The 51,913-nt window shown below is 35.7% G+C and overlaps 2 protein-coding genes across 4 annotated transcripts; both read left to right on the top strand.

The window, feature by feature from the left end:
- The first annotated feature begins 14,698 nt into the window (after nucleotides 1-14,698).
- LOC128233495 (uncharacterized) lies at nucleotides 14,699-31,863 on the top strand. The gene is made up of 9 exons (XM_052947189.1): nucleotides 14,699-14,879; nucleotides 15,047-15,191; nucleotides 19,486-19,649; nucleotides 22,341-22,487; nucleotides 24,699-24,805; nucleotides 26,825-27,017; nucleotides 28,069-28,110; nucleotides 28,828-28,954; nucleotides 30,000-31,863. The coding sequence occupies exons 1-9, from the start codon at nucleotides 14,801-14,803 to the stop codon at nucleotides 30,625-30,627; spliced, it is 1,632 nt and encodes a 543-aa protein (XP_052803149.1). The 5' UTR covers nucleotides 14,699-14,800; the 3' UTR covers nucleotides 30,628-31,863.
- Nucleotides 31,864-38,847: 6,984 nt separating this feature from the next.
- LOC128233497 (uncharacterized) lies at nucleotides 38,848-50,620 on the top strand. Of its 3 annotated transcripts, none has more exons than XM_052947197.1 (9): nucleotides 38,848-39,087; nucleotides 39,370-39,514; nucleotides 42,367-42,524; nucleotides 42,936-43,076; nucleotides 45,478-45,584; nucleotides 46,151-46,358; nucleotides 47,139-47,180; nucleotides 47,601-47,733; nucleotides 48,857-50,620. In XM_052947197.1, the coding sequence occupies exons 1-9, from the start codon at nucleotides 39,024-39,026 to the stop codon at nucleotides 49,137-49,139; spliced, it is 1,281 nt and encodes a 426-aa protein (XP_052803157.1). In that variant the 5' UTR covers nucleotides 38,848-39,023; the 3' UTR covers nucleotides 49,140-50,620. The 3 variants fall into 3 exon arrangements, with proteins under 3 accessions (XP_052803157.1, XP_052803156.1, XP_052803158.1); XM_052947196.1 differs by having other exon boundaries at nucleotides 39,367-39,514; XM_052947198.1 differs by lacking the exon at nucleotides 39,370-39,514.
- Nucleotides 50,621-51,913: the final 1,293 nt, after the last annotated feature.

Genomic DNA, 51,913 nt, shown 5'->3' with positions numbered 1-51,913 from the left:
ATATCATTCCAGGCATTCCGACGGCTGCTTCTTGAAGGGCAGGGAGAGCCTTAAATTTTAAGACCTTAGCGGACCTCATACCATTTTTGGTTACGGAGATAACTTCGAGATTAGCTCAACCTTACAGCCTATCTGGGAGCGCGCTAAAAGTACGAACAGTCGCGAAAATTGGCATACTTTGACGCGTTTGTTCCCGGTGACCAAATATCATCCCAGGCACCCCCAGGGATGCTTCTTGTAGGGTTTAGAGTCCCCAAAATGGCAAAATTGGTCCGAGCCTCATCACTAGCAGGGATGCTGAGATATCTTCGATCATGCATACCCCTGTTTTGGGGGCATTTTTCGCTGCATATTACAGTATAGAATAACTTTATAGGTAAACGGATCCGGTGATCGAATATCATTCCAGGCACCACGACGGCTGCTTCTTGTAGGGCATTGAGAGCCCTAAATTTTAAGACCTTAGCGGACCTCATACCATTTATGGTTACGGAGATATCTTCGAGATTAGCTCCCCCTTACAGGCTATATGGGAGCGCGCTAAAAGTGCGAACAGTCGCGAAAATTGGCATACTTTGACGCGTTAGTTCCCGGTGACCAAATATCATCCCAGGCGCCCCCCAGGAGTGTTTCTTGTAGGGTTTAGAGTCCCCTAAATGGCAAAATTGGTCACAGCCTCATCACGTGCAGGGATGCTGAGATATCTTCGATCATGCATACCCTTGTTTTGGGCATTTTTCGCTGCATATTACAGTATAGAATAACCTTATAGGCAAACGGATCCGGTGATCGAATATCATTCCAGGCACCCCGACGGGTGCTTCTTGTATTGAATCGAGAGCCCTAAATTTTAAGACCTTAGCGGACCTCATACCAATTTTGGATACGGAGATATCTTTGAGATTAGCTTCCCCTTACAGGTTATATGGGAGCACGCTAAAAGTACGAACAATCGCGAAAATTGGCATAATTTGACGCGTTATTTCCCGGTGACCAAATATCATCCCAGGCTTCCCCAGGGGTGCATCTTGTAGGGCTTAGTGACCCCTAAATGGCAATATTGGTCCAAGACTCATCACGAGCAGGGATGCTGAGATATCTTCGATCATGCATACCCCTGTTTTGGGCATTTTTCGCTGCATATTACAGTATAGAATAACATTATAGGCAAAGAGAGCCGGTGATCGAATATCATTCCAGGCACACCGACGGATGCTTCTTGTAGGGCATTGAGAGCCCTAAATTTTAAGACCTTAGCGGACCTCATACCATTTTTGGTTACGGAGATATCTTCGAGATTATCTCCCACTTACAGGCTATATGGGGGAGCGCTAAAAGAACGAACAGTCGCGAAAATTGGCATACTTTGACGCGTTAGTTCCCGGTGACCAAATATCATCCTAGGCACCCCCAAGGGTGCTTCTTGTAGGGATTCAAGTTCCCTAAATGGCAAAATTGGTCCCAGGCTCATCACGTGCAGGGATACTTAGATATTTTTGATCATGCATACCCCTGTTTTGGGCATTTTTCGCTTCATATTACAGTATAGAATAACTTTATAGGCAAACGGAGCCGGTGATCGAATATCATTCCAGGCACCCCGACGGGTGCTTCTTGTAGGGCATCGAGAGCCCTAAATTTTAAGACCTTAGCGGACCTCATACCATTTTTGGTTACGGAGATATATTCGAGATTAGCTCCCCCTTACAGGCTATATTGGAGCGCGCTAAAGTACGAACAGTCGCGAAAATTGGCATATTATGACGCGTTAGTTCCCTGTGATCAAATATCATCCCAGGCACCCCCAGGGGTGCTTCTTGTAGGGTTTAGAGTCCCCTAAATAGCAAAATTGGTCCAAGCTTCATCACGTGCAGGGATGTTGAGATATCTTCGATCATGCATACCCCTGCTTTTGGGCATTTTTCGCTGCAAATTACAGTATAGAATAACATTTTAGGCACACGGAGCCGGTGATCGAATATCATTCCAGGCACCCCGACGGCTGCTTCTTGTAGGGCATCGAGAGCCCTAAATTTTAAGACCTTAGCGGACCTCATACCATTTTTGGTTACGGAGATATCTGCGAGATTAGCTCCCCCTTAGAGGCTATATGGGAGCGCGCTAAAAGTACGAACAGTCGCGAAAATTGGCATAATTTGACGCGTTAGTTCCCGGTGACCAAATATCATCCCAGGCACCCCCAGGGGTGCTTCTTGTAGGGTTTAGAGTCCCCTAAATGGCAAAATTGGTCACAGCCTCATCACGTGCAGGGATGCTGAGATATCTTCGATCATGCATACCCCTGTTTTGGCCATTTTTCGCTGCATATTACAGTATAGAATAACTTTATAGGCAAACGGAGCCGGTGATCGAATATCATTCCAGGCACCCCGACGGGTGCTTCTTAAAGGGCATCGAGAGCCTTAAATCTATATGTTTTTGATTTTTCTCGCACACATTATCGTTAAATTGTATTACTTTCTGATTATCACTATCCATCTCTGTAACACGAATCATTAAGTTGCTTGATGTGTCTTATATTTCTTCTGATGATGTTCATTTTTCTTCTACAATCTTACCCATTTCATCAATTGTTAAAACATTAGTAGTCTATTAGTCTGTATCACCCGCGCAATACAGCACAATAACAAGTCAATCGGTGATTTGGAAAAGTTTTGCGGCCAACATGGACGCCATCTTGAATATGTCGATTCCCCCAACGGTGGCATGATGGCCGGCAAACGGATTCTATAACTAGGGGTTCTAAACTTTTCAGATAGCTAAATGCATTTTTTATAAACTCCGATGCAATGTTGCGCCAAAATAACACACTTGGCTGCCTGATTATGATTAATTCACCCGGTTAAGTTCCCGACCGGTATTGTTTCTTTTTCTTTTCTTGTCTCTGATTGGATCGATAGCTGACTTCTGTTTTTGTCCAGAAGCGCAGTGGTAATTTCACACGCTTCGAGCCTAGGTGACCCGGGTTTGATTCCAAGCCCGGACACATTTCCAAGTCGGTCAATTTGGTTTTCTGACGGTTGTCCGGTATCCCCACACCACAACCCCACACTCTCGTGTCAACGAGAGCGATTCCGTTAATGTTTTAATAATTTAATATGCAATCGTTGTAAAACAAATATGTTTAAAACTAGACGTTCGTTTTGGGTTCTTCTTGCGTTGCCTTTGGTTAATTGCATGCTCCCTAAAATAATTAAGGAAACACATTCATGTATATTTGAAGTTTTAAAAATGTAAAAAATAAATCACTTATTTGACATAATAGTAAAATCAATCGGGCAAAAACAGATAACCTTGCGTTGATGTTGTTTGCATAACTCACAATTAACTTAAAACTGGAAATGTCGTGGAGTTTATAATCTGCACGATTATACATTTATTTCGGGTTTGTGAAAGATATATGACGAACAGATTCTGGAGGTGAATTGAAGAAAATGCGACAACAGGTTCATTTTCATTCCTGGTCTGAAAGTATAATCTATCGGAATATCGGAATGTGACATTTAAGATGCTATCGCCTTTCAAATTCGAAAAATCAAAGAAATAAACCGTGACACTTAACGTTTTTCTTAAATTTTGTATACGGTGACATCACATACCATTGTGTTTCTCACCTAAACATGGCATTTAAGTAATGGTATGTACAAACACTAACGGGCACCTATGATTTCGTTTTTAACACAAAAATGCTACTTATGCAGATTTTGTTTTGAAAAGTAATCTTTTTATGTTTCCATGTTTGGTTTCTGCCATGGTTGAATGAAACCACTGATATAATTTATGAATCAAATATATTCATAAAATTAAATGTTCGTGTCACAATTACGATGTTTTTTCACCATTACGATGTAGTCAATATTTGTTCTTTGTTGTGGATTAGCTAATATTTGAGACACGCTTCCTCGACACAAACTCGTCATTTAACATGTTCATGCGTTACAGAATTGGAAAGCCAATAGTTTGAAATGTTTGTAAAGATCGATCACTGTTGTAAAATGATCTTGAACTGATTTGAAAAATGTGATTTTTTAGGAAACGGCTGGAGTTAAAGCCTGAATACAACTGTCAGAGTCAGACTATCGTGCTGCATTTTTGTTATAGGTATTTTATTAAAAAAAAAATCGTTTTCTTGGTAAAATTTACAAAAGTACAGAAAGTTTGAATTAGGGTTTAATAAGAAGTTTGATATTTAATATGGAGTTAAACGTTTGGTTTAGATTGACAATCCTATTTGTTTTTGCGTCTTATTAAAAGATATATCAGTCGCAGAAACGATTATATGGTGGCTTCCAAACAGCTTATCTCATGGTAATTTCAGATCCGTTGACATGAATAGCAAAACAGAAATCATCGGGACGGATACCCATGTCACCGAAATGAGGCTTCGAGACTGCGTTCCCACCTGGAGTCGACATTGTTTCACGACATTTATCTACTTGGAATACATTGAAACTGCTTGGTTGTAAAGGTGCATTGCCATTTAAGGACTAAATCCGCCACATATTGGATGGTATACTATCTGGCGGTGTCTGACTTGTGTTCTCTCTCGACGTGTGCGCCCTCCTTTATCATTCCCAATGTTGGCGTTAGTGGTATGTTTGTGCCTACGTTGATGTTTTAGTTTCATTACACGATGCTAAACACGTCGAACCTCTCGTCATATGTCCTGATGGCATTTACCGTAAGAATGAGGAAGACACTGTAAAATTCCGACATATTATCATCAAAACAAGCATGCTATTTTTGAAATCCCCTGTGTCTGTGTGTCGCCGCTATTGCATTCACAATGAATGGAAACAATGATGTTTCAAGGATGGTGCTATTACATACCACAAACAAAGCAGCTTCAAATGTACTTTTATAAGATCTTTTCTGTCGTAGCGCATGCATCTAGCGGAATAACATGCGGGAGTAATGCTAAAATAGTTCATTTCCGCAGAACAACGAGGATAATTCGTTCGGGAGAGGTCCCCGCCTTTAACAGAAGTGATATTAGATCATTGCGAATCAGTATAATTATAGGTGTTGTATTGTGTATGTTTGTATGTTCTGCTGTTATCCCATCGATCACTGGTGCCATTCTAATGAGACTGCATCTGAGGAGATCGAATATAACGAATATTCTTGTGTTTCTTTTGACGAGGGATTATTTCATTAACCACTGTGCTAATCCTATGCTATATGCATGTATGTCCTTCACTGTTTGCAGAAAAATATTCCCCGTACTCGCTTAGCAGGAAGTGAACACAATTATAAGGTTAAGGAACGTTACGTCAAAGCCACCGTCTGTCAACGGGCAGTGAAACCGCAGAGGTATTTACATGGAACTATATTACGGATGAGCAAGTAATCACACAATCATACACACATTTTGCCATTAATATATATGTTTTATGATTGTGATAAAAAACAACAATGGGTTCTCCAAGGCGCGGTTTTAAGTCGAAGGACAGACGAAACACACTTGACAGAAAGCGATATGTGTTGTAAGTGTATACATTGAAACTTAAGTCTAACCATTTACCATAATCGAAAATGTTAATCAGGAGAGAAATAAACGTGTCCAAATAGTTAGATACAGGAAAAAACTGAGTCAAGAGATACTCGATTTGCGAGAATAATCAAGGTAATTTATATTGTTATAGTAGTTTTGAGTAGAGACTTTTATATGTCAACCAACCTAGTTGAGCTGTAGCCAACCATTTGATAACGTGGATTCCCCGCCTGCATTAATAGAGTGCACTTGTGTTCCAAAATGCATTACATTCAAGTTTGTTTCTATATTAACCGATCATTTTGTGCCATTATGAGTAATTTGGTCTGATAATGAACCACTACGGAAAAATGGGGGGTCTGTGAAATTTATAGGGGGCGAGGCGTTAGCCGAGTCCCCTTATAAATTTACAGACCCCCATTTTTCCGTAGTGGGTCAGTAACACACCAAATAATTAATTTATTTCATCGACCACCACTCATGAGCAAAAATGTTAAATCTATAATAAAAGAATGGGTGAATGGCGGTCATTTTTGTCAACTATTGACCCACTATAAAACAATAGTGGGTCACCATATGACTTCTCTTATCCAATGAAAAGGCCAGAAACTAGCGGGAGGTGAAATAAAACTAAAAACACACTTTTTTTCGACGTAATCTTTAATATGAACTAAGGCTCTACGGGCTTGAAGTATTATTACCGGATACGTTATAGTTAAAGTTTACTTAATGACTAAGAAAAACATACTAGAGTAAAATGGAAACGTTTTTCATATATGTTTATGCAACTTGGAAGTCTTTCACTTCATTTAAAATAAAAAGCTGTTCTGCTGCTGTTGACAATTTATTAAAGATGTTCACATACATCTGCAATAATATTGTATACATTATTTATAAAACATTAAACTATATATCGAAATTTGAGTTGTACTACTCATTTAAACTTAATTATAGCGACTGCGCATTTGAGATTTAGTGCACAAATGCATTAGAGAAATGTGTTACAAACATAAAATAATAAAAATTATCACATAACAATAATGATTGCCCAGAAGAGTATAACAATCGAAGTAATTGTATTTTTTTATTACAATTAAATGGGCAAAATTCAATTTAAAAGTGATGGGTAATCATGACCAAACATTTACTCAATTACTAATTATAATGAAACAAAAGAATCCTAAAGCCTAAAAATAAAAAAAGTATTGATTGTACATGAACTACTTGTAGCCAAGCATCTCTGATACTACATCTATAAACATCTTAATGAGAATACAGAATATATTCCTTTTTGTTTGTTACAAAATAGCATATCCCCCCAAAAAGTTTTAAAAACTGTCGCAAAATGTTAAATATGAAAAAGTGTTTCTTGGATTTTAAAGGCAAATACAAATACTGCTTTCATTAAGACTAAATCAACAGAATAATCTAAAAACTTTTAAAATATCTTTAAATGAAGTTGACACACATCGTGTTTAACCATTTTTAATTAAAGTTTATACTAAAAGAAATCTGATAAAGACATTGCTTGTACACGTGTACTTTTCACAAATTAAGATCAGTCACATTGACCCCTTCGTCTTGCTTTCCAATAAGAAGTTTATTTATTTACGTATGGCTTGGAAACAAAAATGTATCAATAAGTTTTTGTTAAAATTTCCAGAACTTTTCAAGGCCCAACATGTTTCGTTAAGTAAATTTATCTACGTGTATGTATATCCAAATGACCTCTCTAAACCGTTCTGACATTTTAACCACAATTGTAAAAAACAATGGATTTATCGCAATAACAAAAATGCAACAAAACTGAAAGTAATCTCTGAATTTAGAACGAATAAAGTCAAAACCGAATCACGTGACTGTCTTAACTTATTAAACTTATTAAAGCGTATTTATATACAAATGACTCTCAAAATATTTTAAACCACAGTATGATAAAAGAAATGCATTTATTGACAAAATATGTTAAGTTCAAGCAACAAGAGCATTCTCTCTTTTCATTCATCTTCATTTTACTATTTAATAATGAGCGTTCTCAAAAAGAAGCAGCTGCCGGCCAAAAACGTTGATTCAAAGGGCAATTCAGATAGTTCAAATTTGGAAAAATAAGTAAACTTTAAGTAAAATAAGTAGTAGCTGGGCGATGTTTCTGTTCTGTGATTGTTTGACTTTGTGTTCTATGTCTTTGGCGTTGAGCCTGTGCCATCACACGGGGTTTATGTTAAACTTCCGGCTACTGTGGGTGTTCCTGTGATTTTTCATGTAAATATTGTATCTGTTTTGAGTTTCAAGCAAACAATAATGTATGAATATTTTTGCAAGATTTCATCACATCAAGTCTTCAGCCGTTTTAATACAATTGAGACTTTCAATTGCATTCCTAACTTTCGTTAACAATATTACACAGCTTTCGGGGAATTTACTAATTTTAAAATCTCGATATTTTTAGAATTGATCGCATTCGTGTGTGTTGATGGATTTTCTCGCGTGCCTTCCTATTTTATACAGCAGGAAAAGAACACAAAGAACATAAAACGAATCGGAGATGGATCGATGTCAGTGGCGGGTCTACCGGAGGGTCACAGAGGGCCCGTGCCCCCCAGCTGGCCGGCCAGTAATATTTTTGGGGCACGTCTTTATTGCTTTAACTGAACAAATAAATTGTTTTGTCACAATTTAAAGTTCATATAAATATTTCAGCAAATACACAATTAAACCTAATTCTCGTGTTCCGTTATTTATGGTTTGCCAATTTCAAAGTATAATATAGTATACCACATGAAAAAGTCTCATTAAATTGACATCGGGCCTGAACATTCGATAATGATAAATCGGCGCCCAATTTTACACAGACAACTGATCAAAAGTAAACAAATTTGGCTGCAGTTATACGGGTAAGTTTACTGTTTTCAGAATATATCCTATACCAGAAATATAAGTTGTTTTAAAGTGTTAACATGTGCACATTATATGTTCGTCATTGCTTTAAATAATGTCAGTGTGTGTCAACAAGATATGTGTGTGCATGACGGTGCATTTAACAAGTTTAAATTCAAAACGTTGCCGCCTTGAAACTTTCCAATTCGGCTTTTATTAACGTCGGAATCATGCTAGAGCCTTTGTAAATTAATACAGAATAATTTATTTGAAAATCTTTTTGGAATTTGTTGTCAATTGTTTTAACTACAGTTAACATTAATGACAATGACATCAGAAGTGCAATATCGCTAAGTGCAATCAATATACTTAAGTTATTGTTGGTTAATTTAAGGAATTAATTGCGGGGTTGATGTCATTATCGGGGTATGAACGCAATTGGGCTGGTCAAAGTGTGTGGAGTTCAACCCCGCAATTTATGCCTTATATATACACCAATAGTTCAATATTTCATTCAAGAATTGTTATGAAAATACTTTATTTCATTTAAGAAAACCTTTCACTAATCCTTTCTTACCAATTCCGTAAATAGAACGACCCTACTTTAACCGGAAACATTTTTTTGCAAATGACGTCACAATAATGCGGGAAAAGATCAACCACTTGAAATCACGTTTAAATATAAAAATGAAACACTGGCAACAATTCATTTAAAATATAATAAATAAACACTTTCTAAAACAATCAATAACAAGATCAATATATTTTATGCGATCCGAACATATCCGAAGATGTTGCGTTCATCGATTGATAAATGCAATTGCCGAAAGGCAGTTCATTTAAGGAATGGAAGTTGAGGTGTTAATATACAGTATTTATTCTACGTCATAAATGTGTGTCTCAGGTGACCGAGTGGTAAACGACTTTGCCTTTAAATCCTTCGACCCCGTTTCGATTGCCTAAACCGGCATGATATTTTTGTTGAAAGGTTTATCTTATATCAGTTAATACTTTTAATTTTTTTTAATTCAATTGATCAATGCATTCAAAATAGTTTATATTTTGATAATAAGTTGCCCCCCCCCCATTTAGAAAGTCCTGGACCCGCCACTGGACGTTCTGAAACCAGAATGGATGAAAATGACGAAATATAGCGACATACTGGTGTACGTATTTGGTGGTGTTCATAGCCTCATACCTAGTAAGTGTATATTTAAAAAGCCATCAGTAATAAATACAAATAATGATATTGTTAAGAGTTTGCAAAGGTATTACTATGTAATATTAAGAAGTTAATTTTTGAAAAGAGATGGAAAGGTATTAAACTATTAAACTTGAGTGTCTATTTAAAATCACTTAAAGAATTATGTTGTTTCATTAACAAGTTTGACATACTGTTAATTACCAGCACAAACGACAAGATATGATAAAAACATAAACGGAAAATATCTTACGTGACAGAGTCATGTCTTGGGTATTGGGATGAATTCGAGCATTTTGTTTTTTGGCGAATTGCTGGCATTTTATTTGTTACTCTTCTTTTTAAGAACATAAAAGTAAACCGAAAAAATAAACGAAAACATTGTTTAAGACTTTCATAATAACTTTGCCGTATGTTATAGATCTTCCCTATTTTAAAGATTCAATCACTATATTGCAAATTCGATCACAGGTTCGATCCAGATCATTTATGTAAGCAGACGGGGTAACAAAACCGTGATTCTACTGCCATCTGTCCGTTTGGATTCGCTGGTTAACGCCTGTGATCAGAAAATGCGTTCTTCTGCGACGAAGCGGAGATTTATCTTGCTTCACTTTTCGTTCCGTTTCTGGTTGACAGACTGTATGTCAAAGGAGATTCCAGTTAGATGTTGCCTGCTAACAAGGCCGGGAAAAGTCATTGTGAATATTTTATGAAGAGAAAATAAAAAATATTTTGTAATCTAAGGGACAATGTCTTCATTATACTTCCGATTTAATGGGGTTTTTTTTCGAAATTAGCTGTCTTTATGAACAGAACAGAAAAAAAATCCAAAAGGTCATATATGGCAAAGCATGCACATTTACAATTGCGACAAAAAACAGCAAAATAAACGGTTCATGCAATAACCTAGCATAATGGTGTAATATGGAACGTAATATGGAATACATGGCTGCAGACCTAAAGCGATGCACTACTAGATCATATTAATATATGGCTTCATAAGAGATTTTGATTCTCTTCAAGTTAGTATTTAGTCCTAAACAAACGAATAAATGACACTTGCTAACCTATACAGATTACATGGATTATAACATAGTGTTTCTTAATGAAAATGTTTAAAATATAAACACACATATTAATATTTTAAGTGATACATTATATGAAAACAAAAGTTTTTTATAAAGCTTCTTCAAGTGCTTACTCAGTGAAATTAGGAAGCTGTAGAGTGTTATCTGTGTTTTGCAGAACACTGATTACGTGCATGGTGTAGCATTTCTGTTTTATATCCGTATTGTGAACATAATTGTACTGAGTTAGCAATTATTTGTTTCCTATTTAAAATCAATAAGCAGAATATTTGTGTTTCCAAAATAACGCTGAATAGTTGACGTCTGCTTATTTAAAAAGATGTTGTTATATCGCCTGAAATGACATAACTAAAGGTCTTTTGGTTGATAATAAAATAGTTTTGGTTTTATATTGGTTTCTCGAACTCTGTACAGTTAAAACAAAAACTATTGAGGCGGTTTCATCGGTTCGTTCTTTCCAAAACCAGCTTACTTGAACAAAAAGCAACATGACGGACAGCGATTCAACAAGTGTGTTGAAACACTATTCAATTAGAATAAACATTCGACCATCTGCGGTATTATTACTTTGAAGAAATTTAGATATAATGACTATATGCAGAAGCTCAATAATGATTTTGAAGCTGTACACAAAACCATGCACTTGTTACTTCAAGCAAAACATTCGAAACAGGTTTGTTTCCAAACCGCCGAAACCCTTGGATCAAAACTGAAACTAATTTGGTATCAACAAAAACAATCTAAATATTTTTTTCCGGAAGCTTTATCAAAATTTATAACGCTATTTTAATACCTTAATTACTATAACATTATATCTATGTTTTTTTTCTGATGTGTTTCTCCTATCGTGTAGTGCTCGTGTGTCTCTCGTTTAAGATACACAATATAGGTTGATGAAAAAACACTTGGGTTATTTTAATGCATTACTATGTTCAAATCATTTGACTTTTATGATCAATACAAATGAGCGTACGGTATGTGTGTTTTTTCCGATACAAAGTCCACAGTCAAAAGCGCCGACATATCGTCAGTAGTATTTGCATCCACCTATAATGTGCGCCTTTATTCTGTCTGTTTGGCATTGAAACTTGTTCGTCTGAATAGGGCAATGCATACATTTTGGCCACAGGGCTTTTCTCTGTAGTTCCCATTGTACTGTTATCAAAAGGGAACTAATCTAAAGAACTTGTTAATACTTGTGCGTAAAGACAACAGTACGAGATCGTAATATAACCATATATCGCATCTGATGTCATCATAAGACTATATGAGAGTGATGAAACTCTCAATGGTTGCTCTCCTGGGCCCGTCGTCTAACGTAAAGCATGTTCTTATCTAAGGGCAGTTAATACCGATTTAATCAATAGGGAGTGATGGGTAAAGGGGATCTCAAACAGCGGTAGATTCCAAACAGGCAAGATTTCTACCCGGGGAGACAACCTTCGGGGATTAGACTTCGTAGAAATATTTACTTTCAATGCATGGAACATCCCCGATCGCAGGGAGTTTGACAAATATTCCATTTTATGCGTAAGAGTTTTAATCTTGCACCATCCCCCTCCATGTGGGGCATACTCATATAAACAAGAAAATAATACACATTTAACAGTTATAATTATCATCACCGCTGTTATCATCATAATTTTATTACGGAGCTAATTATCTTTACACCGCTTGGGTGTAGATGCGGACAGTTGTTGATAAAAAGCATACGTATTCAGGAGCCCATGGAGAAATAGGCTAATAGTGGATGCTTTCTCACACTTATTCATGATTCAAAAGTTAAATATTCTGAATAAATTTTATTTGCATATGAAGATACGTAGATATGTAAATATTAAATTATTTATTGAGTATGTAGATCATGTATATGCAATTCAATCTTGAGAAGCTATGTATCAGGTCATTGAAACGTAATTGCCTCATGATGGGAGTTTCAGGGATGCGCCGACTTACTTTGTGACACTTCAAACTCGTTTACAATTCTCAGTTTCCGGAAAGTTGGCACTTAAAGATGAAACAATCACACATTGCAATTATAACAGATTTTAAATCAGTAACCTCATTATATCGAAAATACGATGAAAATGGTTGTTAATTAGTTTGAAACATTTTTTAGCATCCGGTAGCGGTCACACGATAGTGATATGGTGTTAAATTCATTTATGTTATATGCTTAGGTCTCTTTTATTCTAAAGTTCTCCCCACTTGATACAGGTAATCATACAAAATTGGGGACGTTTTTTTAAACTTTAGTAATAGACTTGGGGTAATTATGCCAAACAACAAGAAAAAACGGTCCAGGCTTGTCAATGCATATTCATGAAACTATTTCCCGCAAGTATCGGACATCGAACGTAACCTAGCGGTCTGGAATGTCCCTCCATTACACATATGAGCACCAACTACACGTTCACTTCTACAAAATACACATACAAGTATGTCGTGGCATTACAAAACTACATAACACCTGTACACTACACGTTTCGCAGTCGCTCTTTCGAGTGAAATAGCACATTTCCGGTGCAAGGGCAATTTCCCCCAAATAAACGAATCGACTACATTTTTGTAAAACCATAAAAGACACGCTGGATGTCTGAGCACTGCCTGTTTAGCTTATATTACCATAGATGTTTGTTTTGTGAACACCAAAGTAATGTGTCATGCATCATAGCGAATGCCTTGAAGGGAAAATGATTTTAAATTCTGAATAAAAATGTTTGATTGTTTATGTTAACTGTCGTTTGTGCAATGTGACGTTGTAACTCTCGTTGAGTATCTGTTGGGCCGTGAATCTCATATTTAAGTGTTTGCCTACAACGGGGTGTTTGATAGGTGTAATGGTTTCTGGTTTTCACTGCATTATTGAAATATAGAACCTGCAATATAAGACTTTCCACTTTATATTCTCTAAAGCAACTGAATCTGAAATATTAGACTTTCCTCCGTGTATTCTCTAAAGCAACTGACTCTGAAATATTAGGCTTTCCTCTGTATATTCTCTAAAGCCACTGACTCTGAAATATTAGACTTTCCTCTGTATATTTTCTTAAGCAACTGACTCTGAAATATTAGACTTTCCTCTGTATATTCTCTAAAGCAACTGACTCTGAAATATTAGACTTTCCTCTGTATATTCTGTAAAGCAACTGACTCTGAATATTAGACTTTCCTCTGTTTATTCTCTAAAGCAACTGAACCTGCGATATAAGACTTTCCTCTATATATATATTACACGCTAGTGAACCTGCAATATTAGACTGTCCTCTGTATATTCTCTTAAGTCACTGAACCTGCAATATGAGACTTACCTTTATATATTTTCCACGTCAGTGAACCTGCAATATAAGACTTTCATCTGTATATTCTCGCACGCTTCTGAACCTGCGATATAAGACTTTCATCTGTATATTCTCTTACATTACTGAACGTGCGATATTAGACTTTCCCCTGTTTATTCTCTCACGCCACTGAACCTGCAATATTAGACTTTCCTCTATATATATTCTCTCACACCACTGAACCTGCAAAATAAGACTTTCCTCCATATATATATTCCACGCCAGTGAACCTGCAACATTAGACATTCCTCTATATATTCTCTCACGTCACTGAACCTGCAATATTAGACTTTCCTCTATATATTCTCTCACGCACGCCACTGAACCTGCAGTGTAAGACTGTCATCTGTATATTATCTTAAGTCACTGAACCTGCAGTGTAAGACTGTCATCTGTATATTCCCTTAAGTCACTGAACCTGCAGTAATAATAATAATAATAATAATAATAATAATAATAATAATAATAATAATAATAATAATAATAATAATAATAATAATAATAATAATAATAATGTACGCAATAATAAATAATAATGCCATAAGAAAACTTCGAGTCGTTCCTTTTTTATCGGTGAGAAGCTTGCTTTAAGATTCAAATTATCTCAAGTCTTCAGCAGTCGTATATAATTGTTGAATAATAATTGTTATAAACAGGAAGTAAATATGTGAACATTATCAGTTTCTAGATACATTGGATATTAAAGTGTTAATTAAAATGTATTGGGGTCTTACAGCTCATTATATATAATTAATTGGAATTGCTGTTCAAGTTTATGCCTACAATGAAGATGGCGTGTTTTGTAGCAATTCTGATTCTGAATTCATACATTGTTGGTTCGGTTTCCTGTGAAAGTAAGATATTTCTCATAATATATTTACTTTTAAATAGAAATAGAATGTTATTGTTCTGTATGACGATGTTAAATGTTCATGCAACTTGATGTGTCTGTGAATAATTGATGTATTATATAAATATCAACCAAAAAGTTATCATCAGCTCTTTTCGTTTTTATCACTAGCTTCATGCTTCCAACTTCACGGCGGAGCTCTGAAAACAGAAGGGTTGTTGCAGGCTAATGTGAATAATGCTTGGAAAGACGTTTGCTATAAGGACGATCTAAATGAGAGAACAGTTCTCCGTGGTGTCTGCCAATCTATTGACAGGTAAGGGCACGAATTTCTCCGTTACGTCTGCCAACCTATTGATAGGTACGGTCACGAACTTCTCCGAAATGTGCGCCATCTTATTTACATGTAAGGGAACGAATGTCTTGGTTACGCTTGTCAACTTTTTGACAGGAAGGGGCGCGAACTTGTTTAAGAATTTTGATTTCTGGAAATAGTGGTTCTCGGAAGACTAATACGCGTTCTCATATGTTGTTTAAACCATTAATTTATAATGATAATATATATATGTGTATGCAAAATTTTTGATGCAGTCAAAATATCAACATATAATTTATAAAATGGAGGAGATTACAAGAAATAATTATTACTTGAAGACATATTACATACCTCAAACAATGAAATTCAGCCTGCTACAGACATATATTGTGATCAACAGAAATGATAATATTTGACGATTAAGTTTGTGAAAAACTCAAAACGACATAATTGATTTTTTTTCAGGGCAAGCATAAAACTTATTGTGTTTTTTTTTTCCTTAGTCATACGACAATAAATCACAAATACTCATCAGATTAACTTGATCTCATTACATGTTGTTTTTTTAATTCCCATCGAAAAGTGAGTCAAAAGGATTTGCACTTCAGTAAACTCTTTACAATTCTGCATTTTAAAAACCATATGATTTAAAATTTTTAGACAAACCAAACGGAATTTACGGAACAGTATAATAGAATGGGGTTATTTAATAGCATTTCCGGAGAATCACAAAACGACCAAACAACTACAGGCACGCAATCTATTTTTAGAGACGACATTGTACTATCAGAAAATGAAGAGGCATCTTCTCTTTACGTCTGTTTACCTATTGAAAAGTTGCGACACAACTTCCTTTACGTCTGCTTACTTATTGAAAAGTTGCGACACCAACATCCTTTTATGACTGCTAACCTATTGACAAGTAAGACCACCAACTTCTCTTTGGGTCTGCTAGCTTATTGACATAGAGGGGCACCAACTTCACTTTACGTCGTCTAACCTTTTGAAAAAAAGGGAATCAACTTTTGTACGTATGCTAACATATAGACTAATAATTCCACTATCATTTCTTTACGTTGTTTGACAAGTATGGGAATCAACCTTTCTTGGCGTCTGCTAACATATTAATATTAACAAGTAGGTGCACAAATTTATATTTACGTCTGCAAATCAACTGAAAATATGAGACACCAATTATCTCTATGTCTGTAAAACATATTTACAAGTACGGGCACCAACTTCTCTTTACTTCTGCTTACCTATTGAAAAGTTGCGACACCAACTTCCTTAACGTCTGCTTACCTATTGACAAGTAAGAGCACCAGATACTCTTTGTGTCTCCTAGACTTATGTCATGTAGGGGCACCAACTTCTCTTTACGTAAGCTAACCTATTAAAAGGTTAGGGCACCAACTTCTCTTTACGCATGCTAACCTATTAAAAAGTTAGGGCACCCACTTCTCTTTACGTCGTCTAAACTTTTGAAAAGTAGGGGAATCAAACTTTCTTCACATATGCTAACATATTGACAAATAGGTCTACCACCATTTCTTTACGTCGTCAAACTTTTTGACAAGTAGGGGAATCAACCTTTCTTGACGTATGTTAACATATTTACAAGTAGGGGCACTAACTTTTCTCTATATCTGCTAACCTGAAAAAAGGGGACAACAAATTATCTTTGCGTCTGCTAACCTATTGACAAGAAGGGGCACCAACTTCTCTTTACGTCGGCTTACCTACTGACAAGTAGGGGCACCAACTTTTATGTTCGTCTGCTAACCTATTGAAATACTGGGGCACCAACTTCTCTTGACATTTTCTAACCTATTGACATGCAGGGGCATCGTCGCTTACATATTGACAATTTCGGCACCAATTTCTCTTAACGTCGCTAACATTTTGACATATTGCGAGACCAGCTTCTCTTTATGGCACTAACCTATTGACAAGTTGTGGCACCAGCTTTTCTTAACTTCGTAACATTTGACAATTAATGGCACCAACTTCTCTTTTCGTCGTTAACCTTTCAACAAGTTGCAGCACCAGCTTTTCTTTACAAACCTATTGACAAGTAGCGGCACCAGCTTCTCTTAACTTCGCTAACCCTTTGACAAGTAATGGTACAAACTTCTCATTTCGCCCCTTACCTATTGACAAGATGCGGCACCAATATCTCTTAACTTCGCCTACTTATTGACAAACAGTCGCACCAATTTGTCTTTACGTCGCTAATCTATTGACAAGTTGCGGCACCAACTTCTCTTTGTGTTGGCTAACCTATTCACAAGTATGGTGCCAATTTCTCTATACATGGCCTACTTATGGTAAGTTGCGGCAAGGGACACCAACTTCTCTTTACGTCGCTAACTTATTGAAATGTAGGGACACCAACTTCTCTTTACGTCCCTACCTTATTGAAATGTAGGGACACCAATTTCTCTTTACGTCGCTAACCTATTGATATGTAAGGGCATCAAACTTCTCTTTACGTCGCTAACCTATTGACATGTAAGGGCATCAAACTTCTCTTTACGTCGCTAACTTATTGACAAATAAGGGCACCAACTTTACTTTACGTCGCTTACCTATTGACATGTAGGGGCACTAACTAATCTTTACGCCCCTTTCCTAATGCCAAGTTACGTCACCAACTTCTCTTTACATCACTAACCTATTGACAAATAAGGGGACCAACTTCTCTTCACGTCGATAACCTATTTTCATGTAGGGACATCAACCTCTCTTTACGTCGCTAACTTTTTGACTTGCAGGGGCGCCAATTTATCTTTACGTCACTTACCTATTGACATGTAGGGACACCAACTTCTCTTTTAGTCGCTAACCTATTGACTTGTAGGGGCAGCAATTTATTTTGACGTCGCTTACCTATTGACATGTAGGGACACCAACTTCTCTTTTAGTCGCTAACTTATTGACTTGTAGGGGTACCAATTTAGCTTTACGTCACTTACCTATTGACATGTAGGGACACCAGCTTAGCTTTACTTCGCTTACCTATTGTCATGTAGGGGCACCAATTAATCTTTACTTCACTTACCTATTGTCATGTAGGGACACCAAATTATCTTTACTTCACTTACCTATTGTCATGTAGGGGCACCAATTGATCTTTACGTCGCTAACCTATAGTCATGTAGGGGCACCAATTGATCTTTACGTCGCTAACCTATATTCATGTAGGGCCACCAACATCTCTTCACGTCTCTAACATATTGACATGTTGGGACTACAACTTCTCTTTACGTCGCTAACTTATTGACAAATGAGGGCACTAACTTCTCATACCGTCGATAACTTATTGACATAGAGGGGCACCAACTTATCTCTACGTCGCTTTCATATTACCAAGTTGCAAACCAACTTCTCTTCACGACGCTAACCTATTGACAAGTAAGGGCACCAACCTTCTCTTTACGTCGCTTGCATATTAATAAGCAAGGTCACTAACTTCTCTTGATGTCGCTAATATATTGACATGTAGGGACGTCAACTTCTCTTAATGTCGCTAACCTATTGGCCGTCAGGGGCACGAACTTCTCCTTATTTCTGCCATCCTATCAATATGTTAGGGTAGTCAACTTCAGCATTGCTTTGGAAATGGACAATTGCATCGTCGGCAATGTCCGTATGCGGATTAAAAGTGATACTCTCGATACCAGGGATGGGCGTTATCGTATAAGCAGTGTTATTGCATGAAACATTAAGATTAAACCAAGAGGGGTTTTGTCTCCGGTTAAAACTGACGGTCACACAGATTGGCACCAAAAAACGTTGTTTTTTCTGTAACGAATCGCAGGACAATTATTTAATAAAATGTTTTACTCTTTGATATCATAATTGTAAAACAAATACCAAAATGTAGAAAAATTCGGGTCGGAGACCGGGTTGGAACTGGTGTCGCCAAATTTTCAGTCCAGTGTTGTATCCACTGTGCTACAAAAACTTACCCAAACTCGTTTGAATATTAAAGCTATATACCTAACTTGGTAATATCACGTGATAACATCGACTAGCCAGTCACGCATAAGAATGAATTCTACTAGGTATACATACCTAGTAATCTTTTTTAATCAAAAAAACTGCTAAAAATAAATTAATTGTAAACTATGTGGTACTTAAGTTAGTTCGTCACATCGATACCAAGTTTATGTCAGTTTTCTACAATTTTCTGTTTTATAACTATTTCATCATACGGTGTTTAACCCCTTTAAGGAATATTTTATGATGTGCCGTATTAAAGATAAAATACTAGTATGTAAAAATGTTTCAGCAATGCTGTCAAAGCGGTCATAATGAAAGAGCCATTGCATTATGGGATCAAAACAGGTGAAGGTGGCCTGATGATGGAGAACCTAACTTGCCAAGCCACAAAAGACGAAACTGATACTTGTCAAAAATTGAAAGTATGCTGCCAGCTTTTAAACAAATCAATCGGTATGTTTGTTCAAAGAGGAATGCTAGTTGTAGTACAGTACATTATAAATAATAGCATACGGCTAGGAATATTTGCAGACTCATTTAAAGAGGCTAAGGTTTTGCTTATATATAAATCTTCTGGTCGCAATGATCCAAATAATTATCGACCATTTTCTATCCTTCCTACTCTGTCAAAGGTTTTTTGACGGCACTTGGCAGATCAAATCAATTTTCTTTAAAAATACGAATATCATACATGAATTTCAATCTGGGTTTCGAGAAAATCATTCTTGTCACACAGCGTTGATAAGAATAATTGATGATTGGATTGATGGAATTGACAATGGAAACCATGTAGGTGCTCTCTTTCTTGATTTACGAAAGGCTTTTGATCTAGTAGATCACCAAATACTTGTACATAAATTGAAATTATACAATTTCAGTGATAATTCCATTCAACTGATAACTTCGTATTTAGAAGATAGACACCAAATTGTAAAGTTTGGGGATTCCCAATCTTCACGAAGTTGTATAAAGTCTGGAGTTCCTCAAGGATCCATTTTTGGTCCTTTTCTTTTTCTTTTATGTATTAATGACATTACCTTTGAAATAGAAAATGCCTTGATTGACTTATATGCTGATGATACTACACTATATGCAAAAAGTTCAAATACGCAGGAAATTGAACGTACGTTGCAAATAAATTTAGTTATAATATCGGAGTGGTGCAAAATAAACAACATGGCAATACATCCACTGAAAACGAATTGCATGTTGTTGGGTTCAAATGCAAAGTTCTTTTTACATCATCAATTGCAAAAACCGTTGTAAGAATTGTACTCATAATTCCATGACTATTTTTTTCACATTATATACATCTCGAGTAAGGTGTTAAATACAAGTGTGACTATCCTACTTACTCAGTCAATAAATTTTAATGATACGGTTTGTTTACCTTTAGTTACAAATGGATGTGTTGTTCGGCATTGATGTTATAATTAATGTATTATATTTATGTTTCTTTATGTTTTCGTATAACATTTTAATACGTACCCTTTTGAAATGACATAAATTTATGCTTACATTCTTAACATTTATGTGTTTGTGTGTGTGTATGTTCTTTCAGAAGGCCACATTGTAAATAAGTCGTGTGTTATGTCTGTTTATAATATGATGCCTATGTCTTAATGTGTTACCTTCTTTAAATAAAGTTATCATTATTATTATTATTATTATTATTATTATTATTATTAGTAGTAGTAGTAGTAGTAGTAGTAGTAGTAGTAGTAGTAGTAGTAGTAGTAGTAGTAGTAGTAGTAATAGTAGTAGTAGTAATAGTAGTAGTAGTAGTAGTAGTAGTAGTAGTAGTAGTAGTAGTAGTAGTAGTAGTAGTAGTAGTAGTAGTAGTAGTTTTAGTAGTAGTAGTAGTAGCAGTAGCAGTAGCAGTAGCAGTAGCAGTAGCAGTATTATTATTATTATTATTATTATTATTACTATTATTATTATTATTATTATTTTTATTATTATTATTATCATTATTATTATTATTATTATTATTATTATTATTATTATTATTATTATTATTATTATTACAGCTATTCACTCTCTTAAGGATGAAGCCTGATTATATGTTAGGGTCGTATTGTTTTATTAAATCTTTAAAAGAAACTAAATAAAATCAATCATCGATATTTTGTTAGTTCGTGGGAAATGTGAATAAAATGAAAGCTTTACAGTTTTACTGGTGCATTAAGAATTAAGTTTCGCAAAAGTTGAATATTATTCACAAGTGATAAACCCCATATGATTTGTATATATCATATTCATTAACAAATTTGCTTCGTGGGCAGCATTTTAGTTCAACATGTCAGTCCAAAGGATTTTACTATACGGAGAGTATTTGAAAGCTAAGAAAATACTTTCAGACACATCGAAGCTACACGACGGATATAAATTAATACGTAATTAAATCAAATTCTACAGTGACACAGAGGTGACATACGTGTTATTTTTATCCCGCTAAAACGACTAACTGATCTAACGACGTAGCCATTGTAGGTTTTTAAAAAAGAGATACTTAGTCGTTTTAACGAGTATCGTTAGTCCTTTTGAGGAATTCCTCAGTGATACGAGCTACGTACGTTTTTTTAACTTTATTGAACCAAAAGCTACGGTGGCATAGGAGTGTCATAAGTGTTATTGTCCATCTCGTTTAAACGACTTACATATCTAACGAGGTAAGTAGATTGTTTAATCGAGATACTACGTCCTTTTAACGAGCTATTACGTCCTTTTAACGAGTTGCTAAGTCGTTTTAACAAGATTAGCAAGTGGCTTAAACTAAATACTAATTTGTTTTAACGAGTAAGTCAGTCGTTGAACGAGTGTGTAAGTCGCTTTTATCGAGTAACTTATACTTGTTTACGAGATACGTAAGAAAATCACACCTATGTCACCCCTATGCCGCCTTAGAAAGCTGACACATCCATTCGGAAATACCAAGTAATTACAGAGTGGAAGTAAAATAAGGAAACTAATAAAATTCAAATACGCTAAAATCGACTTTTCTCATTTTCAAATATATTCTGCTCTCATTCATGTAGGCAAATAGTTGCTTGGATGTGTATATTTGGAAGAGAATCTTATTCTGAATAACATAACCACTTTTATTGATATATTTTTTCATAAATATACCTTTCTACATTTTAGGCAAACAACTAAGTTCATGCAGTTCAAACTGGCTGGAGACAAAGTACTGCTACCCATTCATTGGCAAAGTTGTTGGAATCCGCAGTTTCTCGAAGTACAATGAAATTCAGAATGTTCGAAGAGCTTGGACCAGTTCGGCATTTAAAGGTTTATCGCGTATTCAAAAATATTCAATTGCCAATTTTATTTAAATTCAATAACTAAAGAATGAAATGCTTACTGTTTCCGTGGGAGCACGCTGTTACTAAAAATATCAATGATTTTATACATTTAAATATATTAAATAGACACAGCCTTCTAATGCTAACAGATAAGCATTTAATTCGTCTGAGATCAACATACGGTTATGAAAACCACTGCAACCGGATTTAAAAATCGATACAAATTCAAAATAAGAAAAGTTTAAAAATGACCTAAACACCTGGCATTCATACGATTGAATAAGTAATGTACCATAATACCCATTCTTATATATGTTCCAAATAATTTAACTGTGATTTTATAAAGGGTGACTTGACTAAATCATTTGTGTACACATTCTAGTAAATTACCAGCAAATTTTTATAAATTTGTACGTAGAACATGAAACAAACTTATAACCTTACCAAACTGAGTCGTTACAGAGGACACTAGTATTGCCATTTATCAATTTAAATGGGAAATAAATTATGTTAAACGGTCACTTGTAGCAATACAAACAATGACTGATTACATTTATCTGGTGATCCTCATTTATTTCAACGCTACTGGGTAAGTTCTTAAATCGGAACAGTACCTAAATATGTAACACCCATTATAAAAGCGTTTTTTTTTTCCGATCGCGAATGGTTTATTCACGATTTTAATCAATAAAGACGCTTGCCTTAGATGCAAGATTCAAAGAACACAATACTCCGGTATATATTTCAAATGGTGTTATCATTCAAAGTTTTTCATGTTCAAATGTTCATGCTTGCCATAATCACAACATACTGGTACAGTCTGTATTTTTTTTACTTAAATCGTCAAATGACAAAAAAAAACAAGCTGAAAATAAAATTATTAATTTACTAAAACAAAATATGTAGCAATAATTTCAAAAGGAAACATAAAAATAAATAAGGAATTAGTCCTGTTCCATATTGAGGTACTCGAGGACAAAAATGGCAGTCCTTGACTGTGCAGTAAACAAAGTACTTTTCATGCAGATTGGTAGTATCTTGAAAAATAAATATTTTAGTTGTGGTGCAAGTCTAACTAAAAATATTTTTTTAAAAATGCCGAAAGTGTTCCAATTTATGTACGCATCCAATATACCTCAACGTGTTATGAACATATGTATTTAAATTGTAGAATGAAATTCAACACTCGATTTTTTAATTAAATGGTTTATGAAAAAATCCATCCATGTGCCATTGGCTGTAAATATAAGAGTACAGTGTAAATAAAACCAACTCTGGAATCAGAAAATGTGCAACTTGTCTAATTATGCAAAATAACAACCTCTCATGTATTATATTATAGAAATACAGTCGGTTGTCATCCAGAGTATTTGCTAAACCCATAAGTTGGATGTAAAGGTCACTTTTAACCTGTTTTTTATACGCATGTAATAGAGGGGAAACTTGTAACAAGATAGGAACGTGTGATCTTATTCACTAAATTAAAGTGCTTTTAAAATTGTTTGACTGATATTTTTTTACAAGTTGAATTTAAATATAATATATTACCAATATGTGGACTGTTAGAAACATGTTGAATAAGTAGCGTTAGTTATATTTGCTAAGGCGTCTAGCAAAATAAGCTACCATGGCATGATATAAAGTAATCTTGGAATAAGAAATATCAGTTTGAAGTAGCCTTTAATATATAGGTATTTTACTGAAGACTCCATTTTCATCAAAATTCAAAAGTAATTTGTATGCGGTCAGTATATCAACAGATTTATTTAATGCGATAATATATAATATATAATATATTACATTTATACTTGTGACAAATTTCAAGTTTGCACTAATTACTTGAATCTGGCTGTACTGACTTGAACACACAAGTTAATTTGAAGTATAACAGTTCTTTAAAAACGCTGGATTTGAATCGCAGGAGTTCCACGAAACTCTTACCAGTTGTCTTGAAATAATAAATGGTTATTCTCTGCTAGAAAATCCAAAGTATGAAAACGGCCGTGTTGGTTTGACTGGGACTGCTCATTGGGACCAATGGTAGTTGTCCTCGGATAAAGCTATCAAACTCTTTCTTTTCCAGGCTAAAGCGCTATTATATTTGAAGGAGTGTTCCACCCCTATTTCGAAGGCACCCATAAATATGTTTTTAGCAAAAGAAGTTGAAGATTTAGTACTAATTTGTTATTTGTTTAAGATTCGTGCGACGACGATACAAATTATTCCGCTAACATGGCGAAAGAGTTGAACAAATGCTTGCAGAATATCAATGTTAACTCAGACAAAACATACGCCGTGGTAAAGGTGAGTTGTCTTTGTAAAGTATTGTGTGTTAACCATGGCTAGATAAGAAACACGACTGAAACGAAATTTACATGGTAGAGTGTATGACCTATCAAACCATATATAAAGGATTTCGATTGAAAATCGGCTATAAAATGTTTCTATTAATCAAATAATTTTCACCGCAAGTATTAGCGGTCGTAGTTTCATTTCTACCTATTGTGCTTGTCCATGTAGTTTACATTGTATTATTTTTTAACTTATGTCAAAGTGAATATAAAATGGTTTATGTGTCTTTGCACTAAACTAGATATCAACCGAGTCCGTAATCTGTTCCGTATATGCAACAGTGGATACTTTATTTTAAACACCGAAAACCCTTTGTGTCTTTTGCAAAAGAAGTATCTAGATTTTCAAGCTATTTTTGCAACATCACTGTTTATGCACGAAGTAATACAATAACATTTTCCAAAACATGCAGTTTTATGTCAAGACAAAGACTTCCAATTGTTAGACTAATATATAAACCATCGCAAGGTAATCTGGGTAAAACAGAAAAAATCTAGTAATGTAAAACATATATCTAGTATCTATAAAAGCCTATAGCCAATTCCAAGCTATATGTACTTGAAGTATAAAACAAACAGTTTCGCTCAGATACAGTGGCGAAATATAGGTTGATGCCAAAAATATGAAAAATAACCTTCATTTTTACTGTACCCAAATTGTTATTTTTTCGATTATTAAAGTCAACTGAGTTCAAAACTGTATCTGTCAAGTTAACCCTACCAGTATAGTGTGCCCCTTTAACAACAAGAACATTAAATAATGAATATATTTATATAGAGTTCAGCATTAACATCTATGAGCAACTTCCCATAGTATAAAATATCAAAAACTACAATAGAGAAGGAAATGCAATTCAACACATATGATATTAAGCATGGATAATTGTGTGTATTTTTTTTCTTTTTCGATGCATGTTTATATACAATGTACGTTAATATAAGATGTTGACTGTTTACATTTAGTAGTTGAATAATTTTTTACATACTTGGCCTATTTATACAAAACGAAGAGATATGCTCTCTTCTTAAGTCACTATACAGATTACATGCAATCATAAAATGATATTCATCATCTCACTCATCATAATGCAAAGTTCACAGTTTTAGTATCATTTATGTCAATGTCTAAAATTCTGTCATGTATTACATTGTTACACTTTTACCATTTACATATCATATCTAAATAATTATCTCCTTCTCACTAACTCTTCTTAAATTTTATAAAATATATCATCACATACATTCCATGGATTAAGGAATTTTATGGGGGCTTATACGAAACAATTTACCAGTCCTCATCCAAATTGAAGAAAGTTTTATCTAATTTAACATATCAAATAGTCAATATGATAAAATATTAATAATAAAAAACGCAACTTGTCCATTATATAAATAATTACTACCCCGCTTGGTTTTAACGCAAATTTTGATAGTGTCGTATGAAAAGGATTACTATTACCATTTAATTAAATAATGCCCTTATTAGACGTCCACGTTTTATATTATCAAATAATATCAGTTTGCGTAATAAAATTTGTAAAATCTCATTTGCTTCGTTTAGCTTTTGTTAGCCCTTCACCTTTCCACGATAGGAACCTCATTTCCTTCGCATTCCTGTCCTAAGTCTGTGCAGTCTTCCGGTGCGTTGTATTACTGTCCCTAGGCGTAAGCTGGTCGTACCGGAAGTACACTCGTTTACGCGGTTGCCTGGCCTTCATGTTTACTCCCATGAGACCCTTACGTTTATCTAGGACCTCCTTCGGTAAGAGGGGGCTTACCCCGATCGGAGATCCGCGCAGCTTGGGACACGCGCATCGAAATTCCTCTTTGTCTTATTAATTAACAGTAACAGCAGATTCAATGTCAGCAGCTCCTTCGGTTGTAACATAATACCGGGAAAAAAGGTATTTGACTTTTTAAAAAAGGAAAATACTCATAGCTTTGTACTTTACTTACTTGTTATTTTTTTAAGAACAATACCAGTACATGCCATTGGAGGACACAAAGAAAATGTACAGTTCGAAGGCGAACCTTCCAGTTACTCGAGGAAAAACCCGCGAGTATGGATGGCCTATATTGTGTAACAGTGGAAGTACATAATGGGACCAGTAACTTCTCGATAGCAAACTGTTTCTCGTATCTGCCTGCAGTTTGCTTGGACGTAGGTAATGAACGCAAGGCGCAATATGGTTCTACATAATTTATATCATAAAAATGGGATTGTAACGAATATTCGTAATTCTGTACGAATCGCGTCCCTTATTTGTTACGTAAAATTCTCTATACGTTTTCGTTGTTTCTCTTAATGAAATGGCGTTCGTATTTTGTTAGAGTATCCGAGTATTACGAATCAGTTATCGGAATTCGAAATATATATTGGAAAAAAACGCAAATTAGATGTCTTTGATATTAACTTCAATTTTCAAATATCACCCCGTTTTAGTCGAATGGGGAATTAACATTGTTTTGTTTATCGGGTTTTAGTGTTGTGGCACTATTATATGATACACTATTGGATTTGGTTTGTGGTCACCAAGCCGAACAAGTTGGATTTCTCCGGGTCCTCCGGTTTCCCCCACAACACAAGACCACACTTTCGCGTAAAATCGTTCCAACGAGAGTGATAAATATAATGTTGTTATAACTTGTTTCGTAACCGTTGTAAAATAAATATGTTTAGACTATCGGATTTATAGAGAAGTGTTGTATAATAATTAATTATGGGCGGTATGTATTAAAGGTTCCTTTTATCAACGAGCGCAAACCTAATACAACATGTTTGATATAAACATGGTATAATTGTAGAAATTCATTTTGTTAAGAAATTACAATCTTCTGAAAATGATACTAAAATAATATCGTACGAAACGAAACTTGATGGTCGTTGCTATGCCTCGGTTGTTGTCCGTCAAATAAACGCACTGTAGTCAATTGTATAAATCGGGATAAGTTATCCACAAGTAAGCTTTGGCTAATTTAAACATAAAAGACATTTGGGCAAAAGTAATTGGATATCATTTAAACTAACGTTGACCAAACCTAAGAAATAACCAGTTTTATTCAACTGGCTACTGAATGTCAAACTACAAAATTCAACATGTCTAAGCAGCTGAATTATATTTTCAACACAACTCTTCATGCTAAAAAAATGTATGTTTGCAACGATATATATAGAAAACATGTTCGAATTATACCAAAAACTGTTTTCGTTTTCAGAAAACCACCCAGAACGTTCTACCGTAATAACGGATTCAATAAGTAAGTCCCACTTTTTGCGATTATAAACAAGGTATTTCTTTTGAGCGAGCTAATAACTTTAAACGAGAACTATATCCGCGCGTAGGGGATAATGGTGTACCATGTTTCGATTCAAATAAAAAATACAGTTGTTATTTTCCTGTAGTCTAAGAATGGTGATATTATACATATAGGATCCAAAAACAGGATTGTTCTGTCAAATTACTGTATTTTCTACTACAGATGGTTAAACTGGTATTTATCACAAATACAAGTACATCTAAAATGAGCATTGAATTTGACAAATTAGAAACCTTAGAAAGCTTTCAAACAGGTTCAAATGCAAGGTATAACAGTACTAGAAATTTCCCAGAATTGAAAAGTTAGCAAAATGGTGCTTTTTCGGAAACACATCATAGTTGATATTTTGTTCTAACGATGTAAAATATCATTCGACTCTAGATAAATCCGACTGGAAATGAAATATACTCCAAACGAGAACATCCGCAAAATCTAAATGCATCTGAATTACAAAAATACATGCTAAATTTAGTTTCGATAATCAATCAATAACAGGTGGATCCATGTGAACGACACTAGCAACAACTAAAGCAGTTTTATATTTTATAATCCCTTAAGTATGCTATTTGATTGATCGCATATTTCAACAAAGCAATATATCATTGGTGTCAGATTGGTAATACTATAGAATAAGTATAAAATCATATTACTTTTCAGAGAACTCCCGGAGCTCGTCATCTTCACCGAATGAAGAAAAAAGTGTTTGGGCAAAAGATTTTATTTTAGCTCTTGTATCATTCTTCGTTTTCATCATTATTATACTGATGGCGTACTATCTATACAGGTATGGCAAAAGCAAGATGCAAAATTTAATTGTTTGTCACAAAATGCTTTAAAGCGTGTTTATATGATCCGAACGATCGTTTATAACAACAGTGTACGTTTGAATACAATTATTAAGGTCTCATATGTACACACACTGCTGTTTACAAATAAACATAGCATTTCGAGAATTTGAACGACCGTGGCTTTTAGTTCGGTGAACAAATGGTAAGACATATAACCATCTCGATCGACTACCCATATCAAAAGAAACTGACAGCAGTCAGCAGCGATTTGCATATACTTTGACGTATGATAGAGAACTAACTACCCAAGCGGTGGGCTTAACCCCCGAAAAGCATTCATGCAAGTTCAATTTGCATTGATTTTACATAAACCAACCAATTAAATCGAAGCTTTACATCACGTACACAATGACGGCACGGCTACACTCACATCTCCTGGAAGTACTGTATCTTGTTTGGCGGTTCAAAGAGACAAATTATCTTCATTATAGAACCTATTTGTGGAAGTGATTATATTAACTGAATTATAATTTTCAAAATTTCATTTAAAGTTTATTTAAAAACAGAAGTAAGCTTTCAGGTCCATTTTTGTAGTTTTTAAGTCCCATCCATGTTGACAGCATAAACTTTGGTAACATTTAAAAGCGTATCTGATTTAATCAGATTTTTATCTGATTGTAAAGCCTAATGATTACTTGTATTGGCTATAAGTCACGAAAACATTGATCAAGTTAGTGCAATTTGGAGTTTTGCTCTTTATTATTAGTGAAATCGGAAGTTAATAATTTTTAAGGTTGTTATATTTATTTTGACAGACAACAACATTTTACATAATTGTACATCGGGTACTTGAACACCTTAGTTGGTAAGAGGCCTCATTCTAGTCAGAAATCTATTGTACATCAATTCAAGTTCAAAGGACTATTTGAACAGAGTTTCTTCTTCGTTTCATTTATTTTGTACTAAGCTGTTAGTTGTCCATTTTGTTTTTTCGTTTTGGCTTATCCATGTTGACATTTTAATGACAATTCAAAATTTCAGGAAGTCTAGAAAAAGATTGATTGAGCGCCAAAGACCGATTGCCGTCCAAAATGACACCTACGGTCGCGGAGGGGTTATTAATGAAAGTACAGAGGAAACGAACAATCTTATTAATGACTGTGACCTCACTGACTTTAAACCAGAACTACCAGCCAGAGGTCAAAACAATCAGATATTGGTACTTGATGATTATAGCATGCCTCCTGACTCAATCCCTCAGAAGACGGAAACCGATGAGTATTTTGTTACATATGACGATCCCATTCGATCTTTGGTTAAGCAGCACAATGAAGCTGACCAAACACGGCGATATGATATCAACCATCTAAGCGAAACTAGAGTTGAATCTTTTAAAAAGAGATTTCCAGATGATAAAGGTATGTTCTCTTCTACTTACACGGATAAATCTAGTCTTGATTTGAACGAAACTAATGTTGAACTTAATCGTGTTCAGTCTTCAGAGACATTGACATCGAACAAAACTGTGCGATATAAACAGTTCAGTCTTGAAATGAAAAGACATTCGTATATATCGAAAGAGACAACTCTTTTAAAATCTGAATTTTCTGAGAAGAAAATCGCTTCAGAACCAAGCATTAATATTCGTTCGGTTAACAATTTGTGCTGACCGGAGCAAGCAAAAGTTGCGAAAGTGACGAAAGATCACCAAAAAACATCGCGGCGGAACTAACCAAAACCAGCGGTTCTCTCGATTGAGTTGCAATACAAAACAGAGTGTCTGTCGATTCGTCAAATGGAAACACCGACTGCAAATCTAAACGTCCGGCTAAGCTTTCAAAGCATAGTGAACATAGTGACGATTATGAAGATACTTTGAATGTAAATCATGAACAATTTTTCGCAGATGCGAAACCAAAAGAGCAACTATTTGATAACCATGTGTGTATAGACTGTCTGAATCAAGACAATTTAAAGAAAGTTGGTATCAGGATAATACCAAAGGAAACTGCAGACTCTTCGTATAATTTCTTCAATATTCCGAAGAGGTTCTCGGACTCCGCACTCTAGCTCTTTATTAATACCGCAGGTCTTAAAAAATCTCAATGCTCTAAATTTTCTTCAAATTCAGGCGGTATGGCGGATGAAAAAGACGAAAACCTTAGGAAGAGCAGCTCTAAAGACGAACTTAAAAGAATTCACAAAAAGCAGCGAGCGAACGAAGAAAGGGCCAATTTTAAATGTCCGAGAAAATGTTCTCTGTGTCACGCGGATTCTTATGACATATTAGGTGCGTTTTCAAAGAACAACGACACTAGCCATTTTGAAAATGTTTTTCATAAATTAGCGGATGTGAAGAAATGGACCCAAAACATGTTAAGTGTAGACATGGACGACACAAATCGACTTAGTTCTCAATACTTGCAACAAATGTGTTCTGCGCAACGAGGGAATCCCTGCGGTATTATTAGGAAGTTCTTTAATGACAAATGACGTTTTATGGATTGTTAACATGTAGCATTCGTAGGAATGGTAATTTTCTGGTGGGTAATACATTAACAATATCTGAGCACGTTGGGTAATAAGCCGTGATGGACAAGACGTATACATAAAATTCTAGATAACAAATATCCATTACAAATCAAACTTGTACTTGTTTGACTATTGGTTTATCTTATTTTTATTAAAATGTCTTCCAATGTAGACCTGTGCAAAAACATAGCGGCATCAACGATAAGAAGAAGCTACTAGACAACATGCGTCATTCCTTTTTAACATCTCGCACATTTTAAGTACATATCGCAGATTCTTTCAAATGTTTACAAATAAGTTTTCAAATTAAACCACAGCCAAGGCCAAATAAATCTAGACACACATTTTTAATTGTTCATTGTATGTGAAATAAAAAGGGACAATTGTTGGCCACTAGTGATACCTGCGATACAAGTGTCCTATTTAACTGAATGTCGGATAAACAAGATCTGCATTAACATTTATTTTTAAATACGCAAATACGTTATGCCAAGGGAATTGATAATTCAGAATTTAAACCATATTGGGAAAGTGTTTGCCAGCACCTGTAGATACACGCAAATATAAGGGTATTGTATCTCCGATTATTCATCCTGCAGGCTTGGTTTCTTCAGAAAGTTCCTCATAAAAACAGAAGTTGAAGGGTTTACAATAATATACCGATAAAGTAGCTGTTTAATAACTGAACGGGAAAAGCAACACCATTGCGAACGAAGCTTCGGGAAAATTCATTAAAATGTATTTAACAGTCTCGACAAAATGGGGAAAGCATTTACCAACCTTTAGAATAATGAAAAAAGTAACGGCGCTAACGAAACAGCCAACAGCGAGCATCCAGATGGTAACTCGTACTCGCTCCCATGTCCCGATCCCAATAGACACGTGCAAAACAACCTTCGAGAGTACCCGGATACTCGCTAGGTACACCTTTGCACAAGTAGCTTGTGTGTAAACTGAAAAGATGCCGCTGAACATGAAGCCAATAACAAAGGAAGGAAATACTGTGACCAACACGTATGGTTGTTTCAGTTATTATTATTGTGTAATTTGGGATGGATTTAAAGAATCAAATATATCGATACGAGACTGCCCTAAACGACTTCAATAAGACAAACGTTCTGAACAAGTTTAATGTATACTTAATGTCTAGACAAATGATAGAAAAATCTAGATTGTTGATTTTTTTTTCTCCAAATTGACCTATATTTTTTTTAAAAGGCACATTCTTATTCCCGATCTATTGTCAAACAGTTAACACTCTGGCCAAGTTCTGCAGCTGTTGTGATCAATACAAGTTTCAAGTATTTGTTATCTACATTTAAAGACCTACTTCTGATCGGACATAATACAAAATAAAACATAGATCTTAGAAAAATAACATTTGAATGAAGTTCAATGGCACTGAGTAAATGTGTGTCCTCAAATATCTAAATAAAGTAAGGTTTATATTACCTATTGAACGGGCTTGTGAACATGAACTTTATTCGAACTTGATCTAGATTTCATCAAGACAAAACTTATGTTAAAAGAACAATTGTCCTCTTCAAAAAGTTGATTTTATATTTGACGTACGGTAATCTACCTGTAGGTCGGAGATTCCCGCATTAAAGCTGGACCTAGAGGTAATGAAGTAGAACATTCGCAACAAGTTTGATGACTAGTAGGCTTAATGTAGTGTTAAAAGGTTAATGTGTTGGGATCAGACAAAGGACAATTTGTTATCACAATCGCTCACTATGAGCAATTAACACAAAAATGAACACATCCAAATCACAACAATAGTGCATAAGTATAGAGGCTTAGCGGTGTACAATGAGGTAATTTCGCCACCACATACTAAGTCATAAGAACAAGTAAGGAGCAAGTCTTGGTCACGGCATAACTTACTCGTTTGAGCAATGAATTAAATCGTGGCCACGATAAGAAAAAATATCCCACATGTTACCTTTATGCCACCGTACATAAGCCTTATTTTGTTGTTCAGTAAGTAAAAAATGTAAACCGTGATGATTTACTAGATATTACTGACATGCAACTGTTTTCATTTCAAACTAGTTAAGCATATACGTCCAGTATGAAAAAGGTATCCGTACTTTAAGAAAATGATAGGACTTGGATATGATTCACTTGTGATACCTGGCCATTCCTAAATTTATTCGGCAAGTTCTTCGCTTAAAACATTTTTATAAATGCTGTCACTAGAGGTACTATTTTGATATTTACCTTGAAGTACCTAAAATGTAAGAACGATCCAATGTGTATCTATAATGCCGAAGGTGGTAAATCCAACAGTGTATCCAAGTGCCAGAAACATGAAGCAGCCTGTCCGTTCCATGAAAGAAAACCAGTACAGATGTGAAAATGACGTTATAGTCTAGACCATATAGGTATTTGAATGCATATTTTGTCCAGAGCATTGTTGGTATATTTGTGTTAGGGGATGTCTGAAGTTAGTCAACCAATACCTTTCAACGAATGAATACAGCCGGGACATCAGTGCCAACTACTTAAAGGTACGACAAATATCTCCCAAATAAATTCAAGGATTAAAAGTATGTGCTCATTTAGTCTCATAATGAATAATCATTTTACAAACCAAAATTACAAACATTTATTTTGGAAAAATAACGCTAATCAATATGCTATCGAGAATTCTTCGAGCTGCCCTGAACAGGGTTAACTGTGCTTGTTGGAGGTTGGATAAACAATGATTGTGTTAAAGAGCGTACACTGACTTTGTTTAAGTTAAGTAATAGTCCAAACTGGCTATTTATCAAACTTGGTCATCTAGCTGATACAAGTTATATAAGGAAAGTTATATTAATAGTGTAAAAGGGTTTAATTTAGCAATCCTCTGGTCTTATTTCTGGAGTGAATCCTAAGATATGGCAGTTTATTGACATTGTTCGCGTTTTTGCCAATAATAATTGTGGCCAAGTAAAAATGCGTTAGTGAAAGTGGAAAAAATGACAGCGTAACACCACGAACGACAACGACGGCGCTTAAATATATGTCTGTCACTCTATGCAGGTAACATAACAAATGATGTAAGGGAAGGAGAAAAGATCGATGTTCAGTGTATTTGAAACATTGGTTTATTATTTAATTCATAGTTTTTGCAAGTACACAGCTATTCATGACACACATATAACATGTAATATAAATAGATTTGAACTAACAGCTCATCAAATTGCCCTTCATATTATTATTTGTTTATTTCGCCACTTTTCAACTCATTAATACACACTTTTGCAAACGAATTAAGGCTTACCATTCATCTAGCTATTACTAAATACAGTTGAGTTCAAGATAATATATCAAAAAAACTAAAGAATAACATAAATAGTCCAGTTTGACTACTTCCATACATCACCCCACTTATACATTAACATAAACAGGACAGTTACATGGACAGCAAAAATAACATTATAATGCGGACTGCTGGGGTGAGGTAAAATGTTGACTCATTTTATGTCTTTCTTATTAATTTATCATTATTTGACACACTTTAATGAACACAGATTTTAAATTGAATTCTAGCAAATACCATATTTTTTATATTTTCCTGTGATTTTTCTTATTTATACAGACTTTACATGTTATAGAATATTCGTATTTTTACATAACAAATTCTCAGTAATTTTGCAATATTCAATTAGACTTGTATATGATGGCACATAACACTTGCGCTTAAAGAGTTTTTCTGAATCATATACATGTATTATAAAGTCGACATATATTCAGCCCGAACGGAGAAACTGAATGAAATTGACATTGCTTTAGAGCAAGCATTAAGCCCGAACAGATAAAAATCTAATCAGTTGGCATTGCTTTAAAGCAAGCAATCAGTCCGAACAGATTAAAATTTAATCAGTTGACATTGCTTTCAAGCAAACATTAAGGGACAGAAACGTGTATATTTTCCATTACCTTTATCTGGCCGAGTTACTGCCCATTTATATTTACTGCTTAAATCCCAATGTACATAGGTATTTAATTTGCTGGTTTGGGTTGTTACGGCTATTTGTTGCGCCGTATGTAGATTTCTCCATAAGTGAAATCCGAGTGTTTGTTCAACTTTACAGTTTATTTAAATTCACGATAAAATGTTGCTGTTTGTTTAACGTATTGGACATACTGTTTAGTACTAATTAAATTCGTCAACCAGACCAAACGACAAGGTAAAGTAATTGTAGACATGCATGTAAAGTTTCTGACTTGATAAGGTCATAAGAGTTAACAGTTTAAACAAACGAAAACAGTATGTTCAGATATCTATTTCTAAACAACTTTGACCTTTCTTATCGATCGACCCTATTTCAAATTTCAATTAGAATATTGCAAATTTGATCACAGATTCGATCTAGATCAGTTTATGTAAGCAGACGGGGGAGCAAGAACGTGACCCTTTCGCCTTTTGTCCGTTTGGTGTCGCCGGTAAAATACTGTGCACAGGAAATGCTTTCTTCTACGACGAGGCGCGAATCTATCTAGATTCACTTTTTTGTCATTTTCGTCCCCGGTTGCCAGACTGTTTGTCAAAGGAGATGTCAGTGCTTACCAGGCCGTGAGAAAAAGTCATTGTGAATATATCTTACGAAGGAATAATAAAAAAAGACTTTGTGATCTAAGGGACAATGTCTTCATTGTACTGCAGACTTGATGGTTTTCTTTGGAATTTGTTTTAATGTTGTTTACATGTAAATGTTTATATACTGAGAAATACATAAAATGGCAAACAGTTTAAGTTTATAGTTTAGAAAGTTTATTTAATCAAAGCTACTAGGAAGCTGTCGGGCGTTATCTGTTTGTATAAAGACAATATTTTGCTCGTGTTCCTGTTTTATATCCTTATTGTAATAACATGTATTGCGCAAGCTTTTAAGATCAAAATGAGCAGATAATATGTTCTCTTAAATGTTGATATCTGGTAATTTCTGCAAGAAGTAGTTATTTCGCCTTAAATGATATCACTAAAAAGCGTAATCAACATTTATTAATATATGTTCATACTTAATTATTGTGTTATATGTATGTGATGTATGTGACCTATGTGTTTCTCGTTCGTTTATCGTGCGTGTGTGTCTCATGTGTGTCGTGTGTATCTTGTGTGCTTCTTGTGTGTGTCTCGTGTGCATCTGGTGTGTGTCTCGTGTGTTCCGTGTTAGTCGTTCGTGTGTCTCTCGTGAAATTGTTGTTTGCCTTTGAAAGTGGTGAGTCTGAACAGTCTTATGTCAACGTGTTTGGCAACCGTCACTTTGGTTTCAATGGTATTATTAATTATTATCGAAATTGAACAAACGAATGGACACTTTGACTAGTATGCGTAAAGTTAAGAGAACGAGATCTTAAGATAACCAATATCACACATTATATCAGCATGAATCCATCAGCATGAGTATACAGTATATATTTATATGAGCGCGAGCAAACTCCCAATGCTTGCTGTCCAGTGTCCACTTATTTCCGTATAGCATGCTCTGAAGTAAGGGAATTCAATACCGAGTAATCTTACACATGTATATAGTGTGGGTGTAAACGTGTATAGAGTGGGTGCAATAAGGGAACCTCAAACAGCATTTGATACCAAACAGCCGGTGAGACCACCTACCGGGTTAAAGTCTTTGTAGGAATTTTTCGAAGGATTTTTTCATGCCTTAAGCATCCCCGACTTCGGGACCAATTTCCCTGATCTAGCATTCTAATTCGATAATAAGAAATCGAACGCATAGCATCATTGCTCTGGTGTACGGGAATGTATTCAAGTGTTGACGTCTTAATCCCTTGTGTGTGCCCCCACCTCCCTATCCCCTCCCTATGAGGCAAAGCATTCATAGTGTAAACTCATATAGACAAGAAAATAATACACAATACACAGTCATCATTATCATCACCGCTGTTATCATCATGGTTTCACTACGTATGTAACTACCTTTAAGTATTCGTGGAAAACACCTTTTGGGCGAAGATGCCGACAGTTGTTGGTACAGGTACCCATTTAGAGACGGGCCATGTTAGGATGTTTTCAAAGACTAATTAGAGGTTTTAATGAGTCAAAAGTTAAATAAAAAGACAGAGATTTGCGTAAGCAGATATGCTTATATCACATTATTATTGTTTTGTGAATATGTGGAACATATCTGTTCATGCCATGTTCGATAACATATGTATCAAGTCATTGAAAAGCAATTACCTCATGGGGGGGGGGGGGGAGTTTCAGAGAGGCGCGGAAGCACTAAGTGACACTTACGAAAACATCCCACTTCAATCTCGTTTGAAATTGTTTATTTCCGGATAGTTGACAAGTAAGGATGAAACAATCACACATTGCAAGTATAACCAACTTTAAATCAGTAATGTCATTATAACGAAGGTTTATACATTTGAGGCAGTTTTCAGCATCCACTAGCGTTCACGCAAAATTGATGGTGTTGACGGCATTTTAGTTACATTTTTGGTCTCTCCTAATCTTGACTAATCAATACCAGATACGAATACTCATCCGAAATTAGGAACGTCTGTTTTGAGTTGAGTAATGGAATGGGTGTAACTCAACCAACCAACACAATGGAACGGTTAAGGCATTGCAAAGACTTATTTCTGAACCTTTAACCTGTATACAGTGTTTAGACGCATGTTACCTAGCGCTCTTGGATGCCCCTTCCATACACACATGTATCACATGTATCCAGAACACCGACTACACGTAAACTTCTACAAAGTACACATACAAGTATGGCGAGGCACTCGAAAACTAGATCACACGTACATCTACACGTACAAGTATGGCGTGGCACTCAAAAACTTGATCCCACTTTTTGGTTTTACATGTTTATTTCATTAGGTTTATATATTCGTAAACAGTCAAGATATGTCCCCAGTTCATGAAACGTTATTTAATGAAAAAAAACACTTCTTCAGGAATTCATGTCATCATATACACATACTTATGTTAGTTACTGTTATTTTGTTGTGCTTTAAGGATGATATTCTTACTGGGGTGCCTTGTGTTTTTACTGATGGTATTGCATGCTTTTGTATTCCTTTATATTCCTGTATATGTATTTTAAAAGAGAGCTTTAAAAAGGAGCCGTTTTTGTTCGTGACATATTTTATTTAAAAATCGAATGATGTATTTTAAAGCGATTGCTGTGATCACAGTGAACTGTTTAATAAATAAATTTTATAACATAAAGTTTTAAAATAAGTAGCATCAGACTGGTTCAAGCGAATAGTTATGTACCTACTAATAAACAATACTGTTATCAAGAAATTGCAAGCCGTTTCTTTTTATCGGTGAGAAGCTTGCTTTAAAATTCAACATATCTTTGGGCTTCATCAGTATTATACTGTTGACTAACTACAGAAATAAAAACAGAACGTAAATATGTGATTGCCCTGTGTTTCTAGAATTAGAAGAACGTTGGATATGAAAGTGTCAATTCAAAAAAGTGTTGCAGCTTGAGGTCCCAAGTTCATTATCTAAATGAATTTTAACTTGAACTTATTTTATGCAAACATTGAAAGCTTAAGATGACATGTTTTGTAGCAATTCTGATTTGGATTTCATACATTTTTGGTTCGTTTTTTTGTGAAGGTAAGAATTTCTCACAACACTATTTCTTTTAAATAGAAAGAGAATGTTTGATACATTGATAGAATAAGATTTAATTATATTCATACAACACTGTTGCCATTATAGCTTTTTCTAAAGTGCTGTATGTTGCTGTCAAATTACATTGTAATTTCAATGGCAAACTGTTCACCTACCAGGTCCGAAACTTAATATGACTTATTTAATTTCAACTTACCTGTGAATAATTGATGTATTATACACGTACCAACCAAACAGTTATAATCAGTTTATGTTCGTCAGCAGCGTCATGTTTCCAGCTTATCGGCGGAGCACAACACAACGAAGGGTTCTTGCAGATTAATGTGACCAACGCTTGGAAATACGTTTGCTTGAACGACGATTTAAATGATAAAGACATTCGTCGTGAAATATGCTATCCTATTCGCAGGTAGGGGCACGACATTTTCTGTTACGTCTGGCAAATTATTGACACCTAAGAGCACGGACTTCTCCGTTAACTCTGGCCAACTATTGTGAGGTAAGGGCACGACAACCTCCGTTACGTATGGCAAACTATTGAGTGGTAAGGGCACGACATTCTCCGTTACGTCTGGCCAACTATTGAGTTGTAAGGGCACGACATTCTCCGTTACGTCTGGCCAACTATTGAGTGGTAAGGGCACGATAACCTCCGTTACGTATGGCCAACTATTGAGTGGTAAGGGCACGACATTCTCCGTTACGTCTGGCCAACTATTGAGTGGTAAGGGCACGACATTCTCCGTTACGTCTGGCCAACTATTGAGAGGTAAGTGCACGACAATCTCCGTTACGTCTGGCCAACTATTGAGAGGTAAGGGCACGACATTCTCCGTTATGTCTGGCCAACTATTCAGAGGTAAAGGCACGAAATTCTCCATTACGTTTTGCAAATTGACAGGTAAGGGCACGGTCTTCTCCGTTACGTCTGGCAAATTATTGAAAGGTAAGGGCACGACATTCTTCGTTACGTCTGGCAAATTATTGACAGGTAAGGGCACATACTTCTCCGTTATGTATGACCAACTATTGAGAGGTAAGGGCACGGCATTCTCCGTTACGTATGGCAAACTATTGAATTGAGAGGTAAGGGCACGACAATCTCCGTTACGTCTTGCCAACTATTGAGAGGTACGGGCACGACATTCTCCGTTAAATCTAGCAAATTGACAGGTCAGGGCACGGACTTCTCCGTTACCTCTGGCAAACTATTGAGAGGTAAGGGCACGTCATTCTCCATTACGTCTTGCCAACTATTGAGAGGTACGGGCACGACATTCTCCGTTAAATCTAGCAAATTGACAGGTCAGGGCACGGACTTCTCCGTTACCTCTGGCAAACTATTGAGAGGTAAGGGCACGACATTCTCCGTTACGTCTGGCCAACTATTGAGTGGTAAGGGCACGACATTCTCCGTTACGTCTGACCAACTATTCAGAGGTAAGGGCACGGCATTCTCCGTTACGTCTGGCCAACTATTGAGTGGTAAGGGCACGACATTCTCCGTTACGTCTGGCCAACTATTGAGTGGTAAGGGCACGACATTCTCCGTTACGTCTGGCCAACTATTGAGTGGTAAGGGCACGACATTCTCCGTTACGTCTGGCCAACTATTGAGTGGTAAGGGCACGACATTCTCCGTTACGTCTGGCCAACTATTGAGAGGTAAGGGCACGACATTCTCCGTTACGTCTGGCCAACTATTGAGTGGTAAGGGCACGACATTCTCCGTTACGTCTGGCCAACTATTGAGTGGTAAGGGCACGACATTCTCCGTTACGTCTGGCCAACTATTGAGTGGTAAGGGCACGACATTCTCCGTTATGTCTGGCCAACTATTGAGAGGTAAGGGCAAGACAAAATCCGTTATGTCTGGCAAACTATTGATAGGTTAGGATACGACATTCTCCATTACGTCTGGCAAATTGACAGGTAAGGGCTCGGTCTTCTCCGTTATATCTGGCAAACTATTGGGAGGTAAGGGCACATTCTTTGTTACGTCTGGCAAATTATTGACAGGTAAGGGCACGGACTTCTCCGTTACGTCTGGCCAGCTATTGAGTGGTAAGGGCACGACAATCTCCGTTATATCTGGCAAAGTATTGCGGGTAAGGGCACGGACTTATCTGTTACGTCTGGCCAACTATTGGGGGGTAAGGGCAAGACAATTGTCGTTGCGGCTGGCACACAATTGACAGGTAAGGGCACGTACTGCTCTGTTACGTCTGCCAGGTAATGGTACGAATTTCTCCGTTATGTCTGCCAACCATTTTACAGGTAGGGGAACCAACTTCTCCGTTTCGTCTGCCAGCCTTTTTACAGGTATGTGCACAAACTTCCGTATTACGTTTGGCTTGCTATTGAGAGGTAAAAACATGAGCTTCTCCGTTACGTCTGCCAACCTAATGACAGGTTAGGGTACTAATGTCTCCGTACCCCTGCCAACCTACTGATAGGTAAGGATTCGAATGTCTCCGTACCTCTGTGAAACTACTGACAGGTAAGGGCACGAACTGATTCCTACCCCTTTCGACTTATTGACAGGAAGAGAATCGAACTTCTCCTTACCTCTGCCGACATATTGACAGGTAGGGCCAGGAACTTCTCCGTACCTCTGTCGACCTATTGACAGGGAGGGGCACAAACTTCTCAGTACCTCTGCCGACCTATTGACAGAGAGTGGCAGGAACCTCTCCATTCATCTGCCGACCTATTGAAAGGGAGAGGCAGGAACTTCCCCGTTCCTGTGGCGACCTATCAAGAGGGAGGGGCAGTAATTTCTCCGTAACCCTGCCAAACAATTGACAGGGAGGGACACGAACATCTTCGTTACGTCTGCCTACCTTTTAACAGGTAGGAGCAGGAACCTTTCCGTACTTCTTTCAACCTATTGACGGGGAAGGGCAGAAGCTTTTTTGAACCTCTCCCGACCTATTGGCAGGGAGGGGCAGGAACTTCTACGTTACTTCTCCCAACCTATTGACATGTTAGGGCAGCAAAATGTTGAATTGGTAGGTAAATGGACAATCGCTACTTCACGGCAACTTTGAAAGAAACGATACTGGAGATTGGGGGGGTTTAGCAATCAACTGTGTATTTCCTATAAAATGTATATAAACCCAGAGGGTATTTATCTCCGGTTATAACCCACGGTCATTTAACATTTTTCTCTTCACAATTCCAAGGAAGGTTTATAGATGTAATGGTGTGCTTTCATTGATATAACTAACGATAAAGGACTGGTATGTTTAAATGTTTCAGCCAAACTAAGGCTGTGGCCAAAATAAAGGAGCCATTGCTTTATGAGAACAAACCAGGTGAAGGGAACATAACAATAAACAACCTTAGTTGCCAAACCACAATGGAAGAAACTGACTCTTGTCCAAAATTTATAATCTGCTGCCAAGACGAACCGATGAGTATGTGTGTTTAAAGTGTGTTGCTAATTGGAGTTCAGCTGTTCAGTCTCTTAAGAATTTATCATCATTATATCTCAGTGTCGTTTAGTTTTATTTAAATCATAAAGAGATTAAATGTTTATATACGTTTAGGTGTTCACGTATTATAATGTCTGTCAACCATCTTTTGTTATATTCTGGGAAAGCGATCAAAAAGTTTGTTTCAATGATAAGGCATCGTCAAAAAATAAATTAGAGTTTTGTTGTAAACTTCTAAATTAACGCGTTGTTGTTCTTGTTGTTGTTTTTTTTTCATTTATATTCTGCTAAAAGACAAGACGCTGCCTGAATATGGCTATATGTCAGACTACCTCAATTTTGAGTGGTACCACCTATTTAATACATACTTGTATGTTCCTCTATTTATTTAAGGCAAACAACTAAGTCTTTGCAGCTCAAATTGGCTTGAGACAAAATACTGCTACACTGGCAAAGTTGTCGGGATTCATTGTTTCCTTAAATACAATGATAATCAGAACGTCTCAAGAGCTTGGACCAGTTCAGCATTTAAAGGTATTCTCAAAGAAACTTTTGTCAAATGAATTCAAATCTAAATATTTACACCTAAACTTCCATTCGTTAAATGAACGGCCTTTCGTCAATTGCGATTATAATCCGATAAACGCAACATATATGCTCGGATCGCGTATAAATTTACATGTATATTCCACTTGTTTATCTTGTTATTGTTTTTATTGTGTCAGCAGGCCACGAAAAACTTGAATTAACATATTGAAAAGTGTTAATTTATGATTGGTTATAATATTGTTGTCACTAGCGTTTCAATTTTACGTTAAAAATGTAGTTGTTTATTTTTCCCGTGTTATTATGACGTCATGTTAAAAACTGTTTCTGGTTACGGTCGGGTCGTTCTATTTCCAGAACGGGTGAGAAAGAATCCCTGAAAGGTTTTCTTAAATGAAATTAAGTATTGTTTAAACAATTCTGGGAATTAATAATTAATTATTCGTGTAAATATAAGTAATGAATTGCGTGATTGATGACATTATCGAAGATATGAATGCAGTTGGGCCGGTTTAAGTATGCATGGAGTCCTCCACACACTTAAACCAGCCCAACTGCGTTCATACCCCGATAATAACATCAGCCACGCAATTCATTCCTGAATTAATGCAAAATGCTTCCTGTTGTTCGGGGAGCGTTCTAATACTTGTCATGGCAAAATACTTCCTGTTGCCCGGGAACCACTCTGTAACCAATCAAAGCAAAACGCTTCATGGTGTTCGTGGCACACTCTGTTACAAATCAGAGTAAAATATTCCTATTGCCCGGGTAGCGCTTTTTTCCAATCAGAGCAAAAATCTTCATGTTGTCCAGGGATCGCTCTATTACCCATCAGAGCAATGTGCTTCATGTTGTCTCTCTTGCCAATTAGAGAAAATACTTCATGTTGTCCAGAGAACGCTCCATTACCTATCAGAGCAAAATGCTTCAAGTTGTCCGGGGAACGCTCCATTACAAATGAAAGCAAAATGCTCCTGTTGTCTGAGAAGCGCTCTGTTATTTTGGAAGCGCACTATTACCAATCAGAGCAAAATAATTTATGTTGTTCGGGGAGCGCTCTTTTACCAATCAGAGCAAAATGCTTCATGTTGTCCGAGGAGCGCTCTCTTACCAATAAGAGCAAAATACTTCATGTTTTCAGGGGAGCGCTCTGTTACCAATCAAAGCAAAATATTTCCTGTTGTCCGGGTAACGCTCCAAAACCAATGTAAGCAAAATGCTTTCTGTTGTCCGGGAAGCGCTCTGTTATATTAGAAGCGCTCTATAACAATCGGAGCAAAATACTTCATGTTGTTCGCGGAGCACTCAATTACCAATCAGAGCAAAAAATATCATGTTGTTCAAAGCGCTGTTTTCTGTGAAGCGCTCCATTACCAATCAGTGCACAATACTTCCTGTTGTCCATGGAGCGCTCCGTAACTAATCAGAGCAGCATTATTTATGTTGTAAAGGGAACACACTGTTACAAATCAGAGCAAAACGTTTCCTTTCGTCCGGGGAGCGTTCTGTTAGCTTGGGAGCTCTTTGAAACTAAAATACTTCGTGTTGTCCGGAGAACGATAAGAGCAAAATGCTGCCTGTTGTTCGGGGAGCGCTCTGTTATCAATCAGAGCAAAATGCTTCCTGTTGTCCGTGGAACGCTCTGTGATGAATTAGTGCAAAATGATATATGTTGTTCGTGAAGTACTCTGTTACCTGTTCAAAATGCTACCTGTTGTCCAAGGAGTGCAACTGTTACCAATCCGAGAAAAATGATTCTTGTTGTCCGGGGAGCGATCTGTTATCTGGGAACAATGTCACCAAAATGCATTCTGTTTTCTGGGGAACGTTCTGCTACTTCTTTACATAAAACAAGCAAAATAATCAACAGCTTCAAATATTTATATTAAAATTATCACACACCCTCCTTGTTTTCTCTTATATTTTCATACAAGAAACGTGAGCAGCAATAACGCAATGCTATTTCGAATTCAATAGTAACACTAACATACAATGCAAATACATATATATTATTAATATTTTCTTTTCTATCCAAATTTCAAATTTATTTCATTATTTTCATCCAGCTGAAGTATATTTCATACATATAGTATACTTACAAATACGCATTGTATTTGTCTTTGTATGAACCTAAGGTTATGAAAAGTACTGCAGCCGAATCCAAAGAGATGATATAAATTCGAAATAAAAAACCACCTACAAGGATAAACAAAGTAAGTCACAGCCGTTTTGGGTTGACTTGAATTGCGCATTGGCAGCAATGGTCTTTTATTTCTGTCAACGCCTTCTTTGTTACCGGCTTAAGCGTATTTCTATTTCGAGAGGCATCCAAGAAAGTTTTTTAGCAAAAGAATGTGCATGTTTAACATTTATTTTTGTTGTCTTTTAGATTTGTGCAAGACCAACACAAGTTATTCCGTTACTACGGCAAACAAGTTGAACATGTGCTTGCGGACTATTCATACCCAGCCAGACACTACGTACGCATTGATAGAGGTGAGTTATCATTATAAAGTAACTGTATGTTCATATTTTAGTGTGTTTTGATAGGGTAACATATGAAAATTATTTAAATTGTAAATCGTGTAAAAATGTTTCAGTTACCCAAATAAATATCAACGCTAGTACAAGTGAAGTTCAATGTCAGTGTCTAAAATTTGCTTCTGAAAAAGATCTTTGATTTATTTCTAGCCTTAAACTTGTAGTTATCAATGTACTGTTCTATTATTATATCGAAATGTATATAAAATGGTTTACGTGTCTTTGCACAAAACTAGATATTAACCAATCAAGTAGTCTGTTCCGATTATGCAATAGAAAGATTCAGACCGTAATTCGCTAACATTTCCTCAAACCACTGTGATTTATAGAAATTCTAGAAGCACGACGCTTCAAGACCTTGAATGAAATGTACTTTTAGTATGAACATAACAGTTTAGGTACATTAACAGTAACATCAGATGAAATGTTAACGCAACCACTTTAGCGTAAAGATATATGACTTTTTAATGAAACGAAAACAGTATAACTTTGTAGTTGACTAACTTGTTATTTGTTTTAAGGGCGATAACTGCGAATGGACAAAAGAAATAACATGTGATGAAAAAGCGCGAACATTCCAGTTAGTCGAGAATAATAACGCGAGTATGGATAATCTACATTGTGTTACAGTGGAAGTACAGAATGGGACCAGTAACTTCTCAATAGCTCACTGTTCCTCGTATCTACCTGCAGTTTGTTTGGAGGTTGAGCAAGAGATAGATATGGAAAGCAAGTCGCAATGTATTTTGGTTCTTAAGTTTTATATCATAAAATGGAACTTAACGGCTATATTTTTTATCCGTAATCGTGTTTTTTTTGATGGAGGAGTTAGCGTAAGTCTTTATTAATTACTGCAATTAACTAACTAACTACCACCCTATCCTTAAATCTGTTCTCTCTATATTTTGCCAGTTTTGAAAAAATAAATAATATTTTTGTCTCAGAATAAACTGATTTTGGAAGTAATACCTTCAATTCAATCATATAAAATAACTCACAATAGAACAGATCTCAATTCTTTGGGAAAATACCGAAAAAATCATTTTTCTGAAAGCGTTTATAACGATTTTAGCTATAAAATATCAATTTTCAAATACAAATATGAAAAACTGCGATCTAATCTTTTGCCACCATTTTTGTATCACTGGTTATCAGAAATGTACGCAAAAATTGGCTCATTCCAAGACAAAATATCTAAAAACATAATCTCAAAATGTAAAATCTGTAAGAGTACAAATTTCTGCCCAATGGGATTTTTTAATTGCCTGTTATTTGGGTTGATATTGACAAATCAAAAACATTTTAGCTAACTTCAGCCAAAGGAAAGAAATATCCAGTTTTCTACAATTGGCTACGATTGTCAACCTACACAAATAACCATGTCTAAAATCCTTATAATTAAAAATATTGTAAACACAACATTCATGCTTTTATGTTAAAAAGAATGATTGCAATATATTAGAATACCTGTTAATAATAATTAAAACTGTTGTTTTTTCTTTCTTCCAGACAAAAAATGTTCAACCCTGGAAACAACAACAAATTCAACAAGTAAGTCCAACTATAATACAAGATACATATCCGCGCGTATGGGTCAATGTTGTAGCCATGTAACGTATTAAATATTGTTATTCTCCTACAGTCTAAAACTGTGTTCAGCTGTAGATAGAATCCTAATAACAGGAACATCCAGGTGACATATATATAGTTCCTTACTGCGTCTCCCCTCTTCAGAAGAAAGACTTACAATTAATTGTTGGAATTGATCTTACCATCTATTGTTGAAATTGATCTTCAAAAGTAAATTATATTGAACACGGTTTAACCAGTATGTATTTCAAATATATATACATCAAACATGATCATATTTTATAAAAGTCATAAGGTAAGCTATGAGGCATGTTTCAACAAAGCATAATAACATTGGTGTCATATTTGTTGTACTACGCATAAACTTATATATTTTTTCAGAGAACATCAGGAGCTTGACCACACCTTCATCGAATGAAAAAGAAAGTGTTTGGTCACAATACGTTATTTTAGCTAGTGTACCATTGGTCTTCTTGATTTTTATCCTTGTGTTGATAGCGTGCTATCATATCAGGTATGATAATACATAATGTTAATTAGTTTCCACACTCAATTGTTTGCCTAAAAATACTTTAAGCAGGTAAATATGATCCAAACAATCGTATAACAACCAGGAAAGTTCGAATATGATCTTATGAAGGCCAAATCCTTAGGGTATCATATGTACAATAACTACTGTTTAACAAATGTACTTCGTATGTCGAGCTTTTAATGAATGAGCATGACTTTTAGTCTGCCCAACTGCGACAAGTGAATTCCAATCAATTGCACCATCTATAAGACTGGTGATCTACTACCCACATAAATATCGACTGAAGTCACTTGGCATATACTTGCACGTATCAGCATAAACAAAGTTCTTAAGGGACGGGCACAAACCAGCACAAAACATCCATACATGTACAGTTTGTTTTGTTATTACATCAACCAACCAATTGAATCGTAGTTTTAATTACCGCTCACAAGAAACAAGAACGGCACGGCTACACTCAAATCATCTTGAAGTGCCGAAAACTTTTCAAAACCGCTATTGGCGGGGCGGGGGGTACAAATTGGCAAATTATCTTCGATTCAAAAATTAATATCGAAAGTAATGTTATCAACCGATTGAGAAGAAATGTTTTTAGTTCATTTGCAAACAGTAGTTTGTGTCATTGGTTGTAATGTTTATCTTAAATGTATGGTGACACAATATAACTTTGGTATCATTCGGAAAGGTATTGCGTACTGGTTACTTATGTTGAATATGAGTAACAAAAACATTACAGATTAAGTTCTGGCAGTGTGTATTGTTGCTCTTTATTTCAACTGAAATTGGAGTGAATAACCGATTTGGAAATATTTCAAGGTTTAATTTAAATTATCTTCATCAACACACTAAACCCTTTCAAATAATACCAAATAATATGCTGTCACCAGGCATCAAAAATTCACCCTTTTGTACATCGGATACATTGACTCGATATTTTGTTAAAGCAATCATGCTAGTCAAATATCTATTGGAGAGCAATTGAGGTTTAAAAAGGACTAATTCTGCAAAGTTTGTTGCTCATTTCAATGTTTGTATTAAGCTGTAAGACGTTCATTTCGTTTTTGCTCTACCATGTTCTCATTTTAATGATAATTTTAACTTTTAGGAAGTCTAGAAAAAGATTGATTGAACGTCAACGACCGAGTTCCGTCCAAAATCACACCTATGGTCGTGGAGAGATTGTTGAAGAAAGTACAGAGGAAACGTACAATATAATTAATGACTGTGAGCTCAAAGACTTTAAACCAGAACTACCGGCCAGAGGTCAAAACAATCAGATATTAGTACTTGATGATTATAGCATGCCTCCTGACTCAATCCCGCAGAAGACGGAAACCGATGAGTATTTTGTTACAAATGATGATCTCATTCGATCCTTGGCAGCATAATGAAGCTGACCAAAATCGGCGATATGATATCAACCACTTTAGCGAAACAAGAGTCGAATCTTTTAAAAAGTAAATTTACAGATGATAAAGGTATGTGCTCTTCTACTTACACGGATAAATCTAGCCTGGCTTGAAACGAAGAACATAAGGATTTGATAGTGTTCAGTCTTTAGAGACACTTTAATCAAACAGAACAGCGCGATTGAATCAGTTTAGTTTTGAGATGAAATAGACATTCATATAAATCAAAAGAGGGTAGCATTGTAAATTCTGAATTCTTAAAGAGGAAAATCGTGTCAGAATCAAGCATTTCTAATCTTGCGGACAACAATGCTGTGCTAATCGGACCAAGCAAAAGCTGCAAACGTGACGAGATATCCCCAGAAAATATCGCCGCGGAACAAACTAAAACTAGCGGTTCTTTCGAAGGAATTGCATTACAAAACAAATACGTACGACGACTGCATATCTAAACGTCCGGGAAAAATACAAAAGCGGACTGAAGAAAGTGACGTTACGAAGATACTTTGAATATAAATCCTGAACCGTTGTGCACAGGTTAGAAACCTAAAGAGCATATATTTGTTAATCACGTATGTATAGACTGTCTGACTCCAGACCATTTAAGGAAACTTGGAATCAGATTTATTCCAGATGAAAGTGCATATACCTTATAAAACTTCTTAAATATTCCGAAGAGGTTCTCGGGCTCGGCCCTTGAGCTCTATATTAATACCGCAGATCTTAAAAAATCTCAATGGTCTAGATTTTCTTCAAAGTCAAGCGGTATGACAACAAAACCTTAGGAAGAGCTGCTCTAAAGACGAACTCGAAAGAAATCACGACAGGCAGCGAGCGAACGGAGAAAGTGCCTATTTAAAATGTCCGCGAAAATGTTCTCTATGTCACGCGGAATCTTATGACATAATAATTGCATTTCCAAACAACAACGACACTAGTCATTCTAAAAAATGTTTATCATAGGTTAGCGGATGTGAGGAAATGGACACCAAAACATGTTAATTGTAAACATGGACGACACAAACCGACGTAGTTCTTAATTTCGGCAACAAATGTGTTCTGCGAAACGACGGAATCCCAGCGTTATCATTAGACGTTTTTTAAAATCTTTAAGGAAAAATGACTTTTTATGGTTTGCTTACATGTAGCATCCGTAGGAATGGCTATATTCTGGCAGGTAATACATTAATAATATCTAAGTACGTTGGGTAATGAGCCGTGATGAACAGTACGTATACATAAAGAACTAGATAATAAATATCCTCGACAAATCAATCTCTTACTTGTTTGACTATTGATTTATTTTATTTTCATTGAAATGTCTTACAGTGCAACAACATTGCAGCATCAGCGATAAGAAGAAGCTACTAGCCAACATACGTACATTTCATTTCTCAATTTACTTCTCGCACCTTTTAAGTACATAACGCTGATTCTTTCACACACTCCACTCTTTTCAAATTAAATCACTGCGAATGCCAAATAAATCCATACACACATTTTAATTGTTCGTATGTATATGTAATAAAAACTTTTTGGTCACTAGTGATAACTGTGAGACAAGTGTTCTTTTTATCTGAATGTCGGATAGACAATTCAATTCAATTCAATTCATTTTTTTCAAGTAAATAAAGGCCACCGGCCCAAAATACACAAAATGTACAAAAAACAAACATAGTATAGTAGTTGCAACATACGATTTACACATTTATCATGTCTAACAGATGGTATACATAGATTGTTATCTTCAATATTGTATTATCATTTTCAGTAGACATTCAAGAGTAGAAATCATTTAAACTATTACCAGATGAATACCAGTTAAAAAGATATTGTCTACGAATAATATCGAATTTAGGACATTGAAAGAATGCATGATATTCACAATCAATAACTGTCAAATGTTGATTCAGACAATATATACACAGTCTCTCATCTTGCGGAGAATTTATATATCTTCCAAGTTCAATATTCAGCTTATGGTTGGAGCAGCGAAATCTAGCAAACACAATCTTATATTTTAATGGAATTTCCAGATGTAGGTACCTTTCTGTATTTAATAATGTTTTGTAATGTTTATAATGATGACACCTTGAGGACTCACTAATGTCGTTATGCCAGTTTTGGACAAAACAGTCAATAAACCGTTGTCTAAAAGTATATATAAATAGATCTATATTTCCTACATCTTGAGCAATCCAAATATATCCAAAACCGTACGTGAATAACAAAGATTTAATATTGGATGCCCAACAATTTCGCCCGGCGTCATCTAACGATTTTAACATTTTGAAGCAGTGTTTAGGATATCTATGATTAGACATAGTTAATAACTTACACCAGTATTTAATGCAGTTAACAAAATAAGTAACACACAGAGGAAGACGTCCACATTCGCCCAGAGTTATACATGACAAGATAAGCATTAACATTTTTAATACGCACAAGCGTTGCGCCAAGGGAATTAATAATTCAAAATTTAAACCAAATTGCTGATGATGATTATGTTAATTCGTTGATAACGAACTTCATAAAATATTGAAACACGATGTTTGCCAGCACCTGTAGATACGAGCAAATTTGAAGGGTATTGTATCTCCGACTATTCATCCTGCAGGCTTGGTTTCTTCAGAAAGTTCCTCATAATGGCAGAAGTTGAATGGTTTACAATAATAATCCGATAAAATAGCTGTTTAATAACTGAACGGAAAAAGCAACATAATTGCGAACGAAGCTTCGGGAAAATTCATTAA

Source organism: Mya arenaria, chromosome 5 (genome assembly GCF_026914265.1).
Source record: "Mya arenaria isolate MELC-2E11 chromosome 5, ASM2691426v1".
Classification (NCBI taxonomy): domain Eukaryota; kingdom Metazoa; phylum Mollusca; class Bivalvia; order Myida; family Myidae; genus Mya; species Mya arenaria.
Note: the sequence above shows the minus strand (reverse complement) of the source record. Positions and strands in the feature narration are given on the sequence as shown.

What these genes read in the sequence shown, in the direction of transcription:
- LOC128233495 (XM_052947189.1), top strand. Translation starts at nt 14,801, where the DNA reads ATGCCTACAATGAAGATGGCGTGTTTTGTAGCAATTCTGATTCTGAAT. An exon ending in AAACATACGCCGTGGTAAAG is followed by an intron (nt 24,806 to 26,824) that starts GTGAGTTGTCTT and finishes TATTTTTTTAAG; the next exon opens with AACAATACCAGTACATGCCA. An exon ending in TGCAGTTTGCTTGGACGTAG is followed by an intron (nt 27,018 to 28,068) that starts GTAATGAACGCA and finishes TTTCGTTTTCAG; the next exon opens with AAAACCACCCAGAACGTTCT.
- LOC128233497 (XM_052947196.1), top strand. Translation starts at nt 39,024, where the DNA reads ATGACATGTTTTGTAGCAATTCTGATTTGGATTTCATACATTTTTGGT. An exon ending in TGGTTCGTTTTTTTGTGAAG is followed by an intron (nt 39,088 to 39,366) that starts GTAAGAATTTCT and finishes TATGTTCGTCAG; the next exon opens with CAGCGTCATGTTTCCAGCTT. An exon ending in GACCAGTTCAGCATTTAAAG is followed by an intron (nt 43,077 to 45,477) that starts GTATTCTCAAAG and finishes GTTGTCTTTTAG; the next exon opens with ATTTGTGCAAGACCAACACA.